The sequence below is a fragment of the Hyla sarda genome, chromosome 13, assembly GCF_029499605.1.
Source record: "Hyla sarda isolate aHylSar1 chromosome 13, aHylSar1.hap1, whole genome shotgun sequence".
NCBI classification, from domain to species: Eukaryota; Metazoa; Chordata; class Amphibia; order Anura; family Hylidae; genus Hyla; species Hyla sarda.
Genome location: NC_079201.1, coordinates 11,416,466 through 11,488,554, shown reverse-complemented (window position 1 = coordinate 11,488,554; position 72,089 = coordinate 11,416,466). Strand labels below are relative to the sequence as shown.

Here is a 72,089-nt window from a genome sequence, read left to right as displayed (position 1 = left end):
CCACTCATATAAAGATCTGGACTGTTGGTGACCTTGAGGACTGGGTTGGAGACATCTGCTCTGTACCACTCATATAATGATCTGGACTGTTGGTAGTCCTTGAGGACTGGGTTGGGGACCTCTGCTCTATACCACTCATATAATGATCTGGACTGTTGGTGGTCTTGAGGACTGGGTTGGAGACCTCTGCTCTATACCACTCATATAAAGATCTGGTCTGTTGGTGGTCTTGAGGACTGGGTTGGGGACCTCTGCTCTATACCAATTGTGCTGCCTTCGCAATGTATTTTACATGCTTGGCACTCAGCAGGGTCTGTTCCTTTAAGACCCTCCATTTTCTTGAAGCCTAGAGGCGGGCCTTCTCTCTAAAGTCTAGGGCTAGCCCGGCACGTCTCATTCATTCCAGCTCCAGCTACCACAGTGACCAGATCCACAGGACTTCTTAAAGCTAATACAGACTGCAAATCTGATAAATACCAAAGCCTGTGAGTACGGAATTGTTAGTTAGCCTGTGTAGAGAGATGCTCGGCATTTGTAGATAGATAATGTGTTTTCAGTGTGTAGTAAGTGAGCACATGTTAGACCCTATCTATGTATTAGCTATACATAATGTAAGGCACTTGAATAGCCATGCTTACATTTGTCTTTCATATGTTTGTTTTACAGTTTTACCACGTGTTCATTATATCTCAGTAAAGATTACATCAGTTAAGCAAACCAGCGTGTCTTTCCTTGAGATTCGGTATAAACTTGATGTGAAGCTGTGTCCACGAGACAGCGGAGACATTATAGTAAAAAGGCTTTTAAAATGTTATCAGAAGCAGTTAATCAGCTTTGAATCGTCCGCAGCAGTAAAAAAGACTCATAAATCCTGTGCCCTGCAGTCTGTGTCGGAGTCAAGGCGCGAAGCACTAGAAAGTGAAACTAATTCTCTCACGTGCTATAACACCGCTGTGCTGTGTCCAGTCATCATCATTATCTACGCTGCCAGCTAAATCAAGATGCAGAACCCAGAGAACAGCACTCTGACAGTTAACCCTCAATGCTCCTATAAAGAGGAAGACACCTTGCCAAGAAGTAGATCTAGGTGCACAACATTGTCTAGAGCGTCCAGTCAAACAAATCTAACTTCGGTTAGCGCCGATGCATCAAGATTTAAACGCCATAGTTCTAGACACTCAAGCACCACCAGCCTGTCATCCGCTAGCGCCATAGCAACTAAGGCAAGAGCGAAAGCAGAGGCAGCTTGTGCAATGGCGTCCTATGCAAAGCAGGAAGCTGAATTGATGAAAGAACATGCAAAAAGCGAATCTGAAGCACTTAGAAGAAAAGCTGAATTGATGAAAGAACAAGCTGAAGCACTTAGAAGAAAAGCTGAAGTGCAAGCATCTTTACACTTACTGCATCAGCAGAAAAACGCTGCAGCAGCCTTAGCCGAGGCAGAAGTTCTCACAAGGGCTGCCGAAGCTCAGTTCTCTGACATAGAAACCCGGATGTCACCACTCAGCGCAAGCCAACGTACCAGTGAGTACATACAGTCACAAGCAACCATGTACACTGACCAGCAGTTCAATGACACACCAAGGCCATCATTGACTCCACCAGCAATAAGCAACTTTGATACAATGCAACACTGCAAGACTGAATCAGAACCTCAGGGTAGGAAGTCAAGTGGTCGCATGCTCAGAGACCAATCTGCCAACCTGACAAGAGTGCAAACGGATGCTGATTTACTCCCTCCTCAAGCAAATACAAGTCTGGATTATAGCAGAAAGACTTACAACAGAGGAGAACAAAGCAGACTTAGTCAAGTACCTCATCAGCCTTACCAGCCGCAGCCATACCCTGAGTTTACACCCAGGAAGTATTCACCAGATGCAGCAAGAGCTACAGAGGTAGCAAGATTCCTGATGCGCCGTGAGATAGTGAGCGCTGGTCTCATGAAATTCGACGACCGCCCAGAAAACTACTGGGCCTGGAAGTCATCTTTCCTAAGCGGTACCCAAGACTTAGATCTGACAGACAGAGAAAAGCTTGATCTGCTCGTCAAATGGCTAGGACCAGAGTCCACTGAGCAAGCCCAAAGAATCAGATCAGTACATGTTCATGGCGCAGCAGCAGGACTTGCAATGGTGTGGAGGAGACTAGAACACTGCTATGGGTCACCTGAAGTGATTGAAGATGCTCTTCTGAAGAGGATAGAAAACTATCCAAGAATGACAAACAAAGACAATCAAAAGCTGAGAGGGTTTGGGGACCTACTCTTAGAAATAGAAGCCGATAAGTCTAGTGGATACCTGCCAGGTCTCTCATACTTAGATACAGCACGTGGAGTTGATCCCATAATCGAGAAACTTCCTTTCAACTTGCAGGAAAGGTGGGTCACTCAAGCATCAAGATACAAGAAAGAACAACGAGTCGCATTTCCACCATTTGCCTTGCTTGCTGAATTCATCGTAGACCAAGCTGAAACACGCAATGATCCAAGCTTTGCTTTCCTGAACAAGAGAACTGCAAGCTCCCCAAAGGTAGAGCAAAAACATCCAACGCCTTACAAAGAACGCAGAGCAACAGTTTCTGTACGGAAGACAGAAGTCTCGCCTGAGTCTGCAGTCAATCAGGAAGACAGCGCAAGTAAGAAAGTTGAGGAGCCAGACAAAATATGTCTCATCCACAACAAGCCTCATCCACTAAGAAAATGTCGCAGTTTCAGAAGTAAGACATTAGAAGAGCGCAAAGCTTACCTTAAAGACAATCACATTTGTTTCAGATGTTGCGCTTCAATTCAGCATCTTGCAAAAGACTGTACAAAAACAATAAAATGCACAGAGTGCAACAGTGACAAACACCTGTCAGCACTGCACCCAGGACCACCACCATGGAAACAAGAAGTTCCAGCAACTCAAGAAGATCACGGTGGGGAGCAAGGCGAGAGTACAACGCCAGCAGTAACCTCAAAGTGTACTGAGATCTGTACAGAGCAGGGCCGCCCCAGATCATGTTCCAAAATATGCTTAGTCAAGGTGTATCCTGCAGGCTTCAGAGAAAAAGCAATCAAGATGTACACAGTCTTGGATGAACAGAGTAACAGATCTCTGGCAAAAACAGAGTTCTTTGACCTCTTCGGTGACAATGGAAGTCCAACTCCATACACCCTGAAGACTTGTTCTGGAGTTGTAGAGACAACAGGGAGAAGAGCAAACAACTACATCATTGAGTCATTAGATGGAAAGACAAAGGTGACTCTTCCTACCCTCATAGAATGTGATGAGATACCAGACGACAGGTCAGAGATCCCCACACCTGAAGTTGCTCGTCATCACCCCCATCTGGTGCGAATATCAGACCAGATACCAGCACTAGATCCAGATGCTGCAATCATCCTTCTACTTGGGAGAGATATCCTCAGACTGCACAAAGTCAGAGAACAGTACAATGGGCCACACAATGCACCATTTGCACAACGCCTTGATCTCGGATGGGTCATCATTGGAGAAGTATGTCTAGACGGACTCCACAAACCAGAAAAGGTGAATGTCTACAGAACACATCTGTTACAGAATGGTCGTACATCTTGTCTTTGCCCATGTACCAACAGTCTACACATTAAAGAGAGACTTGTTAACCCAACACATCATCGGAGTATCCAGAGGTGCATGGAAGATGGAGATACAGATGAACTGAGCTGTAAGGTGTTTGAAAGAACACGAGATGACGACAAGCTAGCACCCTCGGTGGAAGATACTCTCTTCCTTGAGATTATGGACAGGGAAGTCTTCAGAGACAAATCAGGCAGCTGGGTAGCCCCTCTACCCTTCCGGTCACCACGCCATCGCCTTCCTGACAACAAAGTACAAGCAGAGAAACACTTCACCTCGTTACAGCACATGCTACAAAGAAAGCCAAATATGAAGAAACACTTCCAAGCCTTCATGCAGAAGATCTTTGATAACGATCAAGCTGAAAGGGCACCACCCCTACAAGAGAACCAAGAACACTGGTACTTACCAATATTTGGGGTGTACCATCCTCAGAAACCAGGCCAGATACGTGTAGCATTTGACTCTAGTGCGAAGCACAAAGGCATCTCACTAAATGATCTCCTTCTCAGTGGATCCGACCTGAACAACACACTCCTTGTAGTACTCATCAGGTTCAGAAAAGAACTCATAGCAGTGACAGCAGACGTACAACAGATGTTCTACTGTTTCCTTGTTCGTGAAGATCACAGAGACTACTTAAGGTTCCTGTGGTATGCAGACAATGACTTTAACAAAGAAATCACAGAGTACAGGATGAAGGTACATGTGTTTGGAAACAGCCCTTCTCCAGCTGTAGCTATCTACAACCTGAGACGAGCAGCACAGCAAGGTGAAAGACATGGTCAAGAAGCCACACAGTTCGTCATGAAGAACTTCTACGTAGATGATGGACTTGATTCTTTCTCCAGCAACGAAGAAGCTATCAACGTCCTGAAAAGTACAAGAGAAATGTTGGCAGAATCCAACATAAGACTGAACAAGGTAGCTTCCAACAGCAACAGAGTCATGGAAGCATTTCCAATGGAAGACCGTGCTAAAGACCTCAAAGACTTGGATCTAGGAACAGAATCACCACCCTTGCAAAGAAGTCTTGGGATTAGTTGGGACCTGAAGACTGACAGTTTCACCTTCAGGGTCTCCAGAGAAGAGAAGCCATTCACAAAAAGAGGTGTCCTATCTACAGTCAACAGTCTTTACGACCCCCTGGGGTTCGTAGCACCCATCATCATGCAAGGTAAAGCTCTTTTGAGACAGATCACTACTGATCAAGAACAAAGTGACTGGGACATACCTCTACCTGAAGAGAAGGAAATGCAGTGGAAGTTGTGGAAAGACTCATTGTTAGAGCTTGAACAACTCAACATCCCTAGACCATACATATCTGTTTCCTTGTCTACTACAAAGAGAAGAGAAATATGCGTATTCTCTGATGCCTCCACTATGGCTATCGCATCTGTCGCCTACCTTAGGGTAATAGACACTGAGGGACAAAGCCATGTCGGGTTCATCATGGGAAAATCTAAGCTGGCTCCTAGACCCGCTCACACTGTCCCACGTCTAGAACTTTGTGCTGCTGTCTTAGCTGTAGAGATGGAAGACATGATTACAACAGAACTGGACATTGAGATCCATGCAATTAACTTTTATACAGACAGCAAGATTGTGTTAGGATATATTCACAACGCTTCAAGAAGATTTTATACATACGTGGCCAACAGAGTGACACATATCAGGAAGTCTACAAGTCCAGAACAGTGGCATCACATCAGCACAGACAAGAACCCAGCTGATCATGGGACAAGACTAGTGCCAGCCGCTGCGCTCAAGCAAACTAACTGGTTTGTAGGTCCATCCTTTCTTTGTAAACCAGAAACCAAAGAAACTACTCAGGTAGAGGCCTTTCAGTTCGTAGAACCAGATCAAGACAAAGAGGTAAGACCTCAAGTGGCAGTTTGTAGGACTATAGTTACAAGAGACAGTCTGGGCGCCCATAGATTTGAAAGGTTTTCCAGCTGGAAGTCACTGACCCGTGCAATCGGAAAACTTATCTGTCTAGCCAGATCCTTCTGCAGAGCTACCAATACTGATCAGCATAGCAATGACCACCTTGAACAAGCCAAGGTCACGATCATCAGATGCATCCAACAGGAAGTCTTTAAAGAAGAAATCCAAGGCCTTCTGAAAAAGGAAGAGATTTCTCAACACAATTCGCTCAAGGACTTGTACACCAAGCAAAGGAAACAAGTTCAAAGTCTTGCGGACATTTTCTGGAAGAGGTGGAGACAGGAATACCTGGTGATATTCCAGCCACGCAAGAAATGGCAAGATGACAAGCCCAATTTACAAGTTGGAGACTTTGTCCTACTGAAAGACTCTCAGGCCCACAGGAACGAGTGGCCTATTGGACTCATTGTGGGGACTGATCCCAGTAGTGATGCTAGAGTTAGAAAGGTTGAAGTTAGGATTGTTAGACAGGGCATTCCCAAAGTGTATGCAAGGCCAATTTCTGAAGTAGTTTTACTCCTGTCCAAGGGTTAGTGGCATAACAAAAAAGTATGCCAGGTGGGGAGTGTGCTGCCTTCGCAATGTATTTTACATGCTTGGCACTCAGCAGGGTCTGTTCCTTTATGACCCTCCCTTTTCTTGAAGCCTAGAGGCGGGCCTTCTCTCTAAAGTCTAGGGCTAGCCCGGCACGTCTCATTCATTCCAGCTCCAGCTACCACAGTGACCAGATCCACAGGACTTCTTAAAGCTAATACAGACTGCAAATCTGATAAATACCAAAGCCTGTGAGTACGGAATTGTTAGTTAGCCTGTGTAGAGAGATGCTAGGCATTTGTAGATAGATAATGTGTGTTTTCAGTGTGTAGTAAGTGAGCACATGTTAGACCCTATCTATGTATTAGCTATACATAATGTAAGGCACTTGAATAGCCATGCTTACATTTGTCTTTCATATGTTTGTTTTACAGTTTTACCGTGTGTTCATTATATCTCAGTAAAGATTACATCAGTTAAGCAAACCAGCGTGTCTTTCCTTGAGATTCGGTATAAACTTGATGTGAAGCTGTGTCCACGAGACAGCGGAGACATTATACCAATCATATAAAGATCTGGACTGTTGGTGGTCTTGAGGACTGGGTTGGGGACCTCTGCTCTATACCAATCATATAAAGATCTGGACTGTTGGTGGTCTTGAGGACTGGGTTGAGGACCTCTTCTCTATACCACTCATATAAAGATCTGGACTGTTGGTGGTCTTGAGGACTGGGTTGAGGACCTCTGCTCTATACCACTCATATAAAGATCTGGGCTGTTGGTGGCCTTGAAGACTGGGTTGGGGACCTCTGCTCTATACCACTCATATAAAGATCTTGACTGTTGGTGTTCTTGAGGACTGGGTTGGGGACCTCTGCTCTATACCACTTATATAAAGATCTGGACTGTTGGTGGCCTTGAGGACTGGGTTGGGGACCTCTGCTCTATACCACTCATATAAAGATCTGGACTGTTGGTGGCCTTGAGGACTGGGTTGGGGACCTCTGCTCTATACCACTCATATAAAGATCTGGACTGTTGGTGGTCTTGAGGACTGGGTTGGGGACCTCTGCTCTATACCACTCATATAAAGATTTGGACTGTTGGTGGCCTTGAGGACTGGGTTGGGGACCTCTACTCTATACCACTCATATAAAGATCTGGACTGTTGGTGGTCTTGAGGACTGGGTTGGGGACCTCTGCTCTATACCACTCATATAAAGATTTGGACTGTTGGTGGCCTTGAGGACTGGGTTGGGGACCTCTGCTCTATACCACTCATATAAAGATCTGGACTGTTGGATGCCTTGAGGACTGGGTTGGGGACCTCTGCTCTATACCCCTCATATAAAGATCTGGACTGTTGGTGGCCTTGAGGACTGGGTTGAGGACCTCTGCTCTATACCACTCATATAAAGATCTGGACTGTTGGTGGCCTTGAGGACTGGGTTGGGGACCTCTGCTCTATACCACTCATATAAAGATCTGGACTGTTGGTGGTCTTGAGGACTGGGTTGGGGACCTCTCCTCTATACCAATCATATAAAGATCTGGACTGTTGGTGGTCTTGAGGACTGGGTTGAGGACCTCTGCTCTATACCACTCATATAAAGATCTGGGCTGTTGGTGGTCTTGAGGACTGGGTTGAGGACCTCTGCTCTATACCATTCATATAAAGATCTGGACTGATGGTGGTCTTGAGGACTGGGTTGGGGACCTCTGCTCTATACCACTCATATAAAGATCTGGGCTGTTAGTGACCTTGAGGACTGGGTTGGGGACCTCTGCTCTATACCACTCATATAAAGATTTGGACTGTTGGTGGCCTTGAGGACTGGGTTGGGGACCTCTGCTCTATACCACTCATATAAAGATCTGGACTGTTGGTGGCCTTGAGGACTGGGTTGAGGACCTCTGCTCTATACCACTCATATAAAGATCTGGACTGTTGGTGGCCTTGAGGACTGGGTTGGGGACCTCTGCTCTATACCCCTCATATAAAGATCTGGACTGTTGGTGGCCTTGAGGACTGGGTTGAGGACCTCTGCTCTATACCACTCATATAAAGATCTGGACTGTTGGTGGCCTTGAGGACTGGGTTGGGGACCTCTGCTCTATACCACTCATATAAAGATCTGGACTGTTGGTGGTCTTGAGGACTGGGTTGGGGACCTCTCCTCTATACCAATCATATAAAGATCTGGACTGTTGGTGGTCTTGAGGACTGGGTTGAGGACCTCTGCTCTATACCACTCATATAAAGATCTGGGCTGTTAGTGACCTTGAGGACTGGGTTGGGGACCTCTGCTCTATACCACTCATATAAAGATTTGGACTGTTGGTGGCCTTGAGGACTGGGTTGGGGACCTCTGCTCTATACCACTCATATAAAGATCTGGACTGTTGGTGGTCTTGAGGACTGGGTTGGGGACCTCTGCTCTATACCACTCATATAAAGATCTGGACTGTTAGTGACCTTGAGGACTGGGTTGGGGACCTCTGCTCTATACCACTCATATAAAGATTTGGACTGTTGGTGGCCTTGAGGACTGGGTTGGGGACCTCTGCTCTATACCACTCATATAAAGATCTGGACTGTTGGTGGTCTTGAGGACTGGGTTGGGGACCTCTGCTCTATACCACTCATATAAAGATTTGGACTGTTGGTGGCCTTGAGGACTGGGTTGGGGACCTCTGCTCTATACCACTCATATAAAGATCTGGACTGTTGGTGGCCTTGAGGACTGGGTTGGGGACCTCTGCTCTATACCCCTCATATAAAGATCTGGCCTGTTGGTGGCCTTGAGGACTGGGTTGAGGACCTCTGCTCTATACCACTCATATAAAGATCTGGACTGTTGGTGGCCTTGAGGACTGGGTTGGGGACCTCTGCTCTATACCCCTCATATAAAGATCTGGACTGTTGGTGGCCTTGAGGACTGGGTTGAGGACCTCTGCTCTATACCACTCATATAAAGATCTGGACTGTTGGTGGCCTTGAGGACTGGGTTGGGGACCTCTGCTCTATACCACTCATATAAAGATCTGGACTGTTGGTGGTCTTGAGGACTGGGTTGGGGACCTCTCCTCTATACCAATCATATAAAGATCTGGACTGTTGGTGGTCTTGAGGACTGGGTTGAGGACCTCTGCTCTATACCACTCATATAAAGATCTGGGCTGTTGGTGGTCTTGAGGACTGGGTTGAGGACCTCTGCTCTATACCACTCATATAAAGATCTGGACTGTTGGTGGTCTTGAGGACTGGGTTGGGGACCTCTGCTCTATACCACTCATATAAAGATCTGGGCTGTTAGTGACCTTGAGGACTGGGTTGGGGACCTCTCCTCTATACCAATCATATAAAGATCTGGACTGTTGGTGGCCATGAGGACTGGGTTGGGGACCTCTGGTCTATACCACTCATATAAAGATCTGGACTGTTGGTGACCTTGAGGACTGGGTTGGAGACCTCTGCTCTATACCACTCATATAAAAATCTGGACTGTTGGTGGTCCTTGAGGACTGGGTTGGGGACCTCTGCTCTATACCACTCATATAAAAATCTGGACTGTTGGTGGTCCTTGAGGACTGGGTTGGGGACCTCTGCTCTATACCACTCATATAAAGATCTGGGCTGTTAGTGTCCTTGAGGACTGGGTTGGGGACCTCTGCTCTATACCACTCATATAAAGATCTGGACTGTTGGTGGTCTTGAGGACTGGGTTGGGGACCTCTGCTCTATACCACTCATATAAAGATCTGGACTGTTGGTGGCCTTGAGGATTGGGTTGAGGACCTCTGCTCTATACCACTCATATAAAGATCTGGACTGTTGGTGGTCTTGAGGACTAGGTTGGGGACCTCTTCTCTATACCACTCATATAAAGATCTGGACTGTTGGTGGTCTTGAGGACTGGGTTGGGGACCTCTGCTCTATACCACTCATATAAAAATCTGGGCTGTTGGTGGACTTGAGGACTGGGTTGGGGACCTCTGCTCTATACCACTCATATAAAAATCTGGGCTGTTGGTGGACTTGAGGACTGGGTTGGGGACCTCTGCTCTATACCACTCATATAAAGATCTGGACTGTTAGTGACCTTGAGGACTGGGTTGGGGACCTCTGCTCTATACCACTCATATAAAGATCTGGACTGTTGGTGGCCTTGAGGACTGAGTTGGGGACCTCTGCTCTATACCACTCATATAAAGATCTGGACTGTTGGTGGACTTGAGGACTGGGTTGGGGGACCTCTGCTCTATACCACTCATATAAAGATCTGGACTGTTGGTGGCCTTGAGGACTGGGTTGGGGACCTCTGCTCTATACCACTCAGATAAAGATCTGGACTGTTGGTGGCCTTGAGGACTGGGTTGGGGACCTCTGCTCTATACCACTCATATAAAGATCTGGACTGTTGGTGGTCTTGAGGACTGGGTTGGGGACCTCTGACTTATATGGTCTGCAGAGAACATGACTAGGTCTGTCCCTCTTTGTGTTCTCTATACATTGGGAATGTCTGACATGTCTCCTCAGCACCTCTGTTTGTCCCAGAGGTGGCGCAATGTTTTTATTCATCATTTAGTTATTTTTGTCCTCATGGATCTTAACCGTCCACAGTAAAGGTTACGTTTTAATTTTCTGGTCAGCGAGCTGAACTTCTCACCTTCTTTCCATATGCCATTAACGGGAAGCGGCCCGTGTGTTCGTGCTCCAGACTGCTCTCTCCCTATGAAGCCCAGAACTACATTACGGTGTGGTGAGTGAGCGGAGTTGCCCCTTGGCACTTCCTACATGTCCCACACGATGGCCAGCGCCAGGGCCGGATCATCAATAGCTATGGGGCGCCTGCTCCAGGCCCTGTGCACGCAGGGGGCCCCCGTCGTACTCGGGACATCCCTGTATCCCGAAAAATCTTTTCAGGACACTAGGATGTCCCGGTGGTTACCTCTCTGCGGCGACCCCCGCCTTAACTTTAAAACGTGTGGGAACTATACTGCACCTAATGTGGGGGAGCTATACTGCACCTAATGTGGGGGAACTATACTGCACCTAATGTGGGGGAACTATACTGCACCTAATGTGGGGAACTATACTGCACCTAATGTGGGGGAACTATACTGCACCTAATGTGGGGAACTATACTGCACCTAATGTGGGGGAACTATACTGCACCTAATGTGGGGGAACTATACTGCACCTAATGTGGGGAACTATACTGCACCTAATGTGGGGGAACTATACTGCACCTAATGTGGGGGAACTATACTGCACCTAATGTGGGGAACTATACTGCACCTAATGTGGGGAACTATACTGCACCTAATGTGGGGGAACTATACTGCACACCTAATGTGGGGAACTATACTGCACCTAATGTGGGGAACTGTACTGCCAACCTAATGTGGGGGAACTATACTGCACCTAATGTGGGGGAATTATACTGCACCTAATGTGGGGGAACTATACTGCACCTAATGTGGGGAACTGTACTGCCAACCTAATGTGGGAGAACTGTACTACACCTAATGTGGGGAACTGTACTGCCAACCTAATGTGGGGAACTATACTGCACCTAATGTGGGGAACTATACTGCACCTAATGTGGGGAACTATACTGCACCTAATATGGGGGAACTATACTGCACACCTAATGTGGGGAACTATACTGCACCTAATGTGGGGAACTGTACTGCCAACCTAATGTGGGAGAACTGTACTACACCTAATGTGGGGAACTATACTGCACCTAATGTGGAGGAACTGTACTGCCAACCTAATGTGGGGGAACTGTCGTGGGGGGGCCCAACATAATGAAGTGCTCCATCTTCCAGCCTTAATCTGGCCCTGTCCAGTGCTGAGCGTTTTGGTCTTTCCCCTCAGTTATCTGGAAAACAAGTGTGAAGTTATTACAGAAAGACTTGCAGGTAAATAATATTGGTGATTATCAGAAGCACGGCGGAGCCCTTGATATTGGTGATTATCAGAAGCACGGCGGAGCCCTTGATATTGGTGATTATCAGAAGCACGGCGGAGCCCTTCATATTGGTGATTATCAGAAGCACAGAGCCCTTGATATTGGTGATTATCAGAAGCATGGAGCCCTTGATATTGGTGATTATCAGAAGCACGGAGCCCTTGATATTGGTGATTATCAGAAGCACAGAGTCCTTGATATTGGTGATTATCAGAAGCACGGAGCCCTTGATATTGGTGATTATCAGAAGCACGGCGGAGCCCTTAATATTGGTGATTATCAGAAGCACGGAGCCCTTGATATTGGTGATTATCAGAAGCACGGCAGAGCCCTTGATATTGGTGATTATCAGAAGCACGGAGCCCTTGATATTGGTGATTATCAGAAGCACAGATCCCTTAATATTGGTGATTATCAGAAGCACGGAGCCCTTGATATTGGTGATTATCAGAAGCACAGAGCCCTTGATATTGGTGATTATCAGAAGCACGGCGGAGCCCTTAATATTGATGATTATCAGAAGCACGGAGCCCTTGATATTGGTGATTATCAGAAGCACAGAGCCCTTAATATTGGTGATTATCAGAAGTATGGCAGAGCCCTTGATATTGGTGATTATCAGAAGCACGGAGCCCTTGATATTGGTGATTATCAGAAGCACAGAGCCCTTAATATTGGTGATTATCAGAAGCACGGAGCCCTTGATATTGGTGATTATCAGAAGCACAGAGCCCTTGATATTGGTGATTATCAGAAGCACGGAGCCCTTGATATTGGTGATTATCAGAAGCACGGAGCCCTTGATATTGGTGATTATCAGAAGCACAGAGCCCTTGATATTGGTGATTATCAGAAGCACGGAGCCCTTAATATTGGTGATTATCAGAAGCACGGAGCCCTTGATATTGGTGATTATCAGAAGCACGGAGCCCTTGATATTGGTGATTATCAGAAGCACAGAGCCCTTGATATTGGTGATTATCAGAAGCACGGAGCCCTTGATATTGGTGATTATCAGAAGCACGGAGCCCTTGATATTGGTGATTATCAGAAGCACAGCGGAGCCCTTGATATTGGTGATTATCAGAAGCACGGAGCCCTTGATATTGGTGATTATCAGAAGCACAGAGCCCTTGATATTGGTGATTATCAGAAGCACGGCGGAGCCCTTAATATTGGTGATTATCAGAAGCACGGAGCCCTTAATATTGGTGATTATCAGAAGCACGGAGCCCTTGATATTGGTAATTATCAGAAGCACAGAGCCCTTGATATTGGTGATTATCAGAAGCACGGCGGATCCCTTAATATTGGTGATTATCAGAAGCACGGAGCCCTTAATATTGGTGATTATCAGAAGCACGGAGCCCTTGATATTGGTGATTATCAGAAGCACGGCAGAGCCCTTGATATTGGTGATTATCAGAAGCACGGAGCCCTTGATATTGGTGATTATCAGAAGCACAGATCCCTTAATATTGGTGATTATCAGAAGCACGGAGCCCTTGATATTGGTGATTATCAGAAGCACAGAGCCCTTGATATTGGTGATTATCAGAAGCACGGCGGAGCCCTTAATATTGATGATTATCAGAAGCACGGAGCCCTTGATATTGGTGATTATCAGAAGCACAGAGCCCTTAATATTGGTGATTATCAGAAGTATGGCAGAGCCCTTGATATTGGTGATTATCAGAAGCACGGAGCCCTTGATATTGGTGATTATCAGAAGCACAGAGCCCTTAATATTGGTGATTATCAGAAGCACGGAGCCCTTGATATTGGTGATTATCAGAAGCACAGAGCCCTTGATATTGGTGATTATCAGAAGCACGGAGCCCTTGATATTGGTGATTATCAGAAGCACGGAGCCCTTGATATTGGTGATTATCAGAAGCACAGAGCCCTTGATATTGGTGATTATCAGAAGCACGGAGCCCTTAATATTGGTGATTATCAGAAGCACGGAGCCCTTGATATTGGTGATTATCAGAAGCACGGAGCCCTTGATATTGGTGATTATCAGAAGCACAGAGCCCTTGATATTGGTGATTATCAGAAGCACGGAGCCCTTGATATTGGTGATTATCAGAAGCACGGAGCCCTTGATATTGGTGATTATCAGAAGCACAGCGGAGCCCTTGATATTGGTGATTATCAGAAGCACGGAGCCCTTGATATTGGTGATTATCAGAAGCACAGAGCCCTTGATATTGGTGATTATCAGAAGCACGGCGGAGCCCTTAATATTGGTGATTATCAGAAGCACGGAGCCCTTAATATTGGTGATTATCAGAAGCACGGAGCCCTTGATATTGGTAATTATCAGAAGCACAGAGCCCTTGATATTGGTGATTATCAGAAGCACGGCGGATCCCTTAATATTGGTGATTATCAGAAGCACGGAGCCCTTAATATTGGTGATTATCAGAAGCACGGAGCCCTTGATATTGGTGATTATCAGAAGCACAGAGCCCTTGATATTGGTGATTATCAGAAGCACGGAGCCCTTGATATTGGTGATTATCAGAAGCACGGCGGAGCCCTTGAGTAGTCGTTCCTTGGGTTGGCACTTGGCTGGTATCTATCAGTAGTCGGGCGGGTCAGATAAGATGAATGACTAAGAGCTCAGCCCAGGGAGGGAAGGACAACTAGAGCTCCTGGATGGCTCCGCACTCTCTGCTCCTTATGAGATTATAATGGGGGGGGGGGGGGGGGGGGTTGGGTTGGGGGGTCAAGTATTTTCACACGTCCCAATACCAATAACCAATAATAATTCAATAGACGCACACCTCTGCCATGCCCCTAGCCTCACCCATATTATACCCACATAAACATGGCCAGTTTCTTTGTAAAAATGTACAACCCTGTTTTGGGCCCAGCGAGTCCAGATGCTGAAAGATGGACCCGTAACGTCCAAGTGATAATCTCCTGCCCCCAGGGCCCGGTGAACAAGATGTACCAGCCTGTCTAGAGGTCATCGCCCACTAGGCTGTGGCAGCTTAAAGGGGTACTCCGCTGCTCAGTGTCTGGAATGCTGGAGCCGGTGCCGGGAGCTCGTGACATCATAGGGGAGGGGGCGTGACGGCTGTCACGCCCCCTCCGATAGACTAGCATTGAGGAGGCGGGGTGTGATGTCATGAAGGGGCGGGGCTATGACATCACGAGCTCCCAGCGCCGGCTCCAGCATTCCAAACGCTGAGCAGCGGAGTACCCCTTTAATTGCATGTGGATTTCTGGCACTTGCCCCAACATCTACCCCAACAAGCAGGCGCCACATTGAAGTTAAAAATGGTGATGGAGCAGAGAGCCATGGGGAGAGTTATTTATTTTATTTATGTTGGCTCAATGGGAGAGGAAACCTACCTACTCTTGGGTACCTACCTATCTATTTAATAGGGTGACCTAATTAACAGGGGAACCTATCAACCTAACGGGGATCTACTTACATAATAAGGGAACCTACCTAATGGGGGATCCCTTTCTATCTAATTGGGACACCTACCTACTTACCAACTGGGGAAACCTACCTAATAGACAGCAGCTTCCTACTGTGGTCCTATTAATTAATTAATTTTTTGTGTTAAAAGCTGATGTCACCAATGATGGGTGGAAACATAGGCCATTCATGCTCCAATGAGAGTTGGGAAGAATTAGGAAGGATATGCTGAGTAACTCTCTAGCGCCACCTTTTGGAGGTAGCTTATTCTTCACGTCATTGTTTGTGCTTCTTTAAGATGTCTTAGAACATGACTGGGGATTTATTAAAGGGGTATTCCAGGAAAAAACTTTTTTATATATATCAACTGGCTCCAGAAAGTTAAACAGATTTGTAAATTACTTCTATTAAAAAAATCTTAATCCTTCCAATAATTATCAGCTGCTGAAGTTGAGTTGTTCTTTTCTGTCTGACGACAGTGCTTTCTGCAGACATCTCTGTCTGTCTCGGGAACTGCACAGAGTAGAAGAGGTTTGCTATGGGGATTTGCTTCTACTCTGGACAGTTCCCGAGACACGTGTCATCAGAGAGCACTTAGACAGAAAAGAACAACTCAACTTCAGCAGCTCATAAGTACTGAAAGGATTAAGATTTGTTTAATAGAAGTAATTTACAAATCTGTTTAACTTTCTGGAGCCAGTTGATATATAAAAAATAGTTTTTTTCCTGGATAACCCCTTTAAGCCAAGCCAGAAAATCTTCCCAGGACTAGAAGTGACCAGTCTGTAGACATTTAGCACATCCATTTCTTTCTATAACCAAAGTGCCTCAAGTGCTCCCCCCAAATCCCTCTGTAGTGTGATATTTTCTTCCTTACGGATTTTAGTGTCATTTGCAAATATTGAAATTTTACACCATCTACAAGTTAAAGGGGTACTCCGGGGAAAATATTATTATTATTAATTTTTTTTTTTAATCAACTGGTGCCAGAAAGTTAAACAGATTTGTAAATGACGTCTATTTAAAAAAAAATCTTTACCCTTCCAGTACTTTTTAGCAGCTGTATGCTCCACAGGAAGTTCTTTTCTTTTTGCATTTCTTTTCTGTCTGACCACAGTGCTCTCTGCTGACACCTCTGTCCGTGTCAGGAACTGTTCAGAGCAGCATTGGTTTGCTATGGGGATTTTCTTCTGCTCTGGACAGTTCCTGATATGGGCATCAGGTGTCAGCAGAGAGCACTGTGGACAAGACAAAAAGAAATTCAAAAAGAAAAGAACTTCCTGTTGAGCATACAGCTGCTAAAAAGTACTGGGAGGGTATGTGGTGTCCCGGTACAGGACATTTTCCTGTCCCTGTCTAAAGTCCCCTCAGCTAGAGTCCCTCCATTCCACAGGGCTCTCCTGCAGGGCTTACCCCTTGGTCGCCTCATATAAATGTATTTTTGTATAGTGTACAAATGTATAGGACCTACCCAGGTCACATGATATCTTATAGTGGTTGTACAGATATTTAACACCTTCCTTGGTCATGTGGTTATGTCATGTGATGTACCCAGAGTTCTCTGGGTTCAGGACTTACAGGCTTTTCAACCAATGGGATTAGTCCAGCCCCCTTAATATATAAGGGGCTGTAGTGTGTAAATTTGTGCTCTTGTTCCTGCACTCTCTACCTGCACATAAAGCAAGCACAATCAGCATATCTTCATTCATCGCATCTAGGCCAAAGCCTAAAGAACCAGTAGCCACTAAAACCGTGAGTTATAAAGCTGCACCTACAAATCTTGTGTGACTACTATTCTACTCAAATCCTATAATTATTAACACAGTGGCCTGCATAAAGCTAAAGACTATCCATCCTAGCAAAACCTGTGAGGAACCTGCATCCCGGTTACCTAAAGAGACACTGTATACTTGCAAAGACTGTTGCATAAAAGTTCAAATAAAAGTTTCCAGTTCTCATAAAATCTGCTGTTGACATTACGTTTATTATCCCTGCCGTTTGTGGGCCGGTTGGCGGCAGGATCTCTAATACTAAGCAAACCGCACCCCGGCGTCACGATAAGTAAGGGTTATTAAGGGCTTGTTTTCCACCGGAGTACCCCTAAAAGGGGTTATCCAGGGAAAAACTTTAGAAAGTTAGAACAGATTGGTAAATTACTTCTATTAAAAAAATCTTAATCCTTTTAGTACTTATGAGCTGCTGAAGTTGAGTTGTTCTTTTCTGTCTAAGTGCTCTCTAATGGCACGTGTCTCGGGAACTGTCCAAAGTAGAAGCAAATCCCCATAGCAAACCTCTTCTACTCTGTGCAGTTCCCGAGACAAGCAGAGATGTCAGCAGAGAGCACTGTTACCAGACAGAAAAGAGCAACTCAACTTCAGCAGCTGATAATTATTGGAAGGATTAAGATTTTTTAATAGAAGTAATTTACAAATCTGTTTAACTTTCTGAAGCGAGTTAAAATATATGTTTTTTCCTGGAACACCCCTTTAAGGCAATAGAAATATATACATGTAGCATTTTTTTACCATTTTTTTCAGTAGTATTAAGTGACCCATACCGAGCACAAACAGCGTGTTATTTATATTTCCAGTGCGTGTGTATTTGGGTCCCGTGTAAGTGGTACGTGAACACTGGCAGACTGGCTCCATGTACGGATTAAAGAGCCTGTGTTGTTTTTGCTGCATCGGTAAATAGTCACATGACCTGCTCATTTAAATATAACCTTTAACACAATGAAGTAATCGCTATTTTACTGCACGTAATAGGATTTTCCAAACAAAACAATATGTCATGAAGTTGTCACTCACCAGTCAGCCGCTTGGACTCCTGGTAATTGCCGAAATAAAAATGGCCACCATGCCCTGGGACCCCCCCCGATCTCTGTAAGGTCGACGCCCCCCTCGATACAGCTCTATGAGTGAGGTGTGGAGGCATGAACGCTCTGACATAGAACTACATGGAGGAGGCCGCAGCAGAGCCGAGGGAGATCACAGGGGGTCCCAGTGTTCGGACCCCCCACGGTCAAACACTTATCCCCCATCCTGTGAATAGGGGATAAGTTTATTTTAAAGGGGTATTCCGCTGCCCAGCATTTGAAACAAGCTGTTCAGAACGCTGGAGTTGGCGCTGGGAGCTCGTGATGTCATAGCCCCGCCCCCTCATGATTGTCACGCCCCTCCCATAGACTTGCATTGAGTGGATGGGGGCGTGACGTCATGAGGGGACGGGGCTATGACATAACGAGCTCCCGGCGCCAGCTCCCGCGTTCTGAACAGTTTCTTTCAAACATTGAGCAGCAGAGTACCCCTTTAAAGTTTTCCACTGTGATTTTGAGTGTGACTCCATATCCATGGGTTGAAACATTTGTTTTCCATTGATAATTTTTGTGGGATTTTGTTGTCAGCGCATTCAACTATGTAAAGAGGAAAGTATTTCATACGATTAGTTCGTTCAGATCTAGATGTGCTATCTTAGTGTTCCCTTTATTTTTTTGAGCAGTGTACTATGCCATTGCATACACACATATACATTGCTCACTTTATAAATCCCTCCCCTGTTGTTTACACTGCAGCGCTGCTTGTGTGTATTGAGTGCTGTGTGTAATCAGGAATTAGAACATGGAAAGTTGATGACGTAACAATAAGGGCTGAGGACTATAAACCACCACTAGTACTACCCATTTATAGAATGAGGGGAGGAGCCTCACTAGTTGGGAGGGGCAAAGGAATTCTGCGCCTAGATATCTTTTCTCCTATCAAAAGGATAAGGGATAAGATGTCTGATCACAGGGGTCCTTTTTAGAACGCTGGGTGTGGGTGGCGGGGGTCGTGACAACATGGCCACGCCCATTGTGACATCACGCTATACCCCCCCACAGGACTGGAAGCCTTGGATGATACTTCTCAGTGTCATCAGGCAAGTTACTTATAATTAATCACATAACACATTCTCTTCCATCTCGATAATGACAGAAGGAAACCTTCACTTGGTCTCCAGTGTAATGGTTGGCTGAGTGGGTAAAGTGCCAGGTACACACAACTAAGATGCTAGAGACCCTGGTTCAAGTCCTTATCCTTATTGTGGTTAGGGTTCTCAATAGTATACCTAGCTGGCAAGTGTGTGCTTTATGAAAAAGTTTAGGTTATTTTTAGATTAGGACTATATAACAAATCATAAAGGGCTTTTTCTACAGCTTAGATTAAAGCAACTATAGTAGATTTGAACCTGGGTCTCCAGCATGAGAGGCAGAGCAGACATCCCTTGAGCTATCATGCTGTCCATGAAGAGGCTAACTACAGCCAGGGTCTATATGGCTCTCATTAAGCCGTTGCGCTGAAAAGTGAAGGTTTCTTAAGGTCATTATCAAGATGGAAGAGACTGGGTTGTGATTACTCTTAAGTAATATGACTGATGACACTGAGAAGTATCATTCAAGACTTCCAGTTCTGGCTGTAGCTCAATGCAATGGTTGTGTACATTATATGTGGGAAACCAGGGTTCTAATCCCTCTCTTTCACCCATTTTGTCCACAATCTTGTGAATTGTTCTCTTCCATCTCAAGAATGACATTAAGAAACCTTCACTTCTCTCTCAGAGCAAGAGCTGGCTGAGGGGGTAAAGTGCCAGGGATAACTGGATACTAGATGCTGGTAGACCCTGGTTCACATCCCAGTGCTGGCTCTGTGGTATAGGAGCTCAAAGTCCCCATTATGTGGGACTCCAAGTACTATACATTAGCCAGCTGTCTGGTGAGGCAGCTGGTTATAACAAAATCTGCCATTTTTCACTTGTAGGGCTTTATTGTACAGCTGAGATTCAAGTGACCTTAGAAGAGTTGAAGCTGGGTCTCCAGCATGAGAGGAAGAGCAGATATCCCCTGAAATATCATGCTGCCCATTCTAGTAAAGTTCATGATCAAGCTCTAGAGATGAGTGAACTTACAGTAAATTCATATTCGTCGCAGACTTTAGTCTGCATACATGAGTTCAGCTTTACAGGTGGGCTGGAAAAGGTGGATACAATCCTAGAAAATGCCGAATGGTACATAAATAACCTGGAGGAAAATTGATCTTGAAGATGTTTTTTTTGATGAATGTAGGAACATGAGTTGATCCACCTCTTCATCAGCATAGTCATCCTCAGGTCTGTATAGTGTGCTCCATTAGGATCATTCCTATAGAATCTAAATGTCTTGTTTACCAAATTGTCTGCTCTATTAATGGGCAGCATGATAGCTCATGGGATAATCTGCTCTGCCTCTCATGCTGGAATCCCAGGTTCAAATCTTCTAAGGTCACTTTATCACTTGAATCTCAGCTGTAGAATAAAGCCCTACCATTGGAAAAATGGTGGATTTTGTTATAACCAGCTGGCCCACTAGACAGCTGGCTTATGTATAGTACTTGGAGTCCCACATAATAGGGGACTTTGAGCTCCTATACCACAGAGCCAGCACTGGGATGTGAACCAGGGTCTACCAGCATCTATTATCCAGTTCTCCCTGGCACTTTACCCCCTCAGCCAGCTCTTGCTCTGAGAGATAAGTGAAGGTTTCTTAATTTCATTCTTGAGATGGAAGAGAACAATTCACAAGATTGTGGACAAAACAAATGAGAGCAGGATTAGAACCCTGGTCTCCCATCTATATTGTATACAGACATTGCATTGACCTACAGGCAGAACTGGATGATACTTCTCAGTGCCATCAGTCATATTACTTAATCACAACCCAGTCTCTTCCATCTTGATAATAACCTTAAGTAAACCTTCACTTTTCAGTGCAACGGCTTGCTGAGAGCTATGTAGACCCTGGCTGTAGTTTGTTTCTAATGGACAGCATGATAGCTCAAGGGATATCTGCTCTGCCTCTCATGCTGGAGACCCAGGTTCAAATCTACTAAAGTTGCTTTAATCTAAGCTGTAGAAAAACGCTTTATGTTTGATGATTTGTTATATAGTCCCAATCTAAATGTTTGCATAAAACACACACTTGCCAGCTAGGTATACTACTGAGAACCCAACTCACAATAGGGATAAGGACTTGAACCAGGGTCTCTAGCATCTGAGTTGTGTATACCTGACACTTTACCCCCTCAGCCAACCATTACACTGGAGACCAAGAGAAGGTTTCCTTCTGTCATTATCGAGATGGAAGAGAATGTTTTATGTGATTAATTATAAGTAACTTGACTGATGACCCTGAGAAGTATCATCTAAGGCTTCCAGTTCTTCCTGTAGGTCAGTAAAATGTTTGTGTATGTTCTATGTGGGAAACCAGGGTTCTAATCCTGCTCTCATTTGTTTTGTCCACAATCTTGTGAATTATTCTCTTCCATCTTAAGAATGACATTAAGAAACCTTCACTTAGCTTTCATCACAAGAGCTGGCTGAGGGGGTAAAGTGCCAGGGATAACTGGATAATAGATGCTGGTAGACCCTGGTTCACATCCCAGTGCTGGCTCTGTGGTATAGGAGCTCAAAGTCCCTATTATGGGGGACTTTGATAGTACTATACATTAGCCAGCTGTCTGGTAAGGCAGCTGGTTATAACAAAATGCACAATTTTTCAACAGTAGGGTTTGTTCTACAGCTGAGATAGATTCAAGTGATAAAGTGATCTTAGAAGATTTGAACCTGGGTCTCCAGCATGAGAGGCAGAGCAGATATCCCATGAGCTATCATGCTGCCCATTAATAGAGCAGACAATTTGGTAAACAAGACAGTTAGATTCTAAAGGAATGATCCTAATGAAGCACAATATACAGACCTGAGGATGCTATAACTGATGAAGAGGTAGATCAACTCATGTTCCTACATTCATAAAAACATCTTCAAGATCAATTTTCCTCCAGGTTATTTATGTACCGTTTGGGAGCTGATATCAAGAGCTTGATCATGAACTTTACTCACACATTTTAGATGACCTATGCTAATATACAGCATGATAGTTCAGGTGATATCTTCTCTGCCTCCCAGGCTGTAGACCCAGCTTCAACTCTTCTAAGGTAACTTTATCACTTGAATCTCAGCTGTAGAATAAAGCCCTACAAGGGGAAAATTGTGGATTTTGTTATAACCAGCTGCCTCACCAGACAGCTGGCTAATGTATAGAACTTGGAAGTCCCACATAATGGGGACTTTGAGCTCCTATACTACAGAGCCGGCACTGGGATGTGAACCAGGGTCTACTAGCATCTATTATCCAGTTATCCCTGGCACTTTACCCCCTCAGCCAGCTCTTGCTCTGAGAGAGAAGTGAAGGTTTCTTAATGTCATTATCGAGATGGAAGAGAACAATTCACAAGGTTGTAGTCAAAATAAATAAGAGATCAGGATTAGAACCCTGGTCTCCCACATATATTGTATACAGACATTGCATTGACCTACAGGCAGAACTGGAAACCTTGGCTGATACTTCTCAGGGTCATCAGTCAAGTTACTTCTAAGTAAACACATTCTCTTCCATCTCGATAATGGCATAAGGAAACCTTCACTTAGTCTCCAGTGTAATGGTTGGCTGAGGGGGTAAAGTGCCAGGTATACACAACTCAGATGCTAGAGACCCTGGTTCAAGTCCTTATCCCTGTTGTGGTTTGGATTCTCAATAGTATACCTAGCTGGCAAATGTGTGCTTTATGAAAACATTTAGGTTATTTTTAGACTATATAACAAATCATCAAACATAAAGGGCTTTTTCTACAGCTTAGATTAAAGCAGCTTTAGTAGATTTGAACTCAGGTCTCCAGCATGAGAAGCAGAGCAGATATCCCTTGAGCTATCATGCTGTCCATTAAGTGAGTAACTACAGCCAGGGTCTATATGGCTCTCAGGAAGCCGTTGCACTGAAAAGTGAAGGTTTCTTAAGGTCAATATCAAGATGGAAGAGACTGGATTGTGATTACTCTTAAGTAATATGACTGATGACACTGAGAAGTATCATCCAACCTTTCCAGTTCTGCCTGTAGGTCAATGCAATGGTTGTGTACAATATATGTGGGAAACCAGGGTTCTAATCCTGCTCTTATTTGTTTTGTCCACAACCTTGTTAATTATTCTCTTCCATCTCAAGAATGACATTAAGAAACCTTCACTTATCTCTCAGAGCAAGAGCTGGCTGAGGGGGTAAAGTGCCAGGGATAACTGGATAATAGATGCTGGTTCACATCCCAGTGCTGGCTCTGTGGTATAGAAGCTCAAAGCCCTTATTATGTGGGACTTCAATGTACTATACATAAGCCAGCTGTCTAGTGGGGCAGCTGGTTATAACAAAATCCACCATTATTCACGTGTAGGGCTTTTTCTACAACTGAGTTTCAAGTGATAAAGTGACCTTAGAAGATTTGAACCTGGGGTCTCCAGTATGAGAGGCAGAGCAGATATCCCCTGAGCTATCATGCTGCCCATTAATAGGTGGGACAATTTGGTAAACAAGACATTTAGATTCTAAAGGAATGATCCTCATAGACCTGAGGATGACCTATGCTGATGGTGAGGTGGATCATCATGGAACAGCCCTCATGTTCCTACATTCATAAAAATATCTTGAAGATCCATTTTCCTCCAAGTTATTTATGCAGCATTGGACAACCAGGGCTAAAGAGCTATGTGAGGAAACTACTCTGAGGAGCCAATATCAAGAGCTTTACCAACAAGTTTTTGGAATCTTACCCAAAGCAATGGCTTAGTAAGTAGAAAAGTGAATTGATTGGAAAAAGAGCTTTTGTTACTATTTAGATATAAATTAACTTCTAGATATGAACCTAGGTTTCCAGCATGACATGCAGAGGAGATATCTCCTGAGCTATTAGGCTACCTGTTAGCAGTCTGTATTTTTAGTAAACATGACAATTAGTTTCTTAAGGAAATGTTCCTCTACAACATAAATATCATGTTTACCAAAATGTAAAGGCTGTTAACAAGTAGCCTGATAGCCTTTCATGTTAGAACCCAGGTTTAAGATCCCTAAGGGTGTGTGAAGTGCAGTGGTAGTATGAGAAACTTAAAGATACCTTTTGCAGCTGTAGAAGTACTGGGGAAGAGTGTAAACATTGTATTCCGAAAGGTAAGGTCTATAGCTCTCCCCAACCAGAACATTGAGTTCTCCCCAGAAAGTGAACCAAGCTCTCGAGCATCTTAGTTGGTTGTCTTGGCTTATTACCCCCTGAGCCATCTCCAGCTTTGAGATATAAGCAAAGGTTTCTCAATGTCAATGATAGAATGATTCACAAGATTGTGATCTAAACAGATAGGAAACCAGGATTAGAACCCTGGTCACCCACATGTAAACTATGGAGGCAACTTATACTACTGACCTACAGGAAGAACTAGAAGCCTTAGATGATACTTCTCAATGTCAATTAATAAAAACCAAAAACAGGAGGGTTACTAAAGAGTGTCTAGACACTTCTAATCACAACCTTGTGACCCATTCTCTTCCATCTTGATCATGACATAACGAAACCCTCACATATTTCCCAGAACTGGTTCTAATTGTAAAGAGCCAGGTAGACATTCATCCCAATGGATACAATACTTGCTACAGGACGGAGACACATCTCTTGCCCGAGAGTGACTGTGCATTTTTGAATAATATATTCCCAACCAAGTGTTGGAATTTGATGTCCATCCAAAAGGCAATTGGGAGGCACTCACCCGGGACTAGCAGAAACATCCTCTTTATTTACGGTTAGCAAACATCACAGACGTCGGGTAACATCCCAGAGTCCAAGCAACACAGAGATGAGGTTACAGCCATTTCACATCTGTACCAGCGCTTCAGACGAGGTCTGACGAAGCACCGGTACAGGCGTGAAACGGCTATAGGAAAGAAGTTTGGATACAATACTTGTTGCTATGGGACAGAAACTTATCTCATGCCTGTGTGCATTCGGTCCGAGAGTGACTGTGCAGTTTTGAATAATTTATTCCCAACAGAGTGTAGGAATATGATGTCCATTGGAAAGCACTCACCCGGGACTAGCAGAAACATCCTCTTTATTCACGGTTAGCAAACATCTTGGGAAACATTCCAGACTCCAAACAACACAGAGATGAGGTTACAGCCATTTCACCTCTGTACCAGCGCTTTAGGTGCCGGTACAGGCGTGAAACAGCTTTAGGAAAGAGGTTTGGATACAATACTTGTTACTACGTGACGGAGACATACCTCTTGCCTGTGTCCGTGTGGTCCGAGGGCGACTGCTGTTTCTAGCTTGCTTTCAGTAATACGATGTAATACTCATGCATGTTCCTTCGACTAAATAACGATAGACACACAAGAAATAAGGCTTGCAAAATATTTTATTAGAAATAATAAGAAAGTTAAGTTAAAGAAGAAACTTCTGAAGTGTCCGCACAGCGTGGACAAGAGAAGCACATACTCCGTTCATTTTCTACAATGAAGACTAAGTCTACTCCATCACGGCCTCTATGCTTCTCTATGAGCATGGGTCCGAAACTGTGCAAACATAAACCCTACATAAAATAGAGGAAAAAAAGACAACCGTATATATATAGATTCAATACCAAATATCAGGATATATACATAAAAATCACCTTAATGACACAGCAGAAGTTATATAAAGCTCAAAATACTATTGCTTGGGACAGTGAAACACTGTGTTTAGTGCATGGTGATTCATTGGGAGAAGGCATGCAGTGGGCAGAGTATACATATATACTGTTTATTGCTGCTTGTCTATAGGTTCTCTGGCCATCTTTATTGAAGCAAGCATCTAAACTGTTCAAAAACAGATCAAAATTTAGGAGGAAAGGGGTAGGAGTGCAATACCAGACGCGGCCCATGGACAAGAGCGGACAAGACGTTGAGATAATTCATCTAGTAATTTAGTCCCCAAAAGATCTCATTGGCCTTTGCTATAGGAAAATCACAATTTATTTATAGTGCACCCGTGACTGGTTTGCATGCATAGAATCTGATCCTAAATTGGGACACCCTGTTCACCCGTAGTAAACCTAATATAGTGTGGATGAACAGCTTTACAAAGTGGGGTCACTTACTTTAATCTGTTTAGTATATGCAAAGGTCTGGCACTATAATCTCCCTGCTGCATTGCGCTCCAGTGCGCATCGGAGGCAGGAAGCTGGCTGGCCCAGCTCCCCTGCCTCCTCCATATTCTCCATCTGCCCTATCATTATTATGCTAAAGAAGGACAACGGTGAGTGCTCACCCGCGGCATTCATTAGCATATTAATTAAGGGGGAGGGTCTGACAGAGAATATGGAAGAGGCAAGAGAGCTGGCTGAGCCAGTTCCCTGCCTCCAATGGACACTGGAGCGCAATTTTGCTGAAAACTACAGAGCCAGAACTCTGCATATACTGAACGGATTTAAGTAAGTGACCCCTCTAAATGCTTTTCATCTGCACTATAACCCAATATATAAGGTTTAGTGTAAGGTTTATAAGGTAAAGAGTGTCTGGCTCCTCTTTAAAAATTACTCTTGTGTACCAAATGACTTTGTAAGCTGTAGGACAAGCGGTGAAGAACGACTCCACTAGTTACTTATTGAGCAGCCTTATTCATCTCCCAATGAAATTGTAGTTTTAGCTCTTGAGGAATGACAGCAACACCATGATATATCTATATATATATATCTATCTATATATATATATATATATATATATGTTACTCTATGATAAGGGAAACCGGGGCATCCAGTAGAAGTGGAGATATTGCACTATGTATCCAACGTACCAACCCTCTCTTTGCTGGCAGCACTACATTGCGGGAAGCATCACTGCCTCTCAGTCACGCCTAAAACGTCACGACACTCTCTATTACAGCCAGTCGGAGGACACGTTGCGTATTTCGCACGGCTCTGACCAACAGAGGACACTACATGTTGTATAGTCTCAGCTGCTCCTTCATGTCTCCTTCCGACAATGCTCCAAAGGTTTCTTGGTTGCTTTCCATCACCTTAAAGATGGCACCCAGTTGTTCCCTCTGAACCCTGGCAAGGAAAACACAATGATGTATCTCAATCCAAACAAACTACCCCTGAGGGGGGTAATACAACTACCACCTCAACCTGCAGAGCTTGCAATCTAACTTTGACTGACTAGAATTCTATTGTTCAATATAGGGAAATGTCGGCACCTCCAGGGGTCTGCGGTGGTGCACGAGTTAGGGAAAAGCCATAGGTAGGAGAAAGATGATACCCAGCACTCACCAGTAAAGTTTTATTATGCCATAGTGTAGTACAAGGACGCGTTTCGGCGTGGGAGCCTTCCTCAGCTGTCTGCCTCAGGCAGAACGTTACTGCTTGCAAGGAAAGGACTCGGAACGCCACAAGTGCACAGGACGGTTTATTGGAATGAAAGATACTGGACAATGTGTTTCGGCACTGGCACGCGCCTTCCTCAGGTCCACAATGAATAGAGTATGCAGGGTCCTGAACTGTTTCCCGTGAGTTGGTGGCAACACGGGAAACACTTCAGGACGCTGCGTACGCTATTCCTTTTGGACCTGAGGAAGGCGCGTGCCAGCGCCAGTATCTTTTATTCCAATAAACCGCCCTGTGCACTTGTGGCGTTCCGAGTCCTTTCCTTGCACGCAGTAGCGCTCTGCCTATTCCCCGTTTTTTTTCTGTTTATCCTGGTTCTATATTTCCGTACCCTCGGGGATACGAATAGGGATCCTTGAGCTGCAAACTGCACAAACACCGACTCTACCCTAAGCCTACTGTAGTGTTGTGCCTATTCTGTTGGACAACTCCAACTGGTTAGTATGACACCATAGGTGTGGTGGTGGGTCACTTCTATTCGATCCCTTAAAGGGGTACCCCGCTGCTCAGCATCTAGAACTAACTGTTCCGAATGCTGGAGCCGGCCTCGGGAGCTTGTGATGTCATAGTCCGCCCCCTCATGATGTCACGTCCCGCCCCCTCAATGCAAGTCTATTGGAGGGGGCGTGACGGTCGTCACGCCCCCTCCCAAAGACTTGCATTGAGGGGGCTGGGTGTGACGTCAAGAGGGGGGCGGGACTATGATGTCACAAGCTCCCGGCGCCGACTCCAGCATTTAGAACAATTTGTTCCAAATGCTAAGCAGCGAATAGATTGTGAATACCTGCTGTATTATCACTCATGGTACCATGTAAATGGTAATAATGTCATGCAAGACACGTAATGGAGACTTCCAGAGGTGACTGCGGCAAAAGTGGAATTACAACCAGTTACGACCTAGTTGTTAACACCCCGTTTGCTATTTTTCGGGACTTACTTCACTCATCGTATGAGTCACAATGGTTGACTATAACAACTACAGAGAGTAGACAATCCAATCGATCAAAAGATCTTCTGAAGGTGACTCGATATTTCCGGTCTTATTCTACTGCTTTACAACAGTTATTATAGATCTGCCTGTCCACCCATCCCACCTCTAGACATCGATAGGCCTAGTCACCCAAATGGAGTAGTTGGGTTCAATCTAAGGAAGGATCAATGGTGTCGAAAAACATCTACTGACCAAAAAGGGCCTATTGTCTATGGGCAGGTTTACATTGAACATAAGCAAAATTCAGTAAAAGGTGTATAGTGCGTTATGAATGGTATGGAAAACAATGGTGTGCGAGGTGCTAAGGAGACGTGGAAGCAGATGGAAAAGGCCTTGTCATAGCTTATGTTTTGTAGAGCAGAGGTCCCCAATCCAGTCCTCAAGACCACCAACAGTCCAGATCTTTATATGAGTGGTATAGAGCAGAGGTCCTCAACCCAGTCCTCAAGACCACCAACAGTCCAGATCTTTATATGAGTGGTATAGAGCAGAGGTCTCCAACCCAGTCCTCAAGACCACCAACAGTCCAGATCTTTATATGAGTGGTATAGAGCAGAGGTCCCCAAAACGGTCCTCAAGACCACCAACAGTGCAGATCTTTATATGAGTGGTATAGAGCAGAGGTCCTCAACCCAGTCCTCAAGCCCACCAACAGTCCTGATCTTTATATGAGTGTTATAGAGCAGAGGTCTCCAACCCAGTCCTCAAGCCCACCAACAGTCCAGATCTTTATATGAGTGGTATAGAGCAGAGGTCTCCAACCCAGTCCTCAAGACCACCAACAGTCCAGATCTTTATATGAGTGGTGTAGAGCAGAGGTACTCAACCCAGTCCTCAAGGCCACCTACAGTCCAGATCTTTATATGAGTGGTATAGAGCAGAGGTCCCCAACCTAGTCCTCAAGCCCACCAACAGTCCTGATCTTTATATGAGTGGTATAGAGCAGAGGTCCCAACCCAGTCCTCAAGGTCACCAACAGTCCAGATATTTATATGAGTGGTATAGAGCAGAGGTCCCAACCCAGTCCTCAAGGTCACCAACAGTCCAGATATTTATATGAGTGGTATAGAACAGAGGTCCCCAACCCAGTCCTCAAGGCCACCTACAGTCCAGATCTTTATATGAGTGGTATAGAGCAGAGGTCCCCAACCTAGTCCTCAAGACCACCAACAGTCCAGATCTTTATATGAGTGATATAGAGCAGAGGTCCCCAACCCAGTCCTCAAGACCACCAACAGCCCAGATCTTTATATGACTGGTATAGAGCAGAGGTCCCCAACCTAGTCCTCAAGACCACCAACAGTTCAGATCTTTATATGAGTGGTATAGAACAGAGGTCCCCAACCCAGTCCTCAAGGCCACCAACAGTCCGGATCTTTCCCTGTTCTATTCCAATGGAGGAGTGAAAAATCCTGGAATGTTAGTGGGCCTTGAGGACAGGGTTGGGGACCACTACTGTAGAACATTACAAAGCCCATCCAATTATATCTAAGTGTTATTCCCTATTATGGCTTTTACTGTAGACATTATCTTACTCAGGTTACTATATATATATATATATGTCAACATTTCTTGCATAGTTTTAAAACAAATATTGCACTTAAAAGTTTTTTCTTGAAGCAGAGATCCGATATAATCCCCTTCCAATGATTTTTGGATACCAGGCGGTGTTGACCCAAAGCAATGCTTCTCTATACAGGGAATACTAAGGATAATAGAACACGTGATGTCACCGTTCACAATGGACGCGTCCTCGGTCCCTGTACAGAAGAGGACCCCACGAGACCACGCACGGTATGTTAGGGTCTCGTCTTTCAGTTATAAAGTGACTTTTTTAGCATTTTCCCCCTGAATAGGTTGCTGGGTAGGTTTTTTGGGGTTGCGGTTATATAATAGTGTTGGGTCGGGCCGATTTGATCTTTTTCTGTAAATCTCTTTAGCTGGACTGTAAGGATAACTTCTTATCATCTTCAGCTCTGTAGAGAAACAAAAACAACAGGGAATGACTAGATACGGTGACCATCAGTGGGAAAAGCAGGGCCGTCATCCGAATTACATAGGGCCTCATGCACATGACGGAGCCACGTACACGGAGGTAACATGGCAGCCATGGGCGGCAGGTGTTTTGTGTGCTGTCCTGTGGTGGCTCTGTACAGTGAGGTCTTCTCCTCTAAAGATATATAGATGTGGTATATAGCATATATACAGAGGCACTGTAAGGTCCCATAAGCTACTATAGGTGCTGTATTAAAGGGGTACTCCGGTGGAAAACATTTTTTTTTTTAATCAACTGATGCTAGAAAGTTAAAGTTAAAAATCTTAATCCTTCTAGTACTTATGAGCTGCTGAAGTTGAGTTGTTCTTTTCTGTCTAAGTGCTCTCTGATGACACCTGTCTTGGGAACTGTCCAGAAGCTAGAAGCAAATCCCCATAGCAAACCTCTTCTACTCTGTGCAGTTCCCAATACAAGCAGAGATGTCAGCAGAGAGCACTGTTGCCAGACAGAAAAGAACAACTCAACTTCAGCAGCTCATAAGTACTGAAAGGATTAAGATTTTTTTTAATAGAAGCAATTTACAAATCTGTTTAACTTTCTGGAGCCAGTTGATATAAAAAAAATCCAGTACTTATCAGCTTCTGTATGCTCCACAGGAAGTTCTTTTCTTTTTGAATTTCTTTTCTGTCTGACCACAGTGCGCTCTGCTGACACCTCTGTCCATGTTAGGAACTGTCCAGAGAAGGATAGGTTTTCTATGGGGATTTGCTCCTACTCTGGACAGTTCCTAAAATGGACAGAGGTGTCAGCATAGGGCACTGTGGTCAGACAGAAAGGAAATTCAAAAAGAAAAGAACTTCCTGTGGAGCATACAGCAGCTGATAAGTAATGGAAGGATTAAGATTTTTTAATAGAAGTAATTTACAAATCTGTTTAACTTTCTGGCACCGATTGATTAATTTTTTTTTTCTCCCTGCAGAGTACCCCTTTAAGGCTTCCTGGTTCTACGGAGCCATGATACCGATGCATGCAGGAGACCATACATGAAGTATAGACTCAGAGGTTCACCCTGGATTACATGAACATTCCGGCATGTTTTCATTACCCTGTCCTCCGGAGCCACATTCATGCAGGGATACGCTGCCAATCCCAGGATAGTCCCTCAGATTAGTCAGGAAAATCCAGATATCTATTGGAAATCCTGTAACATCCTGTAACTCTACACTGGTCATCGACATAAACATCTACGATCGGCTTTGATCTCACACAGGACCTACATATGGTTTGAAATAACATTGTACTGTATAATGTCCTCTATGTATATAAACAGATACAGGGTTCGTTCTGGTGTTAACTGAAGCAAGAATCTAAAATAACTAAATATTATTAAAGGGGTACTCCACTGGAAAACCTTTTTTTTTTTCTTAATCAACTGGTGCCAGAAAGTTAAACAGATTTGTAAATTACTTCTATTAAAAAATCTTAACCCTTCCAGTATTTATCAGCTGCTGTTATGATCCACAGGAAGTTCTTTTCTTTTTGAATTTCTTTTTTGCCTGACCACAGTGCTCTCTGCTGGCACTTCTGTCCATTTTAGGAACTGTCCGGAGCAGGAGAGGTTTGCTGTGGGGATTTGCTCCTACTCTGGACAGTTCCTGACATGTACAGAGGTGTCAGTAGAGAGCACTGTGGTCCGCTCCCTTTCTATAAAGCATCATAGCGGGTTGGGCCCAGCCTCTAACAATGGGACACGTGGCTAATAGCGCGCGGCACTGATCGCGATACCGCGCGCTAGTAACCCTTTAGACGCAGCATACAAAGTTGATCGCCGCGTCTAAAGTGAAAGCAAACTACTCCCGGCTAGCTCAGTGGGCTGTTCGGGACCTGAGATCCAGGCATGAGCAGTCAAGCGGCAGAATCATTGATCAATGTTATCCTATGGGATAACAATGATCAATGTAAAAGATCAGTGTGTGCAGTGTTCTAGCTCCCTATGGGATAAAAAAGATCAATGTAAAAGATCAGTGTGTGCAGTGTTATAGTCCCCTATGGGATAAAAAAGATCAATGTAAAAGATCAGTGTGTACAGTGTTATAGCCCCCCCCTATGGGATAACAAAGATCAATGTAAAAGATCAGTGTGTGCAAAGTTATAGTCTCCTATGGGATAACAATGATCAATGTAAAAGATCAGTGTGTGCAGTGTTATAGGCCCCTATGGGATTAAAATGATCAATGTAAAAGATCAGTGTGTGCAGTGTTATAGTCTCCTATGGGATAACAATGATTAATGTAAAAGACCAGTGTGTGCAGTGTTATAGGTCCCTATGGGATAACAATGATTAATGTAAAAGATCAGTGTGTGCAGTGTTATAGTCTCCTATGGGATAACAATGATCAATGTAAAAGATCAGTATGTGCAGTGTTATAGGTCCCTATGGGATAACAATGATCAGTGTAAAAGATCAGTGTGTGCAGTGTTATAGGTCCCTATGGGATAACAATGATCAGTGTGTGCAGTGTTATAGGTCCCTATGGGAGCTATAACATTGCAAAAAAAAAAAAGTGAATAAAGATCATTTAACCCCTTCCCTAATAAAAGTTTGAATCACCCCCCTTTTCCCATAAAAAAAAAACTGTGTAAATAAATATAAACATATGTGGTATCGGCGCGTGCGGAAATGTCCGAATTATAAAAATATATAATTAATTAAACCGCACAGTCAATGGCGTACGCGCAAAAAAATTCACGGCGCAAAAAATGAGCCCTCATACCGCCCCATACGCGGAAAAATAAAAAAGTTATAGGGGTCAGAAGATGACAATTTTAAACGTATAAATTTTCCTGCATGTAGTTACGATTTTTTCCAGAAGTACGACAAAATCACCTATATAAGTAGGGGATCATTTTAATCGTATGGACCTACAGAATAAAGATCAGGTGTCATTTTTACCGAAAAATGTACTACGTAGAAACGGAAGCCCCCAAAAGTTACAAAATGGTGTGGGTTTTTTTTCAATTTTGTCGCACAATGATTTTTTTTTCCGTTTCGCTGTAGATTTTTGGGTAAAATGACTGATGTCATTAAAAAATAGAATTGGTGGCGCAAAAAAAAAGCCATAATATGGATTTTTAGGTGCAAAATTGAAAGTGTTAGGATTGTTAAAAGGTAAGGAGGAAAAAACGAAAGTGCAAAAAACGGAAAACCGCTCGGTCCTTAAGGGGTTAAAGCCATAGGCTGGGAATCCAATGCTCCATAGTGCTACAGGTATATAGCTCTACAATGTAATGCAATTATCTTGGGATAATGTCATAGGGAATAGCCATCTTGAGGAATCATCTTCGGATGGGTTATATAGTGAGACTTTTACTGTGGACATTATTATGGGGGCCCTAGAGTGCGTAAGACTTCTGGAGGATTTAGTCATGGATCCATATTTAAAAGGGGTTATCCAATAAATGAAAAAAAAAAAATATATATATATATATATATATATATCAACTAGCTCCAGAAAGTTAATCAGATTTGCAAATTATTTATATTAAAAAATCTTAATCCTTTCAGTACTTATGAGCTGCTGAAGTTGAGTTGTTCTTTTCTGTCTACGTGCTCTCTGATGACACCTGTCTCGGGAACTGTCCAGAGTAGAAGCAAATCCCCATAGCAAACCTCTTCTACTCTGTGCAGTTCCCGAGACAAGCAGAGATGTCAGCAGAGAGCACTGTTGCCAGATAGATAAGAACAACTCAACTTCAGCAGCTGATAATTATTGGAAGGATTAAGATTTTTTTAATAGAAGTAATTTACAAATCTGTTTAACTTTCTGGAGCCAGTTGGTATATATATATATATATATATATATATATATATATATATATATATATATAAAGCTTTTTCTTGGAATACCCCTTTAATCTGCTGACTGCATGGACTCCGCAGGGAAAAATCCCAGGTTAGCCCTACTAAATACCAATGGGGCTAATGCTTATACCAGTGTTTCCCAACCAGGGTGCCTCCCGCTTTTGCAAAACTACAATTCCAAACATGTCCGGACAGCCAACGGCTGTCCGGACATGCTTGGAGTTGTAGTTTTGCAACAGCTGGAGGCACACTAGTTTATGCAGATCACCAGCCCGGGACAGTAACACCTTTTTATGGCCTGACTCCCTGTGTACTTTCCCCGCCCATGCGCTGTCGAAGTGTCAATCATGGTGCATGCGCGGTGGGTCCAAGTGTTTCTGACTCTATGCGTATGCTTCATAATACACATTGACAGCGCATGCGCGGGCCTTGTAGCCTATGTGGACCCCAAGCCACACCTCTCTGACTGTCCGGGACAATAGAAAAAGTGCTTTTTAAAGAAAATAAAGCAATTCTAGTAAGAAAAAACCATATGTCTGGCACATACATGTTAACCCCTTATACACTGCGTGGCTGGTTTACCAACACAATATTGTGTGACAGGTGCACTTTAAAGAGGTACTCCGCCCCTAGACATCTTATCCCCTATCCAAAGGATAGGGGATAAGATGTCTGATCACGGGGGTCCCGCAGTGGGAACCCCCACGATCTCCCTGCTGCACCCACCGTACGTCTCAGTCACGCCCCACTCGTGACGTCACGGCCACGCCCCCTCAATGCAAGTCTATGGGAGGGGGCCCCCTCCCATAGACTTGCATTGAGGGGGTGTGGCCGTGACGTCACGAGTGGGGCGTGACTGAGACGCCACGAGCCTCCGCCCCGCTTCGCCAGTCATCCGGCATGGAGCGAAGTCCCCAGCGGCAGGACCCCCGCGATCAGACATCTTATCCCCTATCCTTTGGATAGGGGATAAGATGTCTAGGGGTGGAGTACCCCTTTAAGCATAGGAGGCCTGTGCTTAGCAGTCGCCCCCCAGCAATAGGTGTGGGCCCTGGATTCTCCAAGCCTCCTTTCCATACTTCTATACCCATAATACAGCTCTATCTACCCTTAGGGTACGTTTAGACAAGCGTATTTTCCGCGCGTATTTCGCTGCGGATCCGCCGCTGAAGGACCTCTGTATGCTGCCTTTTCATGTGCCTGCGACACTTCGATGTGCGTGTCGCCGTGCACATGCGCAGTATACTCGCACATCGTGGCAGCTCTCGGTCAACTCAGGGGGAGTGGCCGCAATGTGCGTAAGTACACCGCGCATGCGCAGCGAATCGCACATCGCTTCAGTGTGTCTGCATGTCGCGGCGTATTGGCGCTCAGAAGGCACCATACAGAGGTCCTTCAGTGGCGGATCTGCAGTGTAAAATACGCTGTAAATCCACTCGTCTGAACCTACCCTTATAGCACTGAGAAGAATATTCTGTCATTGATGCTTTTTTCCATTTTTTTGTTAAAGGGGTACTCCAGTGAAAAACTTTTTTTTTTTTAAATCAACTGGTGCCAGAAAGTTAAACAGATTTGTATATTACTTCTATTAAAAAATCTTAATCCTTCCAGTACTTATTAGCTGCTGAATACTACAGTGGAAATTATTTTCCATTTGGAACACAGAGCTGTCTGCTGACATCATGAGCACAGTGCTCTCTGCTGACATCTCTGTCCATTTTAGGAACTGTCCAGAATTGGAAAAAATCCCCATAGCAAACATATGCTGCTCTGGACAGTTCCTAAAATGGACAGAGACGTCAGTACAGAGCACTGTGCTCATGAGGTCAGCAGAGAGCTCTGTGTTTCAAAAAGAAAAGAATTTCCACTGTAGCATTCAGCAGCTAATAAGTACTGGAAGGATTAAGATTTTTTAATAGAAGTAATTTACAAATCTGTTCAACTTTCTGGCACCAGTTGATTTAAAAAAATAAAAAATAAAAACTAAGGACTCTATAGGATTTTGATGCAACTTTTAGTACAAGGGGTGCTCCAGTGGAAAACATTTTTTTTTAAATCAACTGTTGCCAGAAAGTTAAACAGATTTGTAAATTACTTCTATAAAAAAAATCTTTACCCTTCCAGTACTTTTTAGCAGCTGTATGCTACAGAGGAAATTATTTTCTTTTTGAATTTCTTTTTTGTCTTGTCCACAGTGCTCTCTGCTGACACCTGATGCCCGTATCAGGAACTGTCCAGAGTAGCATAGGTTTGCTATAGGGATTTTCTCCTCCTCTGGACAGTTCCTGATATGGACATCAGGTGTCAGCAGAGAGCACTGTGGACAAGATAAAAAAGAAATTCAAACAGAAAAGAATTTCCTGGAAGGGTAAAGATTTTTTAATAGACGTAATTTACAAATCTGTTTAACTTTCAGTTGATTTAAAAAAAAAAAAAAAACTGTTTTCCACCGGAGTACCCCTTTAAGTTACAACAGATTGTCAACAAAAGTGAATAGGAGACCATGGCCAGGATTACTGCTCTTAGTACTCTTACTATGTCTAGATTAGTACTAATGATGCTCTTAGGGGGTGTTTTCTGCATCTTTGTACTTGACAGATGCTATACCTTTTTTGAGAACGTGGAACAACTGCACCTTGTGAACACAGCCTTAGGAGTCTGGAGGGCTCCATGGGTTTAAATGCAATTGACTGAACACAAGGAATGGATCTGAAAAGAGAAGAAGCCTCAGTCTAACACTATAGCTATTCCCCTGATTAAAGACAAGAAACTCCAAATAACTATCTGACCCCATAGGCCAACTATGTCTCAAGGAATAATGGTCACCAACTGGTGATTTACAAACTAACTAGACTACCTGGGTGCTTCTCCAGAGTATTATTAACTGCAAAAGTTTATTCTATTACACGTTTCGAGTCAGAACCTGACTCTTCAACATATGCATCTCCTGATGAAGAGTCAGGTTCTCACTCGAAACACGTTATATGTGTTATATATTTGCAGTTGAAAGGGTACTCCACCCCTAGACATCTTATCCCCTATCCAAAGGATAGTGTATAAGATTTCTGATCGCGGGGGTCAGTTGAAGGGATACTCCACCCCTAGACATCTTATCCCCTATCCAAAGGATAGGGGATAAGATGTCTGATCGCGGGGGTCCCCAGAGGCAAACCTGACTCTTCATCAGATAGTTCAATATATGCACCCCCTGGATGAATAGTCAGGTTCTCACTCAAAACATGTTATATGTGTTATACTTTTACAGTTAAAGGGGTACTCCACCCCTAGACATCTTATCCCCTATCCAAAGGATAGTGTATAAGATTTCTGATCGCGGGGGTCAGTTGAAGGGATACTCCACCCCTAGACATCTTATCCCCTATCCAAAGGATAGGGGATAAGATGTCTGATCGCGGGGGTCCCCAGAGGCAAACCTGACTCTTCATCAGATAGTTCAATATATGCACCCCCTGGATGAATAGTCAGGGTCTCACTCAAAACACGTTATATGTGTTATACTTTTACAGTTAAAGGGGTACTCCACCCCTAGACATCTTAGCCCCTATCCAAAGGATAGGGTATAAGATTTCTGATCGTGGGGGTCCCACTACCGAGGACCCCCGCGATCTCGGCTGCAGCACCCCAGACATCCGGTACAGGGAGCAAACTTAGCTCCAGGCCAGATGACTGGTGATGTGGGGTGGAGGCTCGTGACATCACGGTCACGCCCCACTCGTGACGTCACGGCTATGCCCCCTCAATGCCAGTCTATGGGAGGGGGCGTGACGTCACGAGCCTCTGGAGCTGCACCAGACGCTCTAAACGAATGTCGGGTGCCGCAGGGAGATGCCCAGATTTGGGACCCTCGTGATCAGACATCTTATCCCCTATCCTTTGGATAGGGGATAAGATGTCTAGGGGCAGAGTACCCCTTTAATAATACTTCCATCATCTGGAGAAGCGCCAAACTGGTTAATTTTGTAAATTACAACCGGTTGGTGGTCATTGTTCCTGCATTGTACCACTTTGGGTCCTTTAGAGATTGGCTGGACTGGGGGCTTCCAACTTTATTACCTTAAGGCTTTCATAGGTGTTCGCCCAAAGTGCAACCCCCTTTAGTCAGCGCAATTTATCGTCATCTTTCTGCCAACTCAGCAGTACAGTACCACACAAAATTATAATTGATACAACTATTGAGTATCCAATGGGGTCACACTACCAAGCAATAGTGTGATTTGTGAGGAGTCAAGGCTGCTGTCTTCTCCATGCAATGCTTCAGTTCACACAGTGCATTATGATTAATGACCTGGATGGCAGTTTTGTAATCTCTGCTATGATCTCGTATGTATTCCATAAAAAAAAAAAAAAAAAATAACAAAATTAAATTATTATAATTCAGTATATGTGAATCACTACAATACCTCAGTTATTATGGTGGGTTGCATGGGTATCTGGCACTGAAGTGTTAAAGGTTCTCTATAGCATCTTGACAGATTTACGTATTAGAAATTGTAGTGATACATAGTGAACACTGGAGGGCAGTGAAGTTCCTCTTATGTTTCCTGCAGTTGGCGTTTGGCAGTAGAAGGCGAAAGGCTGGCACAGTGTACATCCAATATGTTATATGGCTGCCAACGTATGTTTGCTGCACATTGGTAGATTAAGGGTTAAAGGGGTACTCCGCCCCTAGACATCTTATCCCCTATCCTAAGGATAGGGGATAAGATGTCTGATCACGGGGCTCCGGCCGCTGGGGACCCCCGTGATCTCCCTGATGCACCCGACGTTCGTTTAGAGAGTCGGGTGAAGCACCGGAGGTTTGTGACATCACGGCCATGCCCCGCTCATGACGTCACGACCACGCCCCCTCAATGCAAGTCTATGACCATCACGCCCCCTCCCAGAGACTTGCATTGAGGGAGCGTGGTTGTGACGTCACAAGCGGGGCGCAGCCGTGATGTCATGAGCCTCTGCCCCGCATCACCAGTCAACCAGTCAAGAAGTTCGGATGTCCGGATGTCTGAGGTGCCGTAGACAAGATCGTGGTGGTCACCAGCTGCAGGACCCTTGCGATCAGACATCTTATGCCCTATCCTTTGGATAGTGGATAAGTTGTCTAGGGGCGGAGTACCCCTTTAATTACCCATGTAGGTGGTCTATTCACTGAATAAGGAATCCATTCTGTTGATGGTATCTACAGGGAAGAGGAAATAAATTTGAAGCAAATGTTTCCCATAATAACATTAAAATAGGGAACCGCCATGGGTACCTACAGAAGGCTTCATTGTAAGGATTGAGCCCTAGGAGGTGAGAACCTTTAACACTTTCAATGCTGGAGGTATAGTAGTGCTGGGCATCAATGGAGGGTGCGGGGGGGGGGGTATAGGGTTATGTAACAGACACGTTAATGAGTTTTACTGGAGTCTAGGTACTAACACACGGGTTGTAACGTCTTACCACATGTAACAGTGCGCGCGGGGCACTGTACGTGTTACAGGGATGTGAGATCAGAGGTCAACTCAATCCTGAAAGGCAAATGCATGAAGCTTACCACACGGCCGTACCACACATAATAACACATCACTACCGTGTCACTGTATTACAGTACCCACAAGATGCATTGCAGAGGGGAGCCCTAGAGCAAAATTGGGCACCTCTTCTACAGCACACTGCTTCCTAGTTGTAAGAAATTTGAGTGTATTGCGGCAGGACCCCCACCCTGATTTGAGGCAGGGGACTGGTTAGGGGATGTGGCTAACGTCATATGGCTACCACCAATGGCAGACTCATTGGGCCCACTCTATTGCTGCAGTCAAGAAAGAAATCAGTCGCTCACCTACAGCCACACATACTAGTTATCCTGTTTTCTTAGGGCCATGTGCATAACACTATGGGGTGAGCAATCCAGATAGGTCTAAATGATGCTTCATAGAGAGCATTTAAAGGGGTAGTCCAGTGCTGAAAAACTTATCCTTTATCCTTAGGATAGGGGATAAGTTTCAGATCGCGGGGGGTCTGACCGCTGTGGCCCCCCCCCCCGATCTCCTGTACGGGGCCCGACTGACCGCCGGGAAGGGGGCGTGTTGACCACCGTACGAAGCGGCGGGTGACACACACCCTCAATACAACTCTATGGCAGAGCCAGAGCGCTGCCTTCGGCAATCTCCGGCTCTTCCATAGCGCTGTATTGAGGGGGCGTGTCAGCCTCCACTTCATGCGGTGCTTGACACCCGCTATATGGCCAGCGAGCCGGGGCCCTGTACAGGAGATCGCGGGGGGGCCCCTTAGGATAGGGGATAAGTTTTTCAGCACTGGACTACCCCTTTAAGTCTACACAGTGGGGCATGCAGGAATATAGAGGTGCTAGCAGTCCCTGAATTCTGCTACAAACATTGTCTATTATTATTATTATTTTTAATATTATTTTTAATTATTATTATTATTACACTAATAATAAAAATTAAAAAAATGTAAATTATTATATGTAAAATAATAATAATAAAAAAAAAATTATAATAATAATAATTATTATTATTATTAATAATATTTTTTTTTTTATAGTGCCCTTGGTTCCAGGGCACTGTACATTTAATAAGGAATTAAAATACGTAACACAAACAGTAAATATATGTGATACAGCGTAAATGAGAGACTGGTAGGGAGAGAGGACTTACAGTCTATGAGGAGCCGGTGAGGGAGACAGTTGATCATCTAGGAGAAGTTATAGAAGTAGTTCTTCCCATTGCAGTGGCAGCAGGGTTATTGTAGGATTTTATGAAGTGATGGGTATTAAAGGGGTACTCCGCCCCTAGAGATGTTATAAGATGTCTGATCGCGGGGGTCCACCGGTGGGGACTCCCGCAATCTCGGCTGCGGCACCCCATGCACCGATGCATGGAGAAAACTTTGCTCCGTGCCGGATGACTGGCGGGGCGGAGGCTCGAAACGTCACAGTCTTGCCCCGCTCATGATGTCACGGCTACGCCCCCTCAATGCAAGTCTATGGGCGGCCACCCCGCCCATAGACTTGCATTGAGGGGGCGTGGCTGTGACTTCACGAGCCTCCGGCACTGTACCCGACGCTCTAAACAAGTTTCCTCTTTAAGTTTCTTCTGAAGGTCTTGATGGTGGGAGAGCCTGGATGGGTCAGGGTAACAAGTTCCAGTGTATAGGGGAAGCTCAAGAGAAGTCTTGGAGACAGCTGTGTGAGGTGCAGGTGAATAGGAGGTCTCTAGGGGATCGGAAATTACGTGCGGGGCAATATGGAGAGAGGTGAGGATGAGGAGGTGGTCTTGGGGGGGATCGGAAATTACGTGCGGGGCAATATCGAGAGAGGTGAGGATGAGGAGGTGGTCTTGGGGGGGATCGGAAATTACATGTGGGGCAATATGGAGAGAGGTGAGGATGAGGAGGTGGTCTTGGGAGGATTGAAAATTACGTGCGGGGCAATATGGAGAGAGGTGAGGATGAGATGGTGGTCTTGGGGGGGATCGGAAATTATGTGCGGGGCAATATCGAGACATATGGTCAGAGATGTACGGAGGAGACAGGTTATGTGAGGTGAGGAGGTGGTCTTGGGAGGATCGGAGATTACATGAGGGGTGATCAAGACATATGGTCAGAGATGTACGGAGGAGACAGGTTATGTGAGGTGAGGATGAGGAGGTGGTCTTGGGAGGATCGGAGATTACATGAGGGGCGATCAGGACATATGGTCAGAGATGTACGGAGGAGACAGGTTGTAGACGGCCTTGTATGTCATGGTGGATTGGTTGGGTAGCCAGTTTTGGCAGAGGGGAGAGGCAAGGGATGAGAGAGGTGGATTAGTCGGACTACACTGTTGAGGATGGAGAAAGAGTGTTTCATGGAGGCCACAGAGGTGGATGTTGTAGTAGGTGAAGGTGGCAGGAGGTGGTAAGGGTCTGGATGAATGACAGCTCAGAATCGGAGGTTACCCCTTCTTTATTAGGGTATTACAAGTAAAAATGGATGGGAAGAACACGTTTGAGCAAACACCTTTCCTTCATAAGCTGTGGCAGAAAAAGGTGTCTGATGAGTATTGTACATCCATTCTACAGCAAAATTCGGTGAGTGCCGGGACCTCTACTTTCCTTCATGTTCTCATCCCTGGGCACCACCACCTACGGAGTGCTCACAGCCCCATTGTACTATCCACAGTGGAGTGAGACCTCTATGTACCTGGATAGACCCCCAGTATTCTATGTGCCCCTATGACACAGCCACACACCATGAACTAGTAATGCCGCCACGTGTACGGGCCTGATGTGCTTCATCACTAAATCATAAGCCATTCACCATACTGGACAACTAGGAAGATGATTTTACTCCATAGTGTTCCTATTGGTCAGCCCTGAGGATAGCACTTACATCTAGTGACGTCTGTCATACAACAGCTGGATAAAACATAAGGGACATATCTGTAAAGGAACAACTACAACTCCATCAGTGGTCAAGTAGATTGCAAGCTCTTGTGCGGGGTCACCGGTATAATGTCCATGTAGGATGAAAGGGATTATCCAGGACTAGACAAACACCGCTCCCCGTCTGTCTCCAGGTTGGGTGTGGTTTCACAACTTGGCTTCATTCACTTCAATGGAACTGACCCAAACCCAACCTGGAAACAGATGGGGAGCGTTTTTTGAAAGAAATTAGCTCTGTGTTTCGATTCCTGGATAACCCTTTTAAATCTGTGCTATATCATTTACCAGAGACGAGGACCGACAATGATCAGGACCATGCTTTAGGTGTATATGTCTACATGCAAAGGGTTCTGGGAAGGAATGGACTCACCTCTGCTCCTCCTCTAACTCGTCCTTTGTTAGCATTTTCTCGAAATCGCTTCCCCGCAGCTTCCCTGGTAAGTATTTAAAGAATAACGTCTCATCGTCTGAAAATAGAAAGAAAAAAAGGGGGAGTGATATGGAAATTTCCAAAAATAGGACAGACATTTCCTACCCGGTTAGTGGATTGGACCCTGAAGAACAAATGGTGCTCAGTATTATTATTACAATAGAAACAAAGGTCAATCTTCATTTGGACCATGATAGGTCGTATTATAACGACTATACAATATACAGACAATATATAGTGATAAGGGAAAGGCGCCGTAAGAAACGAGCTCCTTCTGATTGGCTAATAGGCCTCCAATAGCACGTGAGAGAACGGTAGTGTAATATCCCAGTACAGGTAGATGGTCCTATACTGCCTATAGGCCCTGTCAGGTTTAGTCCCCCTTTAGTCCCTAACCTGGGGGCTCCCCTGCAGGGTCTATCTGTGTTTTCTCCCTGTTGTTTTATATGGTGTATGTATCACTTTAATGCATAGACAGGATCCCTATGTCTAGATAGTATACAGGACCTGTGGAGGTCTCAAGAACCTGTGAGTCTGTCACATGTTATGTTATGCAGTTACATGATTTGTTGTCACATGTTCTCCCAGAGAGCACCAGCTTTAACCTATGACCCCCAGCTTGACCAATGGGCTTTAGTCCAGCCCCCACTATATAAAGGGGAGGCCATTTGCAATTTGCTCGCTTTGATCTTACCTCTAATCTGAGAACAAGTCTTTGCTGAAGAGCTACCAGAGATCTCAGGAAAAGTGATCAGCATCTGGAGGCCACAAAGCTAAAGTCTCTCCAGTAAGTCTACAAGTCTATGTCTGCTGTCACTACATCTAGTCAAGTCCTGCACATAGTCAAGTCAAGTCCTGCACATAGTCAAGTCAAGTCCTGCACATAGTCAGGTCAAGTCCTACACAAAGTCAAGTCAAGTCCTGCACATAGTCAAGTCAAGTCCTGCACATAGTCAAGTCAAGTCCTGCACATAGTCAAGTCCTGCACAGTCAAGTCAAGTCCTGCACGTAGTCAAGACCTGCACATAGTCAAGTCAAGTCCTGCACATAGTCAAGTCAAGTCCTGCACATACTCAAGTCCTGCACATAGTCAAGACCTGCACATAGTCAAGACCTGCACATAGTCAAGTCAAGTCCTGCACATAGTCAAGTCAAGTCCTGCACATAGTCAAGTCCTGCACATAGTCAAGTCCTGCACATAGTCAAGTCCTGCACATAGTCAAGTCAAGTCTAATTACAAGTCAAAGTCAAGTTTATTACAAGTATTGGTCCAGCAAGCTGCAAGGTCCGCTGGGTCCTGGCCACCTTTCTGGGAATTCTGGCCTTAGCTGTGAAGATAATTACACCTGTCTTCTATTCAGTAAAGCCTCCATTTACCCATAACTGGTTGTGGACTCTTTATTACTACTAGCTCGTGGGATAGCGGAGAATCCGGGCGTGTGGTGTTCCGGAACCCGAAAACCACACTGGCGTCACAAACACATAGGGGTTAATACCATCCGACCCCCGGGGTTAATAACATCTGATCCCACCACCCACACCGCAACACCCGTGGTCCCACCATTCACCGCAGTGGCTCACCATAGTAGCACTACATGAGCACAGTATGGCGGCACAATAATGTATTGTCCTAGTTGGATAGTGATGCCACCTGATGTTATTCAGAGCCATACATAAACATACTTGGTCTACAGAGCTGTGATATCATTAGTGGACTATCGGTGGACCCTGGAAAAGCATTTGCATTCGGGCCAAGAGCTTCTATTGTATACATTTCCTGAAATGCATTATTATTGAAAGAAGAAGTCCAGTGCTAAGAAATGTATCCCCCAAATAGGGGATAAGCATCTGATAGCGGGGGTCTGACTGCTGCGACCCCCCCATGCGGCCTCGGCTGAGATGAAAAGAGGGGTCAGCCGGTACAAACACACCCCCCTCCATTCATCTCTATGGGAGAGGCGGAGACACAGGAGATGAATGGAGGGGGCGTGTTTGTACCAGCTGACCTGCTGTGTATGAATCGCACTCTAGCAGCTCAACTGGGGCCAAGCCGGTGCCCCGTACGGGAGATCTAGGGGGTCCTATAGAGGATAAATTTCTTAGCACTGGACTTCTTTAAGTCTAGGTTAAAACTAGATTTTATGTTGGCCTTCCAGATGTTGCAAAACTTCAACTCCCAGCATGCCCGGACAGCCGACGGCCACTCCAGGTTTTTTAGACTAGTCCAGATCAGCACAGGTGCTGAAGACAGCTCGTCACTGGGCTTTAAGACTAGGGGAGAGTCAGTCTTCAAGTAAAGCTGTGAGGAACCTGCACCACTAATAGGAGTTTGAATTGTAAGGTTTGCACCCTGAAAAGGGGAACAAAAACAGGGGTTACATCTGCTGGATCTTTTGGTATTTTTCTCGTGGGACAGTGGTCTCAAACAGTTGCCCTCCAGACGTTGCAAAACTTCAACTCCCAGCATGCCCGGACAACCAACGGCCACTCCAAGTATTCAGACTTGTCCAGATCAGCACAGGTGCTGAAGACAGCTCGATACTGGGCTTTAAGACTAGGGGAGAGTCAGTCTACAAGTAAAGCTGTGAGGAACCTGCACCACTAATAGGAGTTTGAATTGTAAAGTTTGCCCTGCAGATGTTGCAAAATTCAACTCCCAGCATGCCCGGACAACCAACGGCCACTCCAAGTTTTCAGACTTGTCCAGATCAGCACAGGTGCTGAAGACAGCTCGATACTGGGCTTTAAGACTAGGGGAGAGTCAGTCTACAAGTAAAGCTGTGAGGAACCTGCACCACTAATAGGAGTTTGAATTGTAAAGTATGCCCTGCAGATGTTGCAAAATTCAACTCCCAGCATGCCCGGACAACCAACGGCCACTCCAAGTTTTCAGACTTGTCCAGATCAGCACAGGTGCTGAAGACAGCTTGATACTGGGCTTTAAGACTAGGGGAGAGTCAGTCTACAAGTAAGGCTGTGAGGAACCTGCACCACTAATAGGAGTTTGAATTGTAAGGTTTGCCCTCCAGATGTTGCAAAATTTAACTCCCAGCATGCCCGGACAGCCGTTGGCTGTCCGGGCATGCTGGGAGTTGAAGTTTTGCAACATCTGGAGACATCCATTTGTTTTGGAGGTCTTAGTCAGGTAGGAATAGTCAGCTAGATGGAGCAATGGTCTTCTCTAATATTACCATTCTGCCTAGTGATTCGTTTTGGAGCCGCGACACTGACAAACGTCCCATTGTTCGGATCAGAAGGGCCCTATTTATGGGGTCACCGCTTCCCTACAGACACCTACACCACTTCATACACAATGCTCCCAGTAAGCTCTCATTAGTGTCTGCTTGTTTGCCAACAGACTGGCAGTGCCCGCTAAAAGGAACATGCCAGAAGAGCTGTGGGCGGGTACGTCTCCTCTCCCGGAATACACAAAACAGTCTCTAAGAGTGGATTTCGCTAAACATCTGATCATCGTACATCATCAAATCCCATTTACTGAGAGGCATGTGACGTGACAGACGCCTCTGTCCAGACATAGGATTTGACAAATGACAACAGTTTAGGGATTGCTCGCTTTCATCTCAGCAATCTAGTTAGCTGGAGATTATTCCAGCTGATAAAGCGTAACCTCGCGCCGGAATCATTTGCTCAGACCTGTAGTTATGAGCACTGTGGATAATTGTGGGACCAACAGGACCCTCACCAAATGGCCAACGAAGGAAAAGAAACCATAATACCAATACCCGCAACGTCCGCGCCAGAGGGTGCGTTTGTTGGGCAAAGTAGGTGTGGTTTACATGGCAAACCCCCTGTCTTGTGGATAAGTTCTTATGTGCTGGATAAACCCTTTGAGGCTGTAATTACTGCTGTAATTTTACAGAAAATTTTGGTAAATTTGCAGGGTAGTTAGTGGCCGCTCAGCAAATTAAATGCCTTGTGTGAACACGGCCTGAAAGGGGGTTATAAGGAGGATTGATCAGCGATTTCATCCTATAGTTTGGTCACATGATCTCACTGGTTGGAGCTGTGGTCTCCCGGTACAGGACGTGTCCTGTCCCTTTTGTCTGGAGTCCCCTCAGCCAGAGTCCCTCCATGCTAATGTGCTCTCCTGGAGGGCCAACCCCTAGTCGCCTCTCAATATGTTTATATGCAATATATATATTTATATATTTAATTCAGATAGGATACCTCTGTATAGGACCATAGAGGTCACGTGCCTTTAATTTATGTTATGCTATGGTTTAAGGACCTTTGAGTCATGTGATATGCCCAGAGTTCCAGAGGTCAGGACTGACAGGTTCTGCTGACCGATAAGCTTTGTCCATCCTCCTTAGTATATAAGGGGCTGCTGCCACTAGATTCGCTCTCTTTTTCCTGCTCTTGGTCCCTGCACTTCAAAACAAGCACATCAATCTATATCTCATCATGAATTTAAACTAGGCCTGAAGCCTTATCTTCCGCAGCCACTAAACCGTGAGTCATCCAGCTCAAAACTACTAAAATCCTGTGTGACTACTGCAACTCAATTATCTTCAATCAGTAGCACAGTGGCTAGCAAATCATAGCTCATTGATCTATAACGTCCCAGCAAACCTGTGAGGAGCCTGAACTACGGTCCTCTATATAAAGACTCTTCTGTTATCTGCAGTTGCATAAAATATGCAGTAAAGTCTATTCCGGTTTCATCAAATATCTGCTGTGGACATTCAATTATTTCTCCCTACTGTTTCTGGGACGGTTGGCGGTAGGACAGTTTATCTAAGGAAACCTCATCCTGGCGTCACAACAGTTAAGGGTTAAATACCAACATACCCTACACTATTACCTGCACCACCTAGTCACCACAGAGCCACTCGGGCTGTAGTGGTTTCCTGACCCTGGGGGCTTCATCACCATTTCTAGTCTCCAAACCCTCCTTCCTATAGTCACTTTCCATAAAACGGGAAAATAATCTCCCCAATTCGGCTTGTTTTTCGCCCATAGCTCTCTCCTTGAAAAGTGTAGTATGCGCGCCAGGTGCGCAGTTTTGTGCGTGAAACGGCAACGTCATGTCACACTTCAAAGGGGTACTCCGCCCCTAGACATCTTATCCCCAATCTAAAGGATAGGGGATAAGATGTCTGATCGCGGGGGTCCCCAGTGGTGGGACTCCCGTGATCTCGGCTGCGGCACCCCAGACATCCGGTGCATGAAGCGAACTTTGCTCCGTGCCGGATGACTGGCGATGAAGGGCGGAGGCTTGTGACATCACAGGCATGCCCCGCTCGTGACGTCACTGCTACGCCCCCTCAATGCAAGTCCATGGGAGGGGGCGTGACGGACGTCACGCCCCCTCCGATAGACTTGCATTGAGGGGGCGTGGCAGTGATGTCACGAGCCTCCGGTGCTGCACCCGACACTTTAAATGAACGCCAGGTGCAGCAGGGAGCTCGCGGGGGTCCCGTCGCTTAGACTTGCATTGAGAGGGCGTGGCCGTGACATCACGAGCGGCGCACTGCCTGGAACCCGAGGCTTGTGACCACCACATATCTTATTATTGATAGCAATAGCATAGTTATTAGACATTGCTTAGAACAGTTATTTAAATGTTTTACCTATGGAGCTGCTATTTGCTCACTGTTTGTTTAAAGGGGTAACCCGGTGGAAAACATTTTTATTTAAATCAACTGGTGCCAGAAAGTTAAACAGATTTGTAAATTACTTCTATTAAAAAATCTTTACCCTTCCAGTACTTTTTAGTAGCTGTATGCTACAGAGGAAATTCTTTTCTTTTTTAATCTTTTTTGTCTTGTCCACAGTTGTTCTCTGCTGACACCTCTGTCCGTGTCAGGGACTGTCCAGAGCAGCATGGGTTTGCTATGCGGATTTCCTCCTGCTCTGGACAGTTCCTGATACGGGCATCAGAGAGCACTGTGGACAAGACAAAAAAGAATTTCCCCTTTAGGATACAGCTGCTAAAAAGTACTGGAAGGGTTAAGATTTTTTAATAGACGTAATTTACAAATCTGTTTAACTTTCTGGCACCAGTTGATTTAAAAAAAATAATAATAATAATGTTTTCACCCAGAGTACCCCTTTAAAGGGTTATCCAGCTTTAAAAAAAAAAAAAAAACACCATAGGACCCATGGGACCCTCACTTCCTCCAGAATGTGGCCCTTTTCTGCCCTCCGGCCCCCATCTTCCGATACGTACTAGTCTTGGTAGCGACGGCCCGCTCAGCCAATCAGCGATTGAGATGGGACACTGCTGTTTCTGGTGATTGATTGACGACTCGACGACTGCCAAGACGAGTATAGCTTGAAAGGCGGCGGCCAGAGCACAGTGTGGGGAGTCGGGTGCCATTTAGGAACTTGTGGGGGGTCCCAGTGGGTTGGACACTTATCCTCTATCCTGTGGATAGGAGATAAGTTTGTAAAAGCTGGAGTACATCTTATGAGGGGAATTTTGGTATATAAAAATGTATCCTCTATCCTTAGGATAGGGGATAAGTGTCAGTTCACAGGGGGCCCCAGCCAAGGGCGTGCACAGACATTTTGGGGGTCAAGGGCTTAAATAGAATAAAGGGCACTTCTAATTATAGAAAAAATGTTTTATAAAAAAAAAAAAACCTTACATATGTTATTACAACAAAATTCCTGAGATCAGGGACCCCCGACAGTCATGTCAGCTGAATGAGACCCCATCACTCCACGGAGGTCCAGTCAGTGAGGGCATCATAGGGCAGGGGCTCAAGCCCCCTTTTGAGTCTATGTGTGCACGTCCCTGGCCCCAGCGGTCGGATCTCAGGTATGGGACCAAGGCAGACCGCAGGAAGGGGGCGTGTCCGACCACCGCACAAAGTGGCGGCTAACACTCCTCCTCAACACAACTCTATGGGAGAGCCGGAGCGCTGCATTGAGGGGGCATGTAGGGTGTCTCTTTGTGCGGTGGTCGGCACGCACTATTTGGCAAGAGAGCCGGGGCCCCATGCGGGAGATCAAAAACACTAGAGTCAATTTCATTGGAAGAAAATTATTAGGAGGAAAACCATGTGAAACAAAGAGATCATTTAGGGTCCTTGTGCATGACCTTGGCCAGATAAAAAAAAAAAACTAGGACCACAGTATTACAGTGCTAACTATGCATATGGCTACTATAATGTAGCAAAAAAGAAGGCCACTAAACAAAAGATGAACATGCAGTAAAGGTGATGACCATAACACCCATAATATTCATCTAAGGTCATAACACCCATAATACCCATATAAGACCATAACACCCATAATACCCATATAAGGTCATAACACCCATAATACCCATATAAGGCCATAACACCCATAATATCCATATAAGGCCATAACACCCATAATACCCATATAAGGTCATAACACCCATAATACCCATATAAGGTCATAACACCCATAATACCCATATAAGACCATAACACCCATAATACCCATATAAGACCATAACACCCATAATACCCATATAAGACCATAACACCCATAATATCCATATAAGGTCATAACACCCATAATACCCATATAAGGCCATAACACCCATAATATCCATATAAGGCCATAACACCCATAATATCCATATAAGGTCATAACACCCATAATACCCATATAAGGTCATAACACCCATAATACCCATATAAGACCATAACACCCATAATACCCATATAAGGTCATAACACCCATAATACCCATATAAGGCCATAACACCCATAATACCCATATAAGGTCATAACACCCATAATACCCATATAAGGTCATAACACCCATAATACCCATATAAGACCATAACACCCATAATACCCATATAAGACCATAACACCCATAATACCCATATAAGACCATAACACCCATAATACCCATATAAGACCATAACACCCATAATACTCATATAAGGTCATAACACCCATAATACCCATATAAGACCATAACACCCATAATATCCATATAAGGCCATAACACCCATAATACCCATATAAGGCCATAACACCCATAATACCCATATAAGACCATAACACCCATAATACCCATATAAGACCATAACACCCATAATACCCATATAAGACCATAGCACCCATAATACCCATATAAGACCATAACACCCATAATACCCATATAAGACCATAACACCCATAATACCCATATAAGGCCATAACACCCATAATACCCATATAAGGCCATAACACCCATAATACCCATATAAGACCATAACACCCATAATACCCATATAAGGTCATAACACCCATAATACCCATATAAGGCCATAACACCCATAATACCCATATAAGACCATAACACCCATAATACCCATATAAGGTCATAACACCCATAATACCCATATAAGGTCATAACACCCATAATACCCATATAAGACCATAACACCCATAATACCCATATAAGACCATAACACCCATAATACCCATATAAGACCATAACACCCATAATACTCATATAAGGTCATAACACCCATAATACCCATATAAGACCATAACACCCATAATACCCATATAAGGTCATAACACCCATAATACCCATATAAGGCCATAACACCCATAATACCCATATAAGACCATAACACCCATAATACCCATATAAGGTCATAACATCCATAATACCCATATAAGGCCATAACACCCATAATACCCATATAAGACCATAACACCCATAATACCCATATAAGGTCATAACACCCATAATACCCATATAAGACCATAACACCCATAATACCCATATAAGGCCATAACACCCATAATACCCATATAAGACCATAATACCCATATAAGACCATAACACCCATAATACCCATATAAGGCCATAACACCCATAATACCCATATAAAACCATAACACCCATTATACCCATATAAGGCCATAATACCCATATAAGGCCATAACACCCATAATACCCATATAAGACCATAATACCCATAATACTCATAATACCCATATAAGACCATAATACCCATAATACCCATATAAGACCATAATACCCATATAAGGCCATAACACCCATAATACCCATATAAGGCCATAACACCCATAATACCCATATAAGGCCATAACACCCATAATACCCATATAAGGCCATAACACCCATAATACCCATATAAGGCCATAATACCCATATAAGGCCATAACACCCATAATACCCATATAAGGCCATAACACCCATAATACCCATATAAGGTCATAACACCCATAATACCCATATAAGACCATAACACCCATAATACCCATATAAGACCATAACACCCATAATACCCATATAAGACCATAACACCCATTATACCCATATAAGACCATAACACCCATAATACCCATATAAGGCCATAGCACCCATAATACCCATATAAGACCATAACACCCATAATACCCATATAAGACCATAACACCCATAATACCCATATAAGACCATAACACCCATTATACCCATATAAGGCCATAACACCCATAATACCCATATAAGGCCATAACACCCATAATACCCATATAAGGCCATAACACCCATAATACCCATATAAGACCATAACACCCATAATACCCATATAAGACCATAACACCCATAATACCCATATAAGACCATAACACCCATAATACCCATATAAGGCCATAACACCCATAATACCCATATAAGACCATAACACCCATAATACCCATATAAGACCATAACACCCATAATATCCATATAAGGCCATAACACCCATAATACCCATATAAGACCATAATACCCATATAAGACCATAACACCCATAATACCCATATAAGGCCATAACACCCATAATACCCATATAAGGCCATAACACCCATAATACCCATATAAGGCAATAACACCCATAATACCTATATAAGACCATAACACCCATAATACCCATATAAGGCCATAACACCCATAATATCCATATAAGACCATAATACCCATAATACCCATATAAGACCATAACACCCATAATACCCATATAAGGCCATAACACCCATAATATCCATATAAGGTCATAACACCCATAATACCCATATAAGACCATAACACCCATAATACCCATATAAGACCATAACACCCATAATACCCATATAAGACCATAACACCCATAATACCCATATAAGACCATAACACCCATAACACCCATATAAGACCATAATACCCATATAAGACCATAATACCCATATAAGACCATAACACCCATAACACCCATATAAGGCCATAACACCCATAATACCCATATAAGACCATAACACCCATAATACCCATATAAGACCATAACACCCATAATACCCATATAAGACCATAACACCCATAATACCCATATAAGACCATAACACCCATAATATCCATATAAGGCCATAACACCCATAATACCCATATAAGACCATAATACCCATATAAGACCATAACACCCATAATACCCATATAAGGCCATAACACCCATAATACCCATATAAGGCCATAACACCCATAATACCCATATAAGGCAATAACACCCATAATACCTATATAAGACCATAACACCCATAATACCCATATAAGGCCATAACACCCATAATATCCATATAAGACCATAATACCCATAATACCCATATAAGACCATAACACCCATAATACCCATATAAGGCCATAACACCCATAATATCCATATAAGGCCATAACACCCATAATACCCATATAAGACCATAACACCCATAATACCCATATAAGACCATAACACCCATAATACCCATATAAGACCATAACACCCATAATACCCATATAAGACCATAACACCCATAACACCCATATAAGACCATAATACCCATATAAGACCATAATACCCATATAAGACCATAACACCCATAACACCCATATAAGGCCATAACACCCATAATACCCATATAAGACCATAACACCCATAATACCCATATAAGACCATAACACCCATAACACCCATATAAGACCATAACACCCATAATACCCATATAAGACCATAACACCCATAATACCCATATAAGACCATAACACCCATAATACCCATATAAGACCATAACACCCATAATACCCATATAAGACCATAACACCCATAACACCCATATAAGACCATAATACCCATATAAGACCATAATACCCATATAAGACCATAACACCCATAATACCCATATAAGACCATAACACCCATAATACCCATATAAGACCATAACACCCATAATACCCATATAAGACCATAACACCCATAATACCCATATAAGACCATAACACCCATAATACCCATATAAGACCATAGCACCCATAATACCCATATAAGACCATAACACCCATAATACCCATATAAGGCCATAACACCCATAATACCCATATAAGGTCATAACACCCATAATACCCATATAAGGCCATAACACCCATAATACCCATATAAGACCATAACACCCATAATACCCATATAAGACCATAACACCCATAATACCCATATAAGACCATAACACCCATAATACCCATATAAGACCATAACACCCATAATACCCATATAAGGCCATAACACCCATAATACCCATATAAGGTCATAACACCCATAATACCCATATAAGACCATAACACCCATAATACCCATATAGCATGGAAGGTTGGATATTCTACACGATGGCAATGGCCAGAGAATCTCACTCACCTGCATCATCTGCTTCACTGATCTTTAAAACCTTATCGCTTTCCGTTTCAAAGTCTTCTTCCTGTAAGAAAAACATGGCCGTCACTGAAGTTGTTCAAGATTTAATCATATTCCTGGTGAGATTTGCTAGGAACTTCGTAAATCCTTGGATTTTAATGGGATGAAAGGCAGGATTGGCAGTGGGGCTTTTCATCCCCTTCTTGGGCCGCTCCAGGTTTTCAGACTAGTCCAGATCAGCACAGGTGCTGAAGACAGCTCGTCACTGGGCTTTAAGACTAGGGGAGAGTCAGTCTGCATTAAGGCTGCGAAGAACCTGCACTACTAATAGGAGTTTGAATTGTGAGGTTTGCACCCTCATGAAAGGGGGACAAATGGGGTTACCATCTGCTGGAACCTTTTGGGATCTTTCATGTAGGACAGTGGTCTCAAACTGGCATGCTGGGAGTTGAAGTTTTGCAACATCTGGAGGGCCACAGTTTGAGACTACTGATGTGGGAGAACCTAGAACCACCAGGCACCATTCTATCTTCACAGTTACTACTCAAGGTGTAAGTCAAAGCTTAAAGGGGTACTCTGGTGGAAAACTTTTTTTTTTTTTTTTTTATCAACTGGTGCCAGAAAGTTAAACAGATTTGTAAATTACTTCTATTAAAAATCGTTATCCTTCCAGTACTTATCAGCTGCTGTACGCTCCAGAGGAAGTTGTGTAGTTCTTATCTGTCTGACCACAGTGCTCTCTGCTGACACCTCTGTCCTTGTCAGGAACTGTCCAGAGCAGGAGAGGTTTGTTATGCGGATTTGCTCCTACTCTGGACAGTTCCTGACACGGCCAGAGGTGGCAGCAGAGAGCACTGTGGTCAGACTGGAAAGAACTACACAACTTCCTCTTCAGCATACAGCAGCTGATAAGTACTGGAAGGATTAAGATTTTTTTTAATAGAAGTAATTAACAAATCGGTTTAACGTTCTGACACTAGTTGATTTATTAAATTTTTTTTAAACTCCATACATGCACACACATATAATCTACATAGACAATTATTTTAATCAACCATAACTTGCCAAGCTTGTTTAGATCCAATCATGCCAGGGCGCCATTATGTAATTTGCCTTTGGCACACCTATGTGGAATCTGGCTATAAATACTGCTCATTAACATTTAGAATGATCCCGATATTTATATGCAAGACATGTTTTGTCAACTGCCTTGCCTTCCTCATGTGTCTCTAAACGTGTAGTATAGTACGAATGGAAACCTAAATAGAGAAGTGAGGACAGCTATTCGGAAATGAAAGGGTTAATCGTTGGTGGCATTTAGTTATTTCCACAATCCAAAAATAACTCAGTTCTGCTAGAAACGTCGTTTATTGAAGTTGCACACATAAGTGTATACAAGACGTGCTTTGTCAACTACCTTGCCTTCCTCAGGTGTCGATACACCTGAGGAAGGCAAGGTGTCTTTCGAAACCCGACTTGTATACACTTATATGTGCAACTTCAATAAACAACGTTTCTAGCAGAACTTGGAGAGTGCAGAGACCTTGACTTTTCTACATGAGGAAACACACTTAAAGGGGTACTCCGCTGCTCAGCGTTTGGAACAAACTGTTGCGAATACTGCCCCCTCATAATATCACGCCCTGCCCCCTCAATGCAAGTCTATGGGAGGGGGCGTGACGCTGTCACGCCCCCTCCCATAGACTTGCATTGAGGGGGCGGGGGCGTGACGTCATGAGGAGGTGGGACTAAAACGTCACGAGCTCCGGCGCTGTCTTCGGAACAGTTTGTTCCAAACGCTGAGCAGTGAAGTACCCCTTTAAGTGTGTTTCCTCATGTAGAAAAGTCAAGGTCTCTGCCCTCTCCAAGTTCTGCTAGAAACGTCATTTATTGAAGTTGCACATATAAGTGCATACAAGTCAGGTTTCCAAAGACACCTTGCCTTCCTCAGGTGTATCGACACCTGAGGAAGGCAAGGTAGTTGACAAAACACGTCTTGTATACACTTATGTGAGCAACTTCAATAAACGACGTTTCTAGCAGAACTGAGTTTTTTTGGGATTGTGGAAATAACTAAATGCCACCAATGATTAACCCTTTCATTTCCGAATAGCTGTCCTCACTTCTCTATTTAGGTTTCCATTCGTACTATACTACACGTTTTCTAGATAGGATCAAAAGGAAATAATGACCCTAGCAGAGTCACAATGCAGTTCGCCCTGTTCTTCGGCTATTGTTCTTGGGTGTTCGGCTGTTACATGTTCCAATAAATCCCTGTATTTATTAGCATGTTAATATCCGGACAGAGATCTCCTGGAAACGTATTGTTCAGGACTACAAACAAGGGTGTAACTATTAGTGCTTCTGTATCATTGCAGATTTGGCATTGGGGTCCAGAATTCCCTCAGACGACAGAAATGGATCTTCGTGATCTCTACGATACTAACATCAATCTATTATTAATAAGAAGGTGAGAATCAATGAAGACACAGCCTGCAGACGTTGTTGTGACTAATGTATATAGAGGACATAACGTCCTTGACGGGTTTACTCAAACAAACGGTTTAAGTACAAAGACTGTAAATCAGTGGTCCCCAATCCAGTCCTAAAGGCCCACCAATATTCCAGGTTTTTCCCAGTTACTCCATTGGAATAGGACTGGGAAGAGTTCAGATCCTGAGCTGTTGGTGGCCTTGAGGACTGGGTTGGGGACCTCTGTTCTATACCACTCATATAAAGATCTGGACTGTTGGTGGTCTTGAGGACTGGGTTGGGGACCTCTGCTCTATACCACTCATATAAAGATCTGGACTGTTGGTGGTCCTTGAGGATTGGGTTGGGGACATCTGCTCTATACCACTCATATAAAGATCTGGACTGTTGGTGGCCTTGAGGACTGGGTTGGGGACCTCTGCTCTATACCAGTCATATAAAGATCTGGACTGTTGGTGGTCTTGAGGACTGGGTTGGGGACCTCTACTCTATACCACTCATATAAAGATCTGGACTGTTGGTGGTCTTGAGGACTGGGTTAGGGACCTCTGCTCTATACCACTCATATAAAGATCTGGACTGTTGGTGGTCTTGAGTACTGGGTTGGGGACCTCTGCTCTATACCAGTCATATAAAGATCTGGACTGTTGGTGGTCTTGAGGACTGGGTTGGGGTCCTCTGCTCTATACCACTCATATAAAGATCTGGACTGTTCGTGGTCCTTGAGGACTGTGTTGGGGACCTCTGCTCTATACCACTCATATAAAGATCTGGACTGTTGGTGGTCTTGAGGACTGGGTTGGAGACCTCTGCTCTATACCACTCATATAAAGATCTGGACTGTTCGTGGTCCTTGAGGACTGTGTTGGGGACCTCTGCTCTATACCACTCATATAAAGATCTGGACTGTTGGTGGTCTTGAGGACTGGGTTGGAGACCTCTGCTCTATACCACTCATATAAAGATCTGGACTGTTGGTGGTCTTGAGGACTGGGTTGGGGACCTCTGCTCTATACCAGTCATATAAAGATCTGGACTGTTGGTGGTCCTTGAGGACTGGGTTGTGGACATCTGCTCTATACCACTCATATAAAGATCTGGACTGTTGGTGGCCTTGAGGACTGGGTTGGGGACCTCTGCTCTATACCACTCATATAAAGATCTGGACTGTTGGTGGTCTTGAGGACTGGGTTGGGGACCTCTGCTCTATACCACTCATATAAAGATCTGGACTGTTGGTGGCCTTGAGGACTGGGTTGGGGACCTCTGCTCTATACCAGTCATATAAAGATCTGGACTGTTGGTGGTCTTGAGGACTGGGTTGGGACTTCTGCTCTATACCAGTCATATAAAGATCTGGACTGTTGGTGGTCCTTGAGGTCTGGGTTGGGGACCTCTGCTCTATACCAGTCATATAAAGATCTGGACTGTTGGTGGTCTTGAGGACTGGGTTGGGGACTTCTGCTCTATACCAGTCATATAAAGATCTGGACTGTTGGTGGCCTTGAGGTCTGGGTTGGGGACCTCTGCTCTATACCAGTCATATAAAGATCTGGACTGTTGGTGGTCCTTGAGGACTGGGTTGGGGTCCTCTGCTCTATACCACTCATATAAAGATCTGGACTGTTGGTAGCCTTGAGGACTGGGTTGGGGACCTCTGCTCTATACCACTCATATAAAGATCTGGACTGTTGGTGGTCCTTGAGGACAGGTTTTGAGACCTTTAGTAGTATCCCAGCAACCCTATCTGTCAAGTGGACCAGGGCACGTGGGTGCAAACTGACAGTTGTCCTAACCGTTATCACTTTGGCATGGAAGGATTTGGAGGACTGTACTTTTTGTAAAAGGTTCAATAGGTTATCAGGAATCAGTGACAACTGACTTGACAAGGCCCAGAAGCGGGCGCTATCATGGGGCTGATCACAGATAGGGGACTGGCTAAATAGCTGAGGAATGTCCTCATGATAGAAGAATGCAACACTGGCACAAGAACCAGAACTCGTATAGTTGTCAGAACTTAGCATCCTAGTCTAAGGCTTAGGTCTCCAAACTGCGGACCTCCAGCTGATGCAAAACGACAACTCCCAGCATGCCCGGACAGCCAACGGCTGTCCGGGCATGCTGGGAGTTGTCGTTTTGCAACAGGTGAAGGTCCACAGCTTGGAGACCATTATTTTCTTTATTGCAACGCGTTTTGGTTCCCTCTCATAGACCCTTCCTCAGGCATTCTTCAGTTATAGCCATGTGGCAGTAATACACAAGGACGTGCCCCCTGATAGGCCCAGGCATCTCTCCATGTTTGCCCGTTTCCGACCTCATCTCTGCATTTGAGTAATGTATCACACTCATTATACATGACACTGACTCACTTTCTGAACTCCAGCCAGGGAAGGCATATTCATCAGGAATATATATATATATATATATATATATATATATATATATACACACTGAGTCTTACTCATTGTTTAGCAATCTAATCTTACATCACCTTGAATATTGTTTTCCATTTTTTGGACTTGGCGATCAAAATAGAAACAATGGTAGATAACATCAGCGTCAGGGTGGTAAGGGAGATACCCTGTAGAACACAATGATATACACCGAGGCCGGGCCGATCAGTTATGGACATATCCCAGGTTTATTATAGACTATAAGCCTGGACCACATGGCATGGGCAGAGCATGTTCATTGTGTGTGTCATAACAGACGGAAGAGCGTGGCGGCGTTTCTTGGCAGGCAAGCGGTTAAATTAGAGAGCGACAGTGCTCGATTTCTTTTTAAGTCATTGTTGGTCTTCATTAGGAAGCCTTAGATCATGACTGAGGTTTCTTTAGGAAGCCTTAGATCATGACTGAGGTTTCTTTAGGCAGCCTTAGATCATGACTGAGGTTTCTTTAGGAAGCCTTAGAACATGACTGAGGTTTCTTTAGGAAGCCTTAGATCATGACTGAGGTTTCTTTAGGAAGCCTTAGATCATGACTGAGGTTTCTTTAGGAAGCCTTAGATCATGACTGAGGTTTCTTTAGGAAGCCTTAGAACATGACTGAGGTTTCTTTAGGAAGCCTTAGATCATGACTGAGGTTTCTTTAGGAAGCCTTAGAACATGACTGAGGTTTCTTTAGGAAGCCTTAGAACATGACTGAGGTTTCTTTAGGAAGCCTTAGAACATGACTGAGGTTTCTTCAGGAAGCCTTAGAACATGACTGATGATTCATTAAAGGGGTACTTCGGTGGAAAAAACTATAGATACCTGCACATATCACTTTCCTTTGGCTTTTTCTTATATAGAGGAAGTCTGAAGGGCTTCTACATCTCCTATATGCTGTGGCATTGTGCCTACTGGGAAGGCTGTTTAAAGGGGTACCCCGGGTGGAAAAACATTTTTTTTAAATGAACTAATGCCAGAAAGTTAAACAGATTTGTAAATGACTTCTATTAAAAAAAAAAATCTTTACCCTTCCAGTACTTTTTAGCAGCTGTATGCTACAGAGGAAATTATTTTCTTTTTTGTCTTGTCCACAGTGCTTTCTGCTGACACCTCTGTCCATGTCAGGAACTGTCCAGAGCAGCATAGGTTTGCTATGAGGATTTTCTCCAGCTCTGGACAGGTCCTGATATGGGCATCAGCACTGTGGACAAGACAACAAAGAAATTAATAAAGAAAATAATTTCCTCTGTAGCATACAACTGCTAAAAAGTACTGGAAGGGTAAAGATTTTTTTATAGAAGTCCTTTACAAATCTGTTTAGCTTTCTGGCACCAGTTGATTTTTAAGAAATCAAGAGTACAGATTTAAGAAGCCTTAGAACATGACTGAGGATTCATTAAGAAGCCTTAGAACATGACTGAGGATTCATAAAGGAGATTTTACCCATCTGTAGACAGCTGTTTGGGGATTCTTGCCCCCATAAAAGTACAGAGGAGTCAGGGGACTTGTCTTGACTGATCTACCGTATAGTTTATCCTCATATCATATAATCCCCATTACTTCCCTTGGCCTCCGTCCATCTCTCATAGGATTCTCCACAATGTTAGGCTTTACCACTAGCTGTTCAACATATGAGCGACTCATGGGCCTCGTTCTTGTGGTTCCTCCATCTCCAATCCCATAATAAGCCTTTCCGGAATTCACCAAGCATTTCCAGGATTCCTGGCACGGTCCTGGAATGCCATCCTGCTGCCCCGATAATAGACGTCAGTCACTGAACGTGCCAGATGGACACTGTGGATCCCCATACAGATACTATACAGAGGCATCCAGCATTCATGGGGTCAATGCAAAAAACATAAACATATTTCTAGAAACTGAGCAATATTTTAGTCTACTATACTACTCCATAATCTTTTTTGTTAAAAGACAAAGGCCAAATGGACACTTTTTTGGCCTTCGTCAGGCTGATGTAACCCTGAGGACACAGGGCCGGCTCTGCCTATAGGTAACATAGGCAGCCGCCTAGAGCACCCTTTTGATGGGGGCACCTCTCTGCCTGGATGTGGATCTAGTTGAATGTTATGGTGACACACTGTAACAAACCTCCTCCTCATGTAATCTCCTTACTACTGGGGTGACACACTGTAACAAACCTCCTCCTCATGTAATCTCCTCACTACTGCGGTGACACACTGTGACAAACCTCCTCCTCATGTAATCTCCTTACTACTGGGGTGACACACTGTAACAAACCTCCTCCTCATGTAATCTCCTTACTACTGGGGTGACACACTGTAACAAACCTCCTCCTCATGTAATCTCCTTACTACTGGGGTGACACACTGTAACAAACCTCCTCCTCATGTAATCTCCTTACTAATGGGGTGACACACTGTAATAAACCCCCTCCTCATGTAATCACCTTACTACTGGGGTGACACACTGTAACAAACCTCCTCCGCATGTAATCTCCTTACTACTGGGGTGACACACTGTAACAAACCTTCTCATGTAATCTCCTTACTACTGGGGTGACACACTGTAATAAACCTCCTCCTCATGTAATCTCCTTACTACTGGGGAGACACACTGTAACAAACCTCCTCCTCATGTAATCTCCTTACTACAGAGGTGACACACTGTAACAAACCTCCTCCTCATGTAATCTCCTTACTACTGGGATGACACACTGTAACAAACCTCCTCCTCATGTAATCTCCTTACTACTGGGGTGACACACTGTAACAAACCCCCTCCTCATGTAATCTCCTTACTACTGGGGTGACACACTGTAACAAACCTCCTCCTCATGTAATCACCTTACCACTGGGGTGACACACTGTAACAAACCTCCTCCTCATATAATCTCCTTACTACTGAGGTGACACACTGTAACAAACCTCCTCCTCATGTAATCTCCTTACTACTGGGGTGACACACTGTAACAAACCTCCTCCTCATGTAATCTCCTTACTACTGAGGTGACACACTGTAACAAACCTCCTCCTCATGTAATCTCCTTACTACTGGAGGGACACACTGTAACAAACCTCCTCCTCATGTAATCTCCTTACTACTGGAGGGACACACTGTAACAAACCTCCTCCTCATGTAACCTCCTTACTACTGAGGTGACACACTGTAACAAACCTCCTCCTCATGTAACCTCCTTACTACTGAGGTGACACACTGTAAAAAACCCCCTCCTCATGTAATCTCCTTACTACTGGGGTGACACACTGTAACAAACCTCCTCCTCATGTAACCTCCTTACTACTAGGGTGACACTGTAACAAACCTCCTCCTCATGTAATCTCCTTACTACTGGGGTGACACACTGTAACAAACCTCCTCCTCATGTAATCTCCTTACTACTGGGGTGACACACTGTAACAAACCTCCTCCTCATGTAATCTCCTTACTACTGGGGTGACACACTGTAACAAACCTCCTCCTCATGCAACCTCCTTACTACTGGGGTGACACACTGTAACAAACCTCCTCCTCATGTAATCTCCTTACTACTGGGGTGACACACTGTAACAAACCTCCTCCTCATGTAACCTCCTTACTACTGGGGTGACACACTGTAACAAACCTCCTCCTCATGTATTCTCCTTACTACTGGGGTGACACACTGTAACAAACCTCCTCCTCATGTAACCTCCTTACTACTGGGGTGACACACTGTAACAAACCTCCTCCTCATGTAATCTCCTTACTACTGGGGTGACACACTGTAACAAACCTCCTCCTCATGTAACCTCCTTACTACTGGGGTGACACACTGTAACAAACCTCCTCCTCATGTAATCTCCTTACTACTGGGGTGACACACTGTAACAAACCTCCTCCTCATGTAATCTCCTTACTACACACTATAACAAACTTGAACAGGACAATGGTTCAGATGTTGGTTGGTTACGATCTTTCTTGCAGCAGGCAGAGCGGCGCCCCCATCAAGAGGAGGCTCTAGGCAGCTGCCTATGTTGCCTATAGGCAGAAGCGGCCCTGTTGGGGGGCTACCTGACACCTCCAGTCAGTGGCCGTGGCACCAGACACTATGCAGCTATTCTTTGACCTCGGGTGAAGTAACCTCCTGTCATTACAATTAGCTGTCAGGGAAGATTTCATTGTATAATCTTATCCAATCCGTAATCTGCTTATTCCCTCTGCCAGGACCCAGCTATACTTCACAATAGCCTATGGCAGTGGTCTCCAAACTGTGGACCTCCAGATGTTGCAAAACTACAACTCCCAGCATGCCCGGACAGCTGCTGGCAACAGCTGGAGGCACCCTGTTTGGGAAAAATAGCTCAAGGCAATGTATGACATTCTCTGGGCCAGTGTTTCCCAACCAGGGTGCCTCCAGCTGTTGCAAAACTACAATTCCCAGCATGCCCAGATAGCCGTTGGCAACAGCTGGAGGCACCCTGTTTGGGAAAAATAGCTCAAGGCATGTATGACATTCTCTGGGCCAGTGTTTCCCAACCAGGGTGCCTCCAGCTGTTGCAAAACAACAATTACCAGCATGCCCGGACAGCCGTTGGCAACAGCTGGAGACACCCTGTTTGGGAAAAACAGCTCACGGCAATGTATGACATTCTCTGGGCCAGTGTTTCCCAACCAGGGTGCCTCCAGCTGTTGCAAAACTACAATTCCCAGCATGCCCAGATAGCCGTTGGCAACAGCTGGAGGCACCCTGTTTGGGAAAAATAGCTCAAGGCATGTATGACATTCTCTGGGCCAGTATTTCCCAACCAGGGTGCCTCCAGCTGTTGCAAAACAACAATTACCAGCATGCCCGGACAGCCGTTGGCAACAGCTGGAGACACCCTGTTTGGGAAAAACAGCTCACGGCAATGTATGACATTCTCTGGGCCAGTGTTTCCCAACCAGGATGCCTCCAGCTGTTGCAAAACTACAATTCCCAGCATGCCCGGACAGCTGCTGGCAACAGCTGGAGGCACCCTGTTTGGGAAAAACAGCTCAAGGCAATGTATGACATTCTCTTGGCCAGTGTTTCCCAACTAGGGTGCCTCCAGCTGTTGCAAAACTACAATTCCCAGCATGCCCGGATAGCTGCTGGCAACAGCTGGAGGCACCCTGGTTGGGAAAAACAGCTCAAGGCAATGGATGACATTCTCTGGGCCAGTGTTTCTCAACCAGTGTGCCTCCAGCTGTTGCAAAACTACAATTCCCAGCATGCCCGGACAGCCGTTGGCTGTCCGGGCACGCTGGACGTTGTAGTTTTGCAACATCTGGAGGTCCACATTTTGGAGACCACTGGCCTAGAGTGTCCTTAACAATGAAGGGCCCATGCCTAGATAATACGTGTGGGATCAGGGCCCCCCGGGGCCGGTCAACATGTATTTTTTATACGTGGAAAAAGTGAATCTATGGACGATTGTGAGTCAAGACTCGGGAGAGGATCTTCGCCTTGTAAGGCTGGATTTCTGCTGCAGTGACTCACTTGGGAAAGACATGCGTTAACCCTTCCCAGGCGGCGCTATGAAGAAGCCGGTTTAAAGGGGTACTCCGGTGGAAAACTTTTTTTTTAAATCAACTGGTGGCAGAAAGTTGAACAGATTTGTAAATGACTTCTATAAAAAAATCTTAATCCTTCCAGTACTTATTAGCTGCTGAATACTATAGAGGAAATTCTTTTCTTTTTGGAACACAGAGCTCTCTCTGCTGACACCTCTGTCCATTTTAGGAACTGTCCAGAGCAGCATATGTTTTCTATGGGGATTTTCTTCTACTCTGGACAGTTCTTAAAATGGACAGAGATGTCAGCAGAGAGCACTGTGGTCATGATGTCAGCAGAGAGCTCTGTGTTCCAAAAAGAAAATAATTTCCTCTGTAGTATTCAGCAGCTAATAAGTACTGGAAGGATTAAGATTTTTTAATAGAAGTAATCTACAAATCTGTTTAACTTTCTGGCACCAGTTGACTTAAAAAAGGAGTACCCCTTTAACCCTCTTCAGTCATAATCAAATGTAAAATACTACAGGTGGGCGCTGCCGCCGCAAAGCACGGACTACTTCACTTTTAAAAAAATGTAGAAGGCAAAAGAGGAATATATTAACTCCCAACACGGACGGACCGCCGCGAAAACGGTCATTAAAAAGGGGGGCAAGTCACGGGTCCCGAAAATGTGTGGAATGTCCGCCCGGAAAAGTGGGTGGACATTCCGTACATTTGACAGTTCCGGCGGGCACTAGGACCGCTCAGAAATGTGTCGTCTCATACAGGGCGGTGCATTTCCGTCATGTGCAGGAGTCAGGAGTCAAGAGTCGGGATTTCCGCCATGTGCACAGTGTAGCAGAATCTAATTAAAATCAATGGGACTCTGCTGCAGCGGAATTTTCGAGCGGAATACTTCTGCGGAATGCTGCCGTGTGAACAAGGCCTGAGACAGATCCAGGGCATGTGTTAGGTACTGTACAGAAATTGTAGGGTTTTTCCAATAGATCTTCTCCAGTTCATGGTGTCCAGTTTTTAAAAAGGAGTATTGTTTGGTCAGGGGAGAAGAAAGCTGAACAAGGGCCCCTCTGCTGATACTAATTTCTTACCTAATTTCTTTCGTGACCAATGGTTATGGTTGGCGACAGTGCTGTGTCACTGATACATTACAGTTTCCTGCATACTCCTTTCACATAGGGTGTCAAAACAAGTTGTGAGTAAAAACTCCACAGAGGATTGTTTGGTTCGGGGGAGAAGAAAGCTGAACAAGGGCCCCTCTGCTGACCCTAATTTCTAACTTTATTTCTTTTGTGACCTATGGTTAAGGTTGGCGTCAGTGCTGCATGACTGATACGTCACAGTTTCCTGTGTACGCCTTACGCATAGGGTGTCAAAACAAGTCGTGAGTAAAAAGTCCAAGGAGTATTGTTTGGTCAGGGGAGAAGAAAGCTGAACAAGGGCCCCTCTGCTGACACTAATTTCTTACCTAATTTCTTTAGTGACCTATGGTTATGGTTAACGTTAGTGCTGTGTGACTGATATATCACAGTTTCCAGCGTACGCCTTCGGCTGTCCGGGGATGCTGGGAGTTGTAGTTTTGCCACAGCTGGAGGCCCCCTGGTTGGGAAACACGGCATAGGGTATCAAAACAAGCTGTGAGGAAAAAGTCCAAGGAGTATTGTTTGGTCAGAGGAGAAAAAAGCTTAACAAGGGCCCCTCTGCACTACAATACCCATCATCCTTACACTGCAACAATATTACACTTACCCAAAAAATGATGTCTAATGGGACAGGCTTTCCAATCCTACATGTATTAGATATTTATGGATATTAATATGTTTGGGGGGGGGGGGGGGGTCTTCTGTATAAGGAGACGCCCATACATGTAGATCTGCTGGAGGTTACATGTGATCCGACAGCCATGACTTAATGTATAACACCCAACCCAAATAAGGCAGCTCTAACTCCGACACGGTTATGTAATCACCCGCCTCCTGCCAAAACATCTGGATAGTGTATGCCGGCTCTGAGAGTGCATGTGTGAAGAGCATGGACACGGGTCAGGCAGGGGCACTTATCTACCATTTCATCTGACACCTCCACACACTACTTGTGGATTCTGGCGTGTCTCTATTAGCTATATATATATATATGTTCTATATTCCGAAACAATAATTGCAGCCTATTACACAGGGCGGTCAGAACTAAAGGGAACCTGTCAGCACTTTTCATGCTGTGCGAACCACAAGTCATCAGGTAGATTGGCAGTGACTTCTTCACGCTTCACCAGCCTTTATTGAACCACAAGTCAACGGGGTGCTCTCCAGCGGCTTCTCCCCACTTCACCAGCCTTTATTGACCAAAAGTCAACGGGGTGCTATCCAGCCACTTCTCCCCGTTTCAACCAGCCTTTATTGACAAAAAGTCAACGGGGTGCTATCCAGCGGCATCTCCCCGCTTCACCAGCCTTTATTGAACCACAAGTCAACAGGGTGCTCATCAGTGGCTTCTCCCCACTTCACCAGCCTTTATTGTACCACAAGTTATCGGGGTGCTCTCCAGTTGCTTCTCTCCGCTTCACCAGCCTTTATTGAACCACAAGTTATCGGGGTGCTCTCCAGTGACTTCTTCCCACCCCATCAGCCTTGATTTATTGATCTTTGAATCAATCAAAGCTGGTGAAGCGGGGAGAAGCCACTGGAGAGCACCCCGATAACCAGTGGTTTAATAAAGGCTGGCGAAGCAGGGAGAAGCCGCTGGAGAGCACCCCGATAACTAGTGGTTTAATAAAGGCTGGTGAAGCGGGGAGAAGCTGCTGGAGAGCACCCCGATAACTAGTGGTTTAATAAAGGCTGGTGAAGCGGGGAGAAGCCACTGGAGAGCACCCCGATAACTAGTGGTTTAATAAAGGCTGGTGAAGCGGGGAGAAGCTGCTGGAGAGCACCCCGATAACTAGTGGTTTAATAAAGGCTGGTGAAGCGGGGAGAAGCCACTGGAGAGCACCCCGATAACTAGTGGTTTAATAAAGGCTGGTGAAGCGGGGAGAAGCCACTGAGGAGCACCCTGGCGACTTGTGGTTCAATAAAGGCTGGTGAAGCGGGGAGAAGCAACTGGAGAGCACCCCGATAACTTGTGGTTCAATAAAGGCTGGTGAAGTGGGGAGAAGCCGCTGGATAGCACCCCGTTGACTTTTGGTCAATAAAGGCTGATGAAGCGGGGAGAAGCCACTGATGAGCACCCCGATAACTTGTGGTTCAATAAAGGCTGGTGAAGTGGGGAGAAGCCGCTGTAGAGCACCCCGGCGACTTATGGTTCAATAAAGGCTGGTGAAGTGGGGAGAAGTCACTGGAGAGCACCCCGATAACTAGTGGTTTAATAAAGGCTGGTGAAGCGGGGAGAAGCCGCTGTAGAGCACCCCGGCGACTTATGGTTCAATAAAGGCTGGTGAAGTGGGGAGAAGCAACTGGAGAGCACCCCGATAACTAGTGGTTTAATAAAGGCTGGTGAAGCGGGGAGCATCCCGATGACCTGTGCTTCAGGTAGCAGAAAGTGATGACAGGTTCCTTTCCAAGAGCTCTACAGCATTGCTCCCAAGCATATGCCAAACTACAACTCTCATCATGCCTGTCAGATGATGAGAGTTGTAGTTTTGCAGCAGCTGGAGAGACAAAGGTCGAGGAACACTGCCCTTTGGTTTACTTTTTGTTTCTGGAAAAGCTGGGTGACCACCGATCTAACAACCACTATGGCACCCACCCCATAGTCGTCCCGGCTATGGTGGGTGCCATAGTGATTGTTAGATCGGTGTCCCAATGACTTCTATAAGACAGTGACATAGCCAGACCGTATGTCCTTCAGGTATCTCGGAAAGCTGGGTGACACAAGTGGGAGCTGCAGCGGCCGCCAACCAATCCAAGTGTGTTTCTTGTGCTGATAGCTATTGCTAGATGACTACATAAAAAGGTGTGATCCAGGCGGCAGACTGTAGAGGGGAAGGAGCAGTGACCGCAACGGGTTACAGGGCAGGAATGTGAACAGGAAATGAGACGGATGAGACCAAAATTCCTAACTCCGAGGGGCAGAATTCAATAAAAACCCAGGCCAGACAGACAGGGCTGCAGGGAGCGGTGCACACGTGTTACTGTAGGATAACTGCGCCACATTCCGGGGACGCTACAGCTATACAAAGCTATAAACAGAACCTCTGACACCACTCGCCGGAACGTTACGGTATATTACCTGTGCATATACATAATCATATACGTTATCGCAACACGTCAAGTTATCGCAACTCGTAAAGTTATCACAAAGATACGTAAAAATTAAATATTCGGCACTGTCGACACCACGACTACTACTACTCCACTACTACTGCAGGAGATATACCCAGACGAGAGGACGTGGACTTCACACCGTCCCGTCCATTAACAATAAGAACCTGCAGCCAAGCCGGGGCGGGTACAGACAGCTGTGCGCCGTCTGGACGCCAGTTACGCGCTGGCACTGAAAAGGTCATCAGCCGCCATTTTAAAGTCAACTTGACCAGGTACCTGGACCACGTTTGCTAGTTCAGATAAGGAACCGGACGAGGCGAAGATCTAGAGATGTCATCGGTCGGAGATGGTAACACCACTTTGTCCAACTACTTTTGGCACCGGGCTGGCGTCCATATTGGAAGAAGCTAGGACAAGCTTTAGATGTGAAGTTCTATCAGTTCTATAACCAATAAAGTAGGGCGGTGGTCTTAACACTGTGGACCTCCAGCTGTTGCAAAACTACAACACCCAGCCTGCCCGGCCAGCCCACGGTCGGAGATGCTAATACTACTTTGTCCAACCTTTTAGGCACCGGGCTGACGTCCATATTGGAAGAAGCTAGGACAAGTTTTGGACGTGAAGCTCTACCAGTTCTATAACCGATACAGTAGGGCGGTGGTCTTGACACTGTGGACCTCCAGCTGTTGCAAAATGACAACACCCAGCCTGCCCGGCCAGTTCACGGTCGGAGATGGTAACACCACTTTGTCCAACCTTTTAGGCACCGGGCTGGCGTCCATATTGGAAGAAACTAGGACAAGCTTTGGATGTGAAGTCCTATCAGTTCTATAACCAATACAGAGGGGCGGTGGTCCTAACACTGTGGACCTCCAGCTGTTGCAAAACTACAACACCCAGCCTACCCGGACAGCCAGCAGTCGGAGATGGTAACACTACTTTGTCCAACCTTTCTGGCACCGGGCTGGCGTCCATATTGGAAGAAACTAGGACAGGTTTTGGTTGTGAAGTTCGTTAAGTTCTATAAAGGATACAATAGGGCGGTGGTCTTGACACTGTGGACCTCCAGCTGTTGCAAAACTACAACATCCAGCCTGCCCGGACAGCCGTTGGCTGTCCGGGCAGGCTGGATGTTGTAGTTGTGCAACAGCTGGAGGCCCCCAATTTTGGAGCCCGCCATGGTATTGTGTCTCCAGCCTTACCTTACTGTCCTCCTCTTCTTCTTGGCTCGAGTGACTTGAAGCGGTCCTCTCCTTGGCAGCGCACTCTTCTACTTGGGTCTCGTGTTCCTTGGCTGGTGGCGGTGGCGGCTCCTCGACCGCGCCAACTTCTTCCACCGAGATGGCCCCGTCACTCTCCGTCCTCTCGCCCGCTTCGTCTTCTGCTATAGGTTCCTCTTTGTCTATCTCCTCGGTCTCCGAAGGTTCTTCTGCCAGGGTCTCCTCCACTTGGGCAGCAGTCTCAGTTGGCGTCTTCTCCTTGGCAGAACGGAGTTTGACTATGAGGGTGGCGAGGATGACGGCTAAAGCCGTGACTATCAGGGGGATGGTCATGGAGAAGTCCCCCGCTTGCTCCATTCTGCCGGGGATGAGAAGGCTTTTGTTCTGTCTCCTGGCAGAAGCTGTAATGACTGATCCTCTCTCCTCCCAGCTACTCTGCCACAAAACAGCTGTCACTGACCTAGCCCCGCCCCCTGCACTCCAATCCATCCCTCTGCGTCTCTCCGCCTATCCAGGATACAGCAGGCACAGGGAGATCACAGGTCTGCCCCGTCTCGGGTCGTGTTCACATGCAGGGCCGGTTCTGCCTATAGGCAAAATAGGCAGCTGCCTGGAGCGAACTCTTGGTGGGGGGCGAAGCTCTGCCTGCCGCAAGAAAGTTAGTTAACAACCAGCATCCGAACCACTCGCTCAGTAAGATTAGATGAGGAGGGGGTTTGTTACAGTGTGTCACCCCAGTAGTAAGGTGATTACATGAGGAGGAGGTTTGTTACAGCGTGTCCCCCCAGTAGTAAGGAGATTATATGAGGAGGGGGTTTGTTACAGTGTGTCACCCCAGTAGTAAGGAGGTTACATGAGGAGGAGGTTTGTTACAGTGTGTCACCCCAGTAGTAAGGAGATTACATGAGCAGGAGGTTTGTTACAGTGTGTCACTCCAGTAGTAAGTTGATTACATGAGGAGGAGGTTTGTTACAGTGTGTCACCCCAGTAGTAAGGAGATTACATGAGGAGGAGGATTGTTACAGTGTGTCACCCCCGTAGTAAGGAGATTACATG

The 72,089-nt window shown here is 45.0% G+C and overlaps 1 protein-coding gene across 3 annotated transcripts; it reads right to left on the bottom strand.

Moving 5' to 3' along the window:
* Positions 1 to 25,780: 25,780 nt before the first annotated feature.
* On the bottom strand, positions 25,781 to 71,478 carry MXRA7 (matrix remodeling associated 7). Of its 3 annotated transcripts, XM_056549867.1 has the most exons (5): positions 71,016 to 71,478; positions 55,150 to 55,210; positions 43,464 to 43,560; positions 40,110 to 40,177; positions 29,204 to 30,770 (listed from the first exon to the last, which is right to left on the bottom strand). In XM_056549867.1, exons 1-4 carry the CDS (start codon positions 71,388 to 71,390, stop codon positions 40,144 to 40,146), a joined length of 567 nt encoding a protein of 188 aa, XP_056405842.1. In that variant the 5' UTR covers positions 71,391 to 71,478; the 3' UTR covers positions 29,204 to 30,770; positions 40,110 to 40,143. The 3 variants fall into 3 exon arrangements, with proteins under 3 accessions (XP_056405840.1, XP_056405842.1, XP_056405841.1); XM_056549865.1 differs by lacking the exons at positions 29,204 to 30,770; positions 40,110 to 40,177 and adding an exon at positions 25,781 to 27,470; XM_056549866.1 differs by lacking the exon at positions 40,110 to 40,177 and having other exon boundaries at positions 71,016 to 71,477.
* Positions 71,479 to 72,089: the final 611 nt, after the last annotated feature.

Coding starts and splice junctions, on each gene's coding strand:
- MXRA7 (XM_056549865.1), bottom strand. CDS start 71,390: ATGGAGCAAGCGGGGGACTTCTCCATGACCATCCCCCTGATAGTCACG. Junction 43,561..55,149: donor CAGTGAAGCAGATGATGCAG/GTGAGTGAGATT, acceptor TTCTATTTTCAG/ACGATGAGACGTTATTCTTT. Junction 27,471..43,463: donor GAGTTAGAGGAGGAGCAGAG/GTGAGTCCATTC, acceptor TTTCCTTGCCAG/GGTTCAGAGGGAACAACTGG.